The 64920-nt window shown below is 32.0% G+C and overlaps 3 protein-coding genes and 2 long non-coding RNA genes across 5 annotated transcripts; 2 read left to right on the forward strand and 3 right to left on the reverse strand.

The window, feature by feature from the left end:
- Window positions 1-6717: 6717 nt before the first annotated feature.
- LOC145952002 (protein FAR-RED IMPAIRED RESPONSE 1-like) lies at window positions 6718-7162 on the forward strand. The gene is made up of 2 exons (XM_083064219.1): window positions 6718-7050; window positions 7130-7162. The coding sequence occupies exons 1-2, from the start codon at window positions 6718-6720 to the stop codon at window positions 7160-7162; spliced, it is 366 nt and encodes a 121-aa protein (XP_082920345.1).
- Window positions 7124-9543, forward strand: LOC109791041 (protein FAR1-RELATED SEQUENCE 5). Its single transcript, XM_083063767.1, has one exon. It carries the CDS (start codon window positions 7168-7170, stop codon window positions 8503-8505), a length of 1338 nt encoding a protein of 445 aa, XP_082919893.1. The 5' UTR covers window positions 7124-7167; the 3' UTR covers window positions 8506-9543.
- Window positions 9544-28746: 19203 nt separating this feature from the next.
- Window positions 28747-31025, reverse strand: LOC145951853 (uncharacterized). Its single transcript, XR_014429797.1, has 2 exons — window positions 30583-31025; window positions 28747-29028 (listed from the first exon to the last, which is right to left on the reverse strand). It is a non-coding gene; the product is annotated as an uncharacterized LOC145951853 (long non-coding RNA).
- A 12773-nt stretch (window positions 31026-43798) lies between these two features.
- LOC109789777 (uncharacterized) lies at window positions 43799-45492 on the reverse strand. The gene is made up of 4 exons (XM_020348814.3): window positions 45354-45492; window positions 44882-45010; window positions 44588-44758; window positions 43799-44133 (listed from the first exon to the last, which is right to left on the reverse strand). The coding sequence occupies exons 1-4, from the start codon at window positions 45429-45431 to the stop codon at window positions 44035-44037; spliced, it is 477 nt and encodes a 158-aa protein (XP_020204403.2). The 5' UTR covers window positions 45432-45492; the 3' UTR covers window positions 43799-44034.
- A 12121-nt stretch (window positions 45493-57613) lies between these two features.
- On the reverse strand, window positions 57614-58956 carry LOC145951889 (uncharacterized). The gene is made up of 2 exons (XR_014429823.1): window positions 58648-58956; window positions 57614-57854 (listed from the first exon to the last, which is right to left on the reverse strand). It is a non-coding gene; the product is annotated as an uncharacterized LOC145951889 (long non-coding RNA).
- Window positions 58957-64920: the final 5964 nt, after the last annotated feature.

The raw sequence follows: 64920 nt of genomic DNA on the forward strand, positions 1-64920 counted from the left end.
TGCATGTGAATTCTTGCCATGCAAGGTTTACATTTCTTCACAAAAATGAAACATTTCAGTGATCACCTTTTTCAAAGCTTTCATTATGTTCAAATCAAATACTTTTCTCATTCAGGAAATTCTTCAAACACAAAATAGGCAGAAAATGAGAAGGATCATGCATGTGCAATATTGAAGAATCAAACATCCAAATTCAAGCATTGCATTCCACAAGTGAACTACATCACAACTGATGCCATCATCATGCTTTAAAGAACTCAAAAAGATAACAAAATCATGCTTAAGGTTCCAAAAAGTTGAAGTGAGCAAGCAAAGGTTTCATGCATTACACACGGAAGTTAGATTGTACCTTGTAATGCTAATAAAAATGTATCCTTTCGTGTTTATGTGCAAAATGGATGATGAAGAACAAAGGATTTATGGAGATTATGAAGAGAAGAGATGAAACGTGAGGAGGTTAATGAGTTTCGTGAGTGGGAGAGGAAGAGAAACAAAGGAGTGGATAGAGGGGTTCAGTTTTAAAACTGACCCAAATGGTGGAGTTCCCTGGTCTTAAATTGGCGCCAGAAAATTGGCGCTAAGGCTGTGGTTTTGGCGCTTGAGCGCTGGGGATTGCATATGCTACCAGAGAGTTAGCGCCATGGCTGTGAGCTTGGCGCTCCAGCTGTGAAGTTTTTAAGCCTAAGGAATCCAGAGAGGTGGCGCTATATCGCTGGAATTGGGCGCTTGAGCGCTGGAAAGTCAACATTCAACCAGAAAGTTGGCGCTAAGGCCGTGGAAACTGGCGCTCCAGCGCTGGGAATTTAAATCACATAAAGAGCTTGGCAGAGACTTAGCGCTTTAGCTGCAGATTGTGGCGCTTGAGCGTTGGAACTGGTTATACAATTTGATCAACCCGAGAATTGGCGCCTTAGCTGTAGAAGCTAGCGCTGAAGCTGTGGAATTTTGAGATCAAGGGTGATCTCCAGAGACTTGGCGCTATGGCTGTGAAGCCTGGCGCTGGAGCGCTGAGTATTATGGCACTTACAGAGAGACGGCGCTATGGCCATGGAGCTGGCGCTACAGCGCTGGGATTTTGAACAACCAAAGTAAACTCCAGAAAGTTGGCGCTAAGGCCATGAATCCAGCGCTGGAGCGGTGAGAATTTGAAGTTCTAAAGAAATGGGCAGAGAGTTGACGCTATGGCTACAACTCTTGGCGCTACAGCGGTGAGATTTAGCATGTAAAACTGGACCAAACAGAAACTTGACGCCTTAGCTGTGACCTTGGGCGCTTCAGCTGTTCGTGAGTTCAAGAAGGAACTCCAGAGACTTAGCGCTATGGCTGTGAGCCTGGCGCTCTAGCTGTGGAATTTGGCGCTTCTATATGACAGAATTTGGTCATGTGGTCTTCATGAAAGTTGTAGCTGTGGATGTTAGCTTTGCATTCGTTTTGGAATCACCCAAAAAGGAGGTCTATAACTCCAGATATGACTGTTTTAATGAACATGGGTCAGGCTGCCAGCGTGAGTTAAAACTGTTGCGGTTTTTAGAACATTTAACATGGTAGATGAAGGAATTTGAAAATGGCTTCTTCATAAAAGTTATAGTATTTTATCTTATCTTTCTATTGACATAAATTTTGTATCATTTGGATAACCACAGACAGAGTTATGCCCCAAAAACCAAGGATTGCCAGTCAGCCCAATTTCAAAGCATCACAAAATTCCATACTAGATATTAAGTTTAACATGTACTTAGCCAAAACCCATTATAACACCACAACCAACATTGAACCAAACCTCTCTATGCACAAAGATCTTTCACTCCACACTCCAAATCATTAAACTACTTACAAACCCCACATAAACAAAGATGTGTAAAACATATAAACACACAACACATTAAACACATAAACAAAATGACATTCAAAATCTTAACACACAACACATAAACAAAACTTAAACTAAACCAGAAATGTTAACCATATTCCACAGCATGCAAATCATCAAACAACATCCGCACTGAAATCAAGCAGTTTATGAACAAAAACTCTTAGCTATTCACTAATCAAACTAAACTCAGAATTTAAAACAGAAATTAAAACAAAACATGCTAATTTAATGTCTTTAGCTTGACAATCTTTGCTTGATCATGGCTCTTTCCAATGAGTGATGGTAGTGAGTCTTTCAACTTCACCACCCAGATAATGCTTGAGCCTCTGACCATTAACCAACCAAGTCCTTCCAGAAGCAGGGTCTTCAAGTTCAATGGCTCCATAGGATCTGACAGATTTAATTGAAAAAGGACCTGACCACTTGGATTTGAGCTTCCTAGGGAAAAGCTTCAACCTGGAATTGAAAAATAATACCTGCTGGCCAGGTTGGAAGTTCCTATTCAGAATCTTCTTGTCATGGTATATCTTGGCTTTGTGCTTGTAGGACTTAGAAGACTCATAAGCTTTCAATCTCCTTTCTTCCCATTCATGCAATTGAAGTTGTCTTTTCTCCCCTGCTGCCTTCAAATCATAATTTAAGGCCTTCAAAGCCCAAAATGCTTTGTGTTCCAATTCCACTGGCAGATGATAGGCTTTACCCATGACCTTTTCCAATTCTTTGTTAGAGATAGGCAAAGTCTTCTCTAGTGGCGATGAGCTCTTGAAATCATTTTGAGTTTCCAAGTACGCATCAGCTAATGCATCAATTCTAAAGCAATCTTTGTTGCCTTTTGGAAACTTCGTTGTTTCAAATACATTGAAACTCACTTCCTCGTCTTGAACTCTCACCTTCAGCTTTCCATCATCCATGTCTATGATAACTCGAGCTGTCTTCATAAAGGGTCTGCCCAATATCAATGGAACCTCCACATCTTCTTCCATGTCCATCACTACAAAATCAACTGGAAACATGAACTTATCAACCTTCACGATCATATCTTCCACTATACCATATGGAAGCTTGATGGATCTATCTGCCAATTGCAAGGTCATCCTTGTGGGTCGTACCTCTACATCTCCAATCTTCTTCAGCATAGATAATGGCATTAAATTGATACTGGCTCCAAGATCTAATAGTGCCTTACCCACTGAAAGATTACCAATTGATACAGGGAGAGTGAAACTACCCGGATCTCTGGATTTTTGAGGCAAAGATTTTTGTATGATGGCACTACACCCAGCCTCAAGCTCCACAGTTTTTTCTTCAAGAATTCTTCTCTTCTTAGTCAAGAGATCCTTCATGAACCGAGCATAAGTAGGCATTTGTTCCATGGCTTCAGTGAAGGGAATATTTATCTGGAGCTTCTTGATGATGTCCAGAAACCTTGCAAATTGTCTTTCCTTCTCTTTCTTAGATGGGGCATGAGGGTAAGGTAAGTCTTTAATAGGAACAGTGGAAATGACTTCCTTGCCCTTCTTTTTATTTTTCTCCTTCTCAACTTCATTCTTCTCTTTTATTTTCTCACTATCTACACCCTCATTTTTATTGCTTTCTCCCTCATTCTTCTCAATCTCTTCCTCAACCCCCCTCAATTCAACATTTTCTTTCTTTTCATTTTTCTCACTTACCCCAACATCACTACCTACCACCTTTCCACTTCTTGTTGTTATGGCTTGGCAATACTCCTTGGGGTTGGTCTTGGTGTTGGCTGAAAATGGGCCTTTAGACATGTCAGCTAATTGTTTAGCTAGCTGACCCACCTGCACCTCCAAGTTCTTGATAGATGCCTCTGTGTTCTTCTGGTTATTCATAGACACCTGCATGAATTGGTTCAGAGTATCCTCCAACTTGCTGGTTCTTTCATGCATAGAAGGATAAGCTGGCTGGTGTTGCTGTTGTTGTTGTGGTGGTGGCCTATTGGATGGTCCAGCTTCATTCCTCCATCCATAACCTTGGTTGTTATTGTTGCTTCTCCAACCTTGATTTCCTTGCATATAATTGTTAGTGCTATAATTACGGGAATTAAAATTACCTCCTTGTTGTTGGTTCCCCACATAGTTGACCTCTTCTTCATTTGGAATTTCTGAACAGTGACCATTGGGATGATCTCCTCCACAAAAATCACATTTTAAGGAAGGATTTTGTTGGGTTGAAGAAGAAGCAATAGCATGAAGCTGTTGTGGAATCTTGGCCATCTGCTTAGTCAATGCTTCAATTTGTTGAGATAGCAGCTTATTCTGAGCAAGGATTGCATCATTAGTGTTAAGATCAAGAACTCCTCTTCTATGAGATTGATGTCTTCCATGCTCTGCTTGTTGATCAGAAGATGCCAAAGACTCTATAATTTGAGTGGCCTCTTCTGGACTCACAGTCATCATGGTGCCACCAGCTGCTGCATCTAATAACATCTTCACCTCAGGCTTGATTCCATTCACAAAGAAATTCAGTTGAGCTATATCTTCAAACCCGTGGTTAGGACATTTCCTGAGCAATGACTTAAATCTCTCCCAGGCTTCACAAAATGGTTCATCTACACCTTGCCTGAAAGTAGTAATTTCTGACTTGGCCTTAATATACTTGGATGAAGGATAGAATCTATTTACAAATTTGTTTTCCACATCACCCCAGCTTGTCAAACTTTGATTTGGGTGAGATTGTAACCAAATTTTAGCTTTTCCTGTTAGAGAAAATGGAAACAATCTCAAATACACAGCTTCCTCATCACCTCCAGGTATTCCCATTGTTCCACATAACTCATAAAAATTTGAAAGGTGTGAGTATGGGTCTTCATGGTCAAGGCCAGCAAATTGTTGTGAGCTAACCAAAGTAAGGAAAGCAGGTTTCATCTCCATGGCTCTAGAAGTGTTTGGAGCTGCAATACTAGAGAAATGTCTAGGACCATGTTGTTGTGCATAATCACCTAGGGTCCTTCTGGGAGGCCTGGTTGGTCCATTTCCACCATTATTATTTCCTGTTCCGTCTTCAGCCATTGGTTGATTTGAAGAAGTAGAAGAATTTAGAAAATCTTGCTGTTGTTCTAGGATTCTCTCTAACTGTCTCAGCCTTCTTGTTCTGCTATTATTCCTCCTTGCTGTTCTTTCGATTTCAGGGTCAAAATGCAATTCTCCAGCTGGAGTTTTTCCTCTCATACAATTTTAAGAAATCTGCACAGGAAGGTGAATCCACAAAACACAACAAGACAAATATCTCTATATTGTAGCTATTCACAAAATGGATTATCTACACAATTGCAAAATCACAAGATTAAAAATTACTAATTAGCACCAAATCCCCGGCAACGGCGCCAGAAACTTGATGGGGTTTTTGATGAGGTTTTATCGCAAACACATCACTTGGCAAGTGAACCAAGTTTCGAAGTAGTATTTAAAGATCGTCCTCAGGGATTTGAGTGATTAGTAATTCTTACTCTAATGATTTATAAGAAAATGATGTTCAATTTGCGGATGAATGATGATAAATTAAAACAACACAGTAAAACAAACGTAGTAAGGATGATGATTAAGAAACAAGGATTGGTTCGGAAGCACTTGCTAACTCATAGATCTTCTTAAAATAAATGCTATTCTAATTCCATTATTTCCACGTTCATTAAGTAATCCAACAAGATTCCTCAAGGTTGAATCCTAAAGTCATTAAGCTCAAAACATGATTCCTCTATGTTTTGAGTTTAACACTTCGCATTAAGACCAAGAACTTGAACAATGTGACTAACCAAATCAAGTTTATCCCTAGAACAAGAATTGATTAGGTGCAAGATTCAGTTCGGGTTTTCAAAAACGTTTTCCAACTGGATTCAAAAACCAAAAATCATACAACGGGTGATCAAGCCGATATAAGCATTAAGGAAAGAATCAAACACAAATAATGAAATTAAAATGCATATATTTAAGAAGAAGAAGAGTTAGTAGTTACATCCAACCAATCCTCAATGAAATTAGCCACTCATGGCCATTACAATTTCTCCAGCAATTTCCATAAGAGATTACAAAGTTGGAAGTGAAAAACCAGAGGTTTTGGGAGCTCCTGTACGTCACTCCCTAGCTGCAGCCCCCAATCAGTTAGTTTCCAGCTGTAGTCTCCAATCAATGTATATACAGCTGTTTTTGCATTAGTGGTTCAATTAGTGGTTTTTCCACTAATGATTTTCCCCTTTTTCCTTGTTTGTTTCTCCTTATTTTAAGGCTCCTTGTCTTTCTTTTTAATTGAGTGCTCATGTGCTTCTTGTTTCTTTCCTTAATTTTGTGCCCCCACTGTTTCTCTCTTTTCCTTTGTTTATATCAGCTTTAAAATAGGGGCAGAAAAGTGATTTTGATCTCCACAGCTACAGCTGTAGATTCACAGCTATAGCTCCAACTTTCTGGACCCTTTTCAGACTTCCACAGCTCGAGCTCCAGATTCACAGCTCGAGCTTCAGCTTTCCAGATTTCCACAGCTCGAGCCTCAGATTCACAGCTCGAGCTCCAGATTCACAGCTCGAGCTCCAGATCTACAGCTATAGCTTCAAGTCTCTGGAACTTCACAATTTCTCCCCAAATTTTCACAGCTCGAGCTCCAGATCCACAGCTATAGCTGTGGATTTCTGCCTAGCCAAAAATTCTGCAAAAATATGAGGAAATTCCTTAAAATTGCTACTACTCCTCTACTCTTATAATATAACTTAATTATTTAAATAAAAAGAGTGAAATAACATACATATTATCTCTAATTACCCAAAAAGAGTGCCAAAAGTTGAGTGCAAAACAAGCCTAAAAATGCACTCAACAATAATGCAGTTGAATAAAATGAGAAAAGTTGGCATAAGTACTCCTCAAGTTTATGGGTCACTTGCAGATCACCCTGGAGGGTATGAGAGACTTTCTTTTTGTAAAAAGGACATATACAATCAAATTGGAAGGCAAAGAAGGTTGCAAGGTTTGGATTCAAAATGTGCACTGGAATTTTTGAATGGTTTAAAACGCAGTGATCCTTTAATGTATGTTGGTCACACTGTTGATGAAGAAAACAGATTGCAACATTTGTTCTGGTGTGATGGCATGATGCAGATGGAGTATGAAGTTTTTGGTGATGTGTTAGCATTTGATGCAACCTATGGGAAAAATAAGTATTTATGTCCTGTAGTTGTATTTTCTGGTGTTAATCATCACAATCATATGATAGTATTTGGGAATGCTATTGTTTCAAATGAAACTGTAGAAACATATATATGGGTACTTGGGCAATTTGTAGAAGCCATGAAAGGAAAGTCTCCAATGTCTATTATCACTGATGGTGATGTTGCAATGAAAAATGCGATAAGAAAGGTATTTCCTAATTCACAGCATAGATTGTGTGCATGGCACTTATTAAGGAATGCGACAACTAACATTAAGAAGCCAGCATTTACAAAGGATCTAAGAAAATGCATGTTGGGTGAGTATGAAATTGGTGAATTTCGAAAGAAGTGGTCTGAAATGTTGAACAAATTTGAGTTGCATGATCATCCTTGGGTTATAGACTTATTTGAAAAGAGGAAGATGTGGTGTACAGCTTATATTAGAGGGGCTTTCTTTGGTGGTTTTAGGGCAACTTCTCGGTGTGAAGGATTACATTCTGAGTTGAAAAAATATATTCATCCGAAGATTAATCTGACAGAGTTTGTTCAACAATTTTATCGTCTTGTGAGTTATATGCGTTATAGGGAAGTTGAAGCTGACTTTGCATCAATTCATGGTGATCCCGTTCCAGAAACAGATTATCATAACCTTGAGCTATCGGGGGCAAAGTGTTATACGAAAGAAATACTAAAATTATTTCGTGATCAGCTTCATAGTTCATCTTTGATGAGGGTGATTGGTTGCAAGCAGACATTTGGTTGTTGTATATACATAGTGAGAAAATATGAAATGATTGACAAACAATGGCATGTGTCATATCAATCAACACCGTGTGATTTGAAGTGTTCGTGCTTAAGAATGGAATCAGTCGGCATTCCATGTGATCATATACTTGCAGTGTTGGTTCATCTGAATTTATCAGAGTTACCTAAATGTTTGGTGTTAAAAAGGTGGACTAAGGTTGCGAAGGATGAAGTGAAGGGCAATGTTAGTAGACATAGGTGGGACTCTGAGAAAGATGCTAGATACTTGTCATTAATGGAGTATTTTAAAGAGCTAAGTACTTTGGCATGTGAAACATATGATGATTATGTTGATAAAAGGGATAAAGTTGTAAATGAATTAGCTGAAATAAGAGGTAAAAAAGGTGATGAATCCGAAGAAGGCAATGCATTGGATGATGAATTAAGTGTAGTGATAAGAAATCCTGCCATTGCTAGAAGTAAAGGAAGGTGTGTTGTTGAAGGTTCATGGCGCAAAGGTAGGAAATCAAAAAAGAGTAATAAGTGTAGTTTGTGTAAACAAATAGGTCATAACATGAGAACGTGTGGAAGACAACAGAATTTGGATGATATGGAACAAAGCACACGTGGAATGAGTATTGAATTTGAAGAAAGTTACGAAGGTTACGAAAATGAAGAGGTAACGAATATAAATTATATTAAAATTATATATTTGTTTGTAAAACAGAGTTAGATGTGATGTGTTTAATGTTGTCATTGTAGGAAGATGAGTACATTGAAGATTTGTTTGACAAATGCGATGAAGTTGATAATGGGGTTGGTGACATGTCTGTTTCACAGTCAGAATCAATATATAGTTATGAAGTGTCGTTATCTCCAGCATTCAGTGATGCAGGTAATGTTTATGAATTAGTAACTCAAGTGTGTTATTGTAGGTGTATGAGAAGTAGTAAGTTAATTTTTATTGTATTAGTATGATGTTATATTATTTTAGTTGTGTATGTGTAATATTGGAACTAATCGATTGCTGATAATTGTTATTAAATTGTATTTGCAGGTTTTTTATACGATTGATGGCGGTTGCAGTAGAATGGAAATGCATGAATTCACATAGTTTGGATTGTAAATTTAGATGAATGTGACTTTTGTTGTTATTTATGCAGGAGTTTTATTTTATATTGTATTTAATTGTAGTTGGAAAATATTATTCAGTAATGAAATTATGATACATGAATATTTAAAGATACAAATATTTGAATTTGAAACCAATATATTTTGAATTTTTGAAAAAATTGGGTTGCTATTGCCATTGAGGGTGTTGTTGTATGTTGTTGGCAGGTGGAAAGTGTAATCCCAAAATTGGGGTTTATTGCTGAAATTATTGGGTGAATGACTTCAATGGATATTACGATTTTGAAGGGTGACATGGGTTTTGGTTTGTTTCATTTAACGTGCCTATAGGTTACCGGAAACGTCGTATATATAATATGTATATAGTTGATTGTATTGTAATTAGTTGTTTAAAAAAAATTTATTTTGAAATTGCTTTAAATAAAAAGTTATAAATTACTTTCTAAAAAGTTATATATAATTTTAATGAAATACAAATTGTTATTTAAACATAATTTTTATCATATGTTGTTAGTTTATATTAAATAGAAAACATATGATATAATATTGTTATTTTATTTGTTAACATGGTTTGCACCAACATTGAATAACATTATAATTTATGATGGTCTTATCATATGTTACTCTCAAATCATATTGTATTATATATCCCGACTACCAAATACAGTGTCAAGAATTATCCGCCAGCTTATTACATTTATTACAAATTATTTTTAAATTACTAAAATAATTGAAGTTGAACCATAAATTAATCTTTAGAGACACCAATAAGGAATGTTAATTCAACAAAGTGTCATGGATGTGCAATTTGCTTATAAAGTGAAACAAAGAATCCAACAGTAAGGGAGAAAACCACTGGTTCGTAAGTATGATTTACATAATGTAGATTGAAAAATAATCTGAAGCACATCATTGTATTTATCCCTTAAAATGATGCAATCAAAGAATGGAATGAGAAAATGTAGCACCCTGTTATATTCGTATGATGAAAATACCTATCTCAACGTGTGATTGAAATGACGATCATATAAAAGGCTAAACATATATAAAAGGCTAAACATATATAAAACCCTAAACATATATAAAAGCCTAAACATATTTTAAAAAACATCAGGAACCAATTATGATATAAATTAAAAAATAATACTGTAAAAAAATGAAGTTGGTTTAAATTACGCAATAAGTTAAATAGATTTTAAAAGTACCGTGAAATTGTCATGATTGTTAATTGGGATACTGATAAAAAAACCACAATGTCATGATACAGAACCAGTAAAATGAAATGAAAGAGTTATAAAAGATGCATAAAATAAGAAGGCCAAGTCAGGGTTTCGTAACATGGAGGATCAGGAACTTGAAGTTTCCAAGTTTTTGAATCTTAAGTCGTATGCCTGTGTTGTATTGTTGGCCTTTAATAAGCTGCCCCCATTCCTTACCAACATAAAACTCCCTTTTGTTTCGCTGTGTTGATGTTTTTTTAATCTCAGCTTCAACCATCTATCCATGTTGGTTGATTAAGACACAAGAATTGTAATTGTCTATGCCCCAAACATCAACGTATTTGACCGGAAAATACTGGAAATAAGAATGAAAGTGAATTATTAACATCATTATGTATATTGATTTTAGAAATAAAATATTTTGTTAATTTAAAAACAATGATGTAATTCCATACCAACGGTTGTCTTCCAGTCGCCGCAGATTTTGTTATAGTATGAAACCAAGGAACATGATGTGTTGGCATATGATCTGTTGGAAAAGGCAGTTGTAGAAGTTGTTCTTCGGGTGGTGGTGAATCAACCTCTGTTAAATCTATAATCTCATTCTTAGGGTGGAGAAGTGGGACATTAACCTTGCTGAGAAAATTCAAAGTGCAGATTAATAAATAAATAAATAAATAATGAATAAATTAAAGTTAATGAAATATAGTTTAGGATTATATGTACCTTTTAGAACTCTGGCCTCTTTCGTTTTTAATTTTAGGATAGGATATTTCCTCTTCAGCAGCAGTATAGATACGCAACTTAAATTCGTTTGACCCCTTGTACCAAAACTCAGCAATATGTTTGTTTTTTATACATAAAAATCAATCATGTCATTTACGCCTTTGTTAAATATAGCAACAGTTTTACATAAATTTTTGAGGTAAACCTTGAAGGAGTTTCCTTGTGGGTCTGTAATCAGACACTCGCCTGGTTCAATTTTACAGATCCAATAGTTGTAAAATTTTGCATTTAAATAGATGCGACCCTAAAGAAAAACAAAACAAAAATATGGAAGAACATAAGTTATGAATACGTTGGAATTCTGTTATTGAATTTGATTTAACATAAAATAAGTTAACCTTATTTGGGTAGACTTCAGATATGAAGTGTGTTGGTGGGTTTTCCTGATCAGCGTCTTTAAAAGTGTCCATTATATGTCTTGAACAGGAACAAAGACAAGTAAATTGAAGGCTTCAATTCCACAATCGAACATAAACCCTAAACCGTTGACATAAAAACAACCTTTGACAAAAATAATATATGCAATGTATGAAATGATTATTAAGGATACATGCAATGAAGAACAGTGCTTTTTTATTTTGTATTAGACAATACAGACGAAGAACACTGTAATGGACGAATTTAACATGTAAAGTTTTGGTTTTTATATCAAGTAAAGTATGATAAACATTAAGCCCTAAAAAGAAAATAATTTTGTGCCTCAACAACGATAATGAAGATGATGAAGTTAACTAACCAAGGATTTTGAAGTTTTTCAGATGACTGTGGGCAGAAGATGATTGTTCAGAGAAGATGATTCTTCGGAGAAGATGAAAGTGGGTTGTTGTCTTGTATTTGTTTAGGGTCGAGAGAATGATGAAATGATGGCACTTGTGTGTGTATTGCCGACTTTGTGTGTGTAAAGTGACTGATGTTGGCTGATTGTGTTCAATGGATTTTAGGGTTTACGGATACGCAATAGGAAGAATATGAAAAGGTTGATTTTTTGTTGTGTAACTTTATTTGTGAATTGGTGTTTTGATATTTTGAATTTGGACTTTTGTTAAATGAATTAAAAAAAATATGAATTTACAGTAATTGTAATTATTATCGTTGGATACTGCGTTGGGGTTTTGGATTTTTAAATGCATAGGTGTATGTATGGAAACCAAGTGAAGGGTCAAATCGGTTGATGAGTGATGACAGTCATGAGTAATCATTCTGATTCTTTCGTTTTACGTTCCATTCTGTCTCGTTTGACGTTCCATAAATAAGCCATTTTTTTAACTTTTTCCTTCAAATTGCATACAACAAATTTTTAAAAAAAATTATATAATATATAACATATATTATTGAAATACCAATTGATAATATGTTTAACAGATGATGTTAAATATTAAAATAAATTACACATAATAATATAATGTTGTGTTTTTGGTGGTTGATAGATGGAGTTAGGGACCAATACTCGAAAATGATTTGTAGTATGGTTATTTGTTGAAAATAATATTATATTAGTATAATTTTAAAAATAATTTATAAACCCAAATCTAAAAATTGAGTTGCGATTGAGGTTGGTGTTGTGGTATGTTGTTGGGCTGTGAAAAGTATAATCCGAAGGGTGTTTATATATACAGATGGAAAGGTAAGAAGGTGCATGTAAAAATAGAAAAAAAATAGGGAAGATGTATAGAAAAAAAGTACTAAAATAAATATTGTACATGTTTAAGTATAAATTAAAAACAAAAAAAATTCAAAACATTTTTGAAATTTTATTAATTTTTTCAAAAAGGAGGTGTAGTTATAAACAAAAGGTGGTGTATATATCATGAACCTAATCCCAAAATTGTGATTTAGTGGTATAATGATACTGACAAAATTTAAGTAAAAAATATAAACATGCATCGGAGTAATAATAAAATAAATGATATAAAAATTTAATAATAATTAATAAATAAAAATTAAATTTAATAATGAACAAACCTTTATTATTGTCGACCTGTATTGTTATTTCGTGTGACCTTCAAAGAGAAGTAATGTCTGACTAGGATTTGAGTCACATTAATATCGACTATCGATGGTTGAGTTTAGTCTCATAGAACCAAATATATATTTGGCGAACATAGAACGAAAGTACATAATCCAATTCATGCAACTATTAATGAAAGACATAAAAATTAGTTATAAAAGAATGACAATATTAAAGTATGAGTACCAAATAAAGTAATTACAAAATGTTAAATATTGACTTGGAACAGTGTACGAAAAAATAAAAGGAATCCGGGCAGCATAAACCGTTAAGCCGGCCTCAATAAAAGTATAATATAAACTACTGAATTAAGCTTTTTGAACATTTAAAACTAAATAATTAGGGTGATTGAGTTTTTCAACTTTCAACTTTTGGTGTTGGTTGTATCCTTGTCGCTTAATTAGCTGACCCCACTGTTTGCCCAGGTAAAACTCCTTTTTGTTGCGCTTACTAGACTTCCTGTTAATGTCAGACTTGACCATATTTCCATGCTCATCAATCAAGACAGAAATTTTGTAGTTGTTAATGTTCCAGACATCAACATATTTTACTGGAAAATACTGCAATAACGCAATAAGTACAAGGTGTTGGTCATAAACATATAATTGATTTAATAAAAAAATAACTACAAATATAATTCATGTAATTGCTCACCAAAGGCTGTCGTCCGGATGAAGCGGCCTTGCTGATGGTTGGAAACCAAGCAATTGGATGTTTATGAAGTTGGGTTGCAGGATGTGATTGAAGTTGGGTTGGTGGAAATGTTTGACGATTGTCAAGTAAATCTTCCTTTTGAATTTCAGGTAGCATAATTTTGACAGTATCGATGCTGAGAAAATGAAAAGTGTAATTTAGTAGTACAAAATACAAATAGTATTAAAATAATAATACATTGGGGTTTATGAGTATGTAAAGTTTACCCCATATTTGTTGAAGTGTTGTTGGTTTCTTTTTTCAACGGAGGATAGCATATTTCCTCCTCAGCAAAATTATAAATATGCATATGAAAAGTGTTAGTGTCATTGTAGTAGAAGTTCACTATGTGTTCGGATGTGAGACCATAGAAATTTACAATTTGTTTTACCCCATAAAACATGCCAACAGTTTGACCTAAATTTTTCAAAATAAGTTTAAACGTATTCCCGTTTGGTTCTGTTATGATGCAGTCGCCTACATGTATCTTACCATTCTAGTGTCTGTAAAAGTTAGCATTTATAAAAATCCGATCCTAACAATAACAAAACAATTGAACGAAGAATCAGTATTAATATTAATATTTGAATATACTGTTAAATCATTTATATCCAATTGCAAAGAAAAAATATAAAAAAAGATAACCTTATTTGGTGATAACGGACATCTGAACTGTTTCACTATGTTATCCATATCAGAATTCATAATAGGGTCCATTTTCTGCATTATAAATTTTTTTATTTAATATACAACATGCAACAAAGACAATACATGGGACGAACAAAACACTTTTACAGTCAATGTTTTGTTCATAATAACAGTATAAAAAATGATGAAAAACCCAAACTTACTGAAAGCTAAAACAACATACATTTAACTGTTGTTAATATTTTTGTGTTAAGAAACAAAAGTTAAAAAAATAAAGTTGAAATATGAAGGGGTTTGGAATAAAATAGAACGATACAAGTAGATGTTGTTTACCGTTGCAAAGACAAAGGTGGTGAATTTCAGTGTTTGTCTTCAATGGATATTACCAATTTGGTAGAGGAAGACGAAGAAAAAATTGTTGTTTTGGCCTTTACGATGAGATGCTTTGTATGCCACTTCTGAAAATAAATTTCATTTTGTAGAACGTGTAATTATGGTGTTTTCATCGTGGTTTGGGCAGTTTTGAATTTGAAATGGTTACGTGTATGTATGCAAAGCACATGAAGGGTCACATGGGTTTATTAGCACTGATTTTTTGGTTTACATTTTTGTTTTTTAATCATTTATGTATAAAAAATACTGTATACGTATAAATTATTATTATATTTGTTAAATTTTATCATAATGTAGCATGTATTATATTTGAATTATTTAATATAAATATTATGTTAATACGTTTGTAATTTATTTAAATATTATTTAATTTTATTTTATAATATACAAGAGTTTTTGAACTTTATTATTTATAATTGTTTTTGTTATTTTAAATGTTTGACAATATTATTAAATTATTTGTTTTTCAGTTTCAATACTGATTGTTTGGTTTAACGTTTCGATGTGTGTTAATGTTGGTTAACGCTTAATTTTAAAATAATAAATTCTTTATAAACTATTAATGAATACTTTATAAATAAAATTATATTTAATATAAATTGGTTCAAATTCCATATACAAATGAAATAATATAATATATATATATAATAAAAAAAATTAAATTGATATATTATATACTGTATACATTACAAATACCAATTGATAACATGTTAAATAATTTATGCTAAACATTAACATACAATGCCTACAGGAAATAAACCAAAAAATTACAGTAAAAAAAGAGAAAAATTACATTAAGTTTAGGTTGAAAGAACTGTCTCTTCACAGACTATCATGTGGTGTTCAAATGGGAGTACATGGTCAAAAGTCGTATATTCTAAAGTCTCGTCTATTGCATTCCATGTGGCCATACGTCCGGTTTCAGTGTTGACATATACAAGGCAATTCTCAGAAGAACACGCGGGTAACATATACCCTGGAAAGTGATTACTGACCTGCATACATGTCAACTTAGACCAAGATGTGGTGACACCATATTCCTTCATTTCCCATATGTCCACCGTGTAGTCCCAGTTGTGATCCTGCATGACTGTACATAAAGCCAAACTGTCTCTTATATTTCTCAAACAACACAGCCTATAGTGTTCTAATTCAACTTCATCAGGAATACTTAGTTGATAAAATTTTGACTAAAATAAATTATAAGTCAAAATAACATCAGCATGTGTTTCATAGTTGAAAGTAATCCAGTGAAGAGAATCTCCAAAATACAGTCCCATACATCCCTCATGAACACAAACAGAAGGGTGTGAAATAGTCGAAAAGGAGTCATCTTCGAAATCCCTCCATGAATCATCATTCACAGAATACAGTAAACCGCGATGGGATGGATCTGTTTTACTAAGATAAATTTGAAGGACAACATAATTGTCTTCAGATCGGTCATAACCAAATCCATAGAAGTTCAGACCAAAGACATCGCCGCAAATACTGTTTGTACCAGGTGCCCATGGAGAAAATGATCGAGTAAATCCGGTAAAGGGATTCCAAATCAACATGGATGTAGGAACCGATATTAGTACGAGACCCCTACATGTACCAACGATTTTACTGTAGCGAATGGATTTGGCGATTGGGTTTTGAAGAATGCAACTCGCGAGTGGAGCAACAACAGGGTGCGTTACCTCTACGCATAGTATTTCATTTACGAAACAAGAGAAAAACATAATCTTTTTGGCCATTCTATTTTGTGCTACTGCTAGGGCATAGTGCCTTTTGGCCACCACAGATTCAGCAAACAAAGCAAATCAAACCTTACACACGGCTTTGGCTTTGCAAAATGATTTGACTGGTCCCCGCAAAAATATCTCCGTTACTATCTCCAATGGAAGTGCCATTTTTAGTCTGATGTTCAGTGTACAAAATGAGACGACTGTATTGGTCCACAAGTGAGACAATGATGAGTAAGAAATGACGATGGTGATATTTATACAAAAATCACTTTTACGAACAGTCATAACCATAGTAGATAGAAGTTGCATCTCTTAGTTTCCAAACAGTGCAGTCCCTACGTGCGACGTCCGGTCAAGTACAAGTCTTTGTTTAATTTATGCACCCCTTTATATACATTTATTTATTATTTTTTATTTTAACTAGATTTAAGTGGATGAGGTTGCAGGGTTTTTACTATTTAATAAATATAAAACTGTGTATTCCAGTAAAAAGATATTATTAAATAAATAAGATGTATAGAAGGGTAAATTTTAAATTTATTTTTGAATTATATACTGAAGTAATGAAACAAAATGACTTCAATTTGAGAATTTTAAGAGTAAATGTACAGAGAAAAAAAAAGTATTACTTAACATTAAAAATGTAATTTTTAATAATATTTTTAATATTCTATATTATTTTGTGTTTTAAAGTCATTTCCGAAAATCTTACAGAGATGACATGTCTGTCTCCTAACACGTGTACTATTGTTAATACTGAACCGCCGTCCTTACTGCGTGTAACACTGTATGATTTGATTTTTACTTTATACTTCTGAAATCATAATTGGTTCTCGATTTGTTAACCGCAGTGATAGGAAGAAGAAATTTATTACATTTTGGCTTTACTTTCGATTGGCCTTATTATTATTATTGCTTTTTTACATCATTAATATCCAATTATCCATTTGGGTAAAGGGTTGTACCATTTTAGTGTAAAGTACGAACCGTTCATATTTGGTGTTTTCTGTGAAGGGTTTATTGTTGAAAAGAAGAGTCATTTTTTTTTCCAGAACACAACCGTTCATACGAGACACGGTATTCATATTTCACCAAAAATATAAAACATTCAAACTGATATTGTATAAAAGTGTTGCGTTGGTTTGGGTTTTATTCAGACTTTAGTTCATCCTTGTGTCATCCAGGTATGTCTGTATTCAGTCTCATTTGGAAATTTATTTTAAGTACAGAATCCAACACCATATATAATTGTTACTAAACAAACATTTTTGTTGACATTTTTAAGATGGCATCTTCATCGACATCTGTTAACAATGGGAAGTTCAAATACTGGTTTAAAACTTCGGGTTCAAAATTAACTCCAGGAGAGGTAATTCATATTATTTATAATGTTAAGTAACAGTGTTTACCAAGTGTTTTCGTTGTCAATGAAACTGTTTATTTTTCAATATACAGGATTCAATGAAAATATGCAAGTACTTTAACAAATTCTGGGGTCATCATCTGGTTACTGATTTATGTTATGCCATGGATCCGAATGGGAATGTCAGCACTCTTGAAATTTCTAAAAGAAAACATAAGCATTGGTTTAGAAGTGGCTGCACTCGAATGGAAACTTTCTATGAAATGAAGACAGTGCATATTATTTTGATGCACTTTATAGGAAATAATTATTTCCATGTACGTATATTCAATGACAAATATGTTGAAATAGATTATCCAATTCCAAACGCATTCATAGACAGAAGTAGTATTGATTTTTCAACCAACTTTTGTCAAACATTCAAAACCAGCATAAATAAGGAACATGTATTCATCATTTTATACTTAGTCGTCTATAAATAAAATGTCTGCACTTGTCTGTATCAATATGTAATTTTATTTGTTGAAATTTTTCCTTTTATTAATTTATACCAGGATATATTGCCACTTGGAGGAACTTTTAATTTCTTTTGGCAAGATAAGATGAATGTTGGGGTTGCCGTCATTACTGATCCTGCAGGAAATGAATTTTCTTTGCAATTAGCATACGACTCAAGTGGAGTTGATTACCAGTTGACTGGTGCTTTGCAACTAGTACAAAGTTATCATCTTAAAAACAATCATTTGGTTTGGATGCATTATTTGGAACATAATAAGTTCTTAATAAGGGATTTTTTCTGCAAGCAAATTTGAAATTAATTATGAAATTGCAAATGATGAAGAAAATTTACAACAGTTTATGGTTGACAAAAGTTGGATCAAAATAATTATTGAAGATGATTTATTTCAATTTGAACCCCTGGTGAGTTTTTTAACTAATAAAGTACTGACAAGTTTGTTAAATTTTAATTACTAATTTTCATGACTAATAGTTAAAATATGTTGCTGTTGCAGACTATTCCATGTGATGTGGTTACAAATTTTATCCCAGATGAACAACAACAAATAGTCATACAAGATGAAGAAGGTAAAGAATATTTGTGTCAACTTAAGGGAAGTTGTGATAAAAGGTACATGGGTGGAGGATGGTATCACTTCGTCTGCTCAAACAACTTTTTGGTGGACGATGTCCTTCAATTTTATTTTACTCATGATCCGAAAATACTATATGTACAAAAAGGGTAACGTTGTTTCTCTTCATTTGTAAGATATTGTGTATTACATGACTTTCTTTATGTCTTATAATTTGTAATGATTCACTTTACAATTATATTGTTAGGGTTTATAATCAAGTTGACTACATTAAATTAACATAAATTATACACAGAATATGTTTATATTTAACCACTGAATTTAAACATGCACACTACAATGAAATATTAATGAATTTGTCCATCTAAAAACAAAAGAAAATGTAATTAGTAGTATGTAACATATGCCTTTGAATGAATAATAATTGGAGCACATAAAACAGTGAATGTTAACTGCATAAATAAATAAACACAACATTGGGTGAGTTGAGTCGGAACTTTAACAATTAAACATAAAAACATACAGAATATGATAAACCAAACGAAACAGCGAATAAGCACGGTATGCAAAATGTTCGAAAACCAAAAACAAAAACATTTATCATGTTCTTCAAAATTGAAACAAAATATCCACCCACTACGGGGGAGTAGGATACATGTTTCAGACAATCATTCTTCATCTTTTTCCTTGGCAGCTGTCAAATTTGCCATCTGTTGATTTAACAGACAAACCTCCATCTCCAGCTCCAGATTTTGATTCATTGTTTTTTCAAGTTGGTCCTTCAGGATTTGAACATTATAGTAGTTGTAGTCACGAATCTTTTTACCCGTTGCTGCTAGTAGTTGACGAATCAATGAAGCGGAAACATCCTCTTGAGCATCATAGTCATTTGGTGCAAATTTACCCAATGATACAAGGTTCCCAACATCAGTCGTAACCAATGTTCCGTAGTATCTACGATACTCAACTCCTTCAACAATCTGTTTTCGCTCGACTGTGAAAATTGGCTCCGAATAACCACGAACGGAACATATGTGACACAACAATATTCCCATGCTTTGATGAACAAGAAACACATCAGAATTTGTGTCCTCTGCAATATCATGTGCCTTAAAACCTAAAACGAACATAAAAAAATTAAATATATAATTTTTTCTAATAAATAATATTTCTATAAATTAATGGAAAAATTCACCTTCTCCACTACTGGTTGATTCTTTTGGACATTTTCTGTGACCTTTGTTTTCTTTTTTTTTTTCTTCGGTGCGTTGTTTGTTGCAGTACATCATCCAAGCGGACCATGCTTCTTCATACGTCGCATATGATTTATGTTTGTTACCCTTGTAGCCCCTAACCTGTGATTCACATTCTTCCCAACAGTAATAAATTCCTGGGTTCCGTCCCTCAAAGACGACATAAACCTTTGGCTGAGAGCTGCTTGTACTCATGTTTTTGGTGTTCAATGAGGAGGACTCAACCTCACAATACACAACTAGCATTTATAATAAAATTATGACGTTGACAAATGCAAATATTATTTTATGTATAAATATTGTACAACACGTAAATAATATAAAAAACCATCAACCCATATCATTTCATATTTTCTTTTCCCATCTTATTTGGTCAATGACAAAACCAAAAAAAAAGGTGTACACACTGGAGAACGAATTTGAAAGTTGAAACAATTGCAAAAGAGAAATGATTCAGCTTCCGAATCGTTTCTCCGAATTTTTGTCCCAACAATTAAAATAATAATAATATTTAATAAATTTATTATAAAATAATTATTTTATAATAAATTTATTAAAAAATATTATTATTTTAATTGATCGGAGGATGAGTCGGAAGAAATTTCATACTCTGTATCTAAACTCATTGTAAAACCATTGCCATCATTCAATACAAATGAAACTTGAATCCACGAGTATGCGGGGACTACCTTCTGCGGATGAAGTTGTCACATAATCATGACAATACAAATGATTTGATGTCCTCGGGTTGCTCTCCATCTTGAAAAAATATATCATATATGTATTATACATCGTACCTTAATAATACATTAATACCATCTATTATAATTAAATACTTCAATATTAATATTTCTTAAATACATTTTACTTATTCTTTGCTGCTAATTTCTTAAATTTATAATATAAATAAATTTAACACTTGTAATAATTTTTAATTAATTTATTTGAATATTTTATTAATATTAATTTATTTTTATATTTGATTATTCTGTCACATATAACTAAAATTTGTAATGAAAATTTACCTTTTCATTATTAATTTTTAATTCATGTTTTATATTTATTGATGTTATATTAATTTTGAATGTTAAATTTTTATTATATTAATTTTTTTTTTGAAATATTAATTGTTGACATAACTTAAAGTACCAAAACCTATTAATTTTCATGGATACCATAATATATCCTGTTTATATAATGTGTATATATACGAATAATGTTATTTATTATATTCATTAAAATAGTATAAAATGTACTATAACATTACGTTTGAAATTATTAAACAATAAATTCAACCAAAATTTGTTAAACTGTTAACAGTTGTACAACCTATGAAATTTAAATTTTAATAAACTTGTTTAATTTAGTTAACACGTACTAATATAGTTCTGCTGTTGTGCAATACGAGTGTCTTAAGTGTTAATTTACTTGACTTGTGTTGTGTAGCACATGTTGCCTACCATTGTCTTAAAATACATACCAAACGCATGTCCTATTTCGCGCCTTCTGATCTTTTATTGCTGCATGACGTGACTACTCACCACCATCTGACTGCTGACCAGGGACATGCCGCATCAACTGACTTATGACCAGCCTTTGACCAACCATTCCATTGAAACTCATTAATGTATTTCATTCTCTATTTATACATGATGCATCTCATTCTCTCCACCAACTCTTCCTCCGTTGGTTTGCGTTAATTTCGTCTTCTCCGGTAGACTTCGTTGCTGTGAGTTTTATTTTGTAACACTTTATGTTATGTATGTAATCTTTATATGACATTAATATAAGTTATTCATAGTTGTTTTATATTTTCTGAATATATTTGTATTCTTCGTTTGCAGGTTACAAAAAACTATCATCTATTTACTACTACTTTTTACACGTAAGTATAATATAAAAATTATATATTCTCGTTTATCCTCACATTAATGGTTTAATGAAATGTGATGTATGTCAACCAAATTTTAAAATACAAAACTATATTTATTATAACGAATATTCTTACGAAATTCGTACTTAATTTATTAACCATAAACATAAAATAATTATAAATTCACTTTTTACATTTCAGTATAAAAAATATGTCTTTTGCTATATATAAGTTATATTGCAAGTTAAGATAAATAATATATGTGATGACAACTTTAAATAATTTTTAATAAAATTCCTCAGCATACTCAAAATATTTTATTTTACACATATTATAAACTATATGACTTTAATTAATTCAAATAAAAGTACATACCGTGTTAAATTTAATTAATAAAAACTATAAATATCATAAATATATATATATTGAACGACTGAACGTAGTTATTAAATATTGTAAATAAAAACCATACATCAAATTTAATATCTAAACCCCAAATTCAATAACTTCATAAATAGTAAATAATTTACAAAATTTATAAATATTATTAGAATCATATTTGTTTTTCTTTTATATTAGAAATGTCTCGTAGAGGAGTCGATTACGTACCAGACAGCGATGAGGACGAACACTTAGTTCCCTCAGAGAAAGAAATCATACATCAACAACTACTATCTGAATGGAGAAGGATTAGGGCAGGTAAGGAAGTGGCTGAGGCTACACAACAACAACCATTGTCTCCATTATCACCACCACCCGAGGAACTTGGAGATGACAATGATGACGACACATTTACCTCATGTAACATAGCCACTGTTATGCCTGGACCTGCTGGTTTGGTTGAAGCTGAGATCAGGAACAGGCAGTCTGATAATCCTTTGACAATGCAACAACTACATTCAAATATTGCCCGACTTGCCAACATGACCTTCAACATTAAACCCTGGCGTTATGCTCTTCATTATGTCATATCCAGAGGTTTTTTCCATTATTCACCTCTGTCTCTTTAAATATTCCAACGCACTTTCAAATTATTTTTTTTTGTTTATTAACAATAGGGCTACCAGAAGTGACACCATTGATTAACATAGACCATAATTTAGAAAGAGTTCCAACTATTGTTGCTTTTGTCGACTCCATGACCCCAACAGACAAGGGCAATTATACAATCAATTTGAAGGTACCAACCCTAAACTTTGGTAAACTTAATACAATCTATTCATTTTAATTATAACATTATCTTTCATTTAGGACCCAACTGCAACGATTGGGGCAAGCTTACATTATAAAGCAAAAGAACACCCACAATACGGCCACCACATTGTCGTTGGTTGTGTTTTAGTTTTGAAGCAGGTAATATTTGTACTATAACAAAATATATGAAATTAATTTTACTTAATTGTTCAATTAATTTATTTCAGTTTTGTTCAAATAGTCGTCTTTGCACCAGCGCGTATTCGTGGTCCATACTTTTTGAACATAACACAAAATAATGTGCAACGGGTGAGTATACGCACTGAAAGTATAACTTAATAACATTTTAATATTTAATATAAACCAATTAATATTTTTTTGTAATTGTTTGTTCCATGTTTGTTTCAGGTCATTCAAAAGGATATATGATTTAATGATCATAACATTAATGGATTTTAAGACTATGTTGTTTTTTAATGTCGATCACTGTAACTTAATGTTTTATTTTCATTATTAACTTTTCATTTTCTGCGAATTTATTATTAAATATTACTAAAATTGTCATATGCTGCCTTACGAAGTCATGAATAGTGCATTGTACATGTGTGTACTCTTAATTGAAGTATGTAGTTACGGAAATGGATCCCCTGACTTTGTGGAGGGAAAGTTAGGGTAACTTAATACATTTCAACCATTAGATTTGTAATAAATCATCACATTGTCACACGTGTACATTTAAGTTAAAATATATATTGTACACGTGTCACAATCTGATTTATTTTTATACATCTAACGGTTGAGATGTATTAAGTTACCATAACTTTATTTTCCCAAAGTCAAAGAATCTGGATCCGTGTAGTTACCCTAATTTATATCACTAAAGCCTTTAATGTTAACAAATAATTTAATATATATTATTACAACATATATAAATTTAATATGTTTTATTTAACAATTGTATTTTTAATATTTTACTTCCAAAAATAACCAATATTATATATTCATAAAAACATAAAATTTCAATAATAAAATTCCATAACTAAAAAACTTTTATTCTAAACAGTATAAATTAATAATTTATATGTAGCGTTTAACATTTACGGTTTCTCATAATAATGACTTGTTTGTATAAAATGTTATATATTTTTTTTTAAAAATACAAATTTTGTTATAATAAATAAATTACCAATTCATTTACCAAATGGCAAAAATATTGTATTTCATTCTTCTATCAAATTATTGTTATATTAATTTTTATTATAAACTGTTATATAAAGAAGTATCATAATGAAAAATTGTACATTTTTAGACTACAAACATCAAATTAATATCAAATTTGTTATCTATCAGACAGAAAATTTTCACTATTTAAAATTATAATTTTCATCTATTTATATTAACTTTTATCAAACTAAATTCATATACTAAAACTTGTCAAAACGGAACCCCAAGCAAAGCAGGTTAATGATGGACGGTGTTACGTCGTTTGATGAACGTTTTACTTTGCCGAGGAGCCTCATTAAATTGCCAACACAGCTGTTTCCCTCCCTCTCATGAATATGTTTGCGTGTCAACAAAATAAATGAACAACTTACAACATCACTGAAGGCTTTTTGGAAATTATAAAATAAATTAAACAACACTACTCTGTTGTCATTAGACACATGACATGCATATAGTTCTACATTGCTTACTTAACATTATTTATTGTATTTTCAGTTTTCACTAACAACATTATCTACTTTCTTTCTCACCGCCTACTATGTCACCGGATTCTTTCTCACCATCACTGACTGTAACTCCGACCAATTTATTTAGTTTATTTTGACGGCAAAAATACCCGATTTTACTTCTCGTCCATGGATTCTAAGTTTCTAACCAAGAACTACATGCCTACGAAGCCATCACAAACAAATCATTCACCACATATCACGCATCTGAAGCTGAATGCCTAAAATATTCTTCAAACAAACCTCATGCAAACTCTTCACCAATATACAACAATACGCCCTTCAAACAAACCGCTCCTACTTCAACACACGGTAATACATAAAATTTAAATACTTTTATTATATATATATATGTTTATATCGTTACGTTCTTTTATTTACAATAATTTATTCTTTTTGTTTACCCGCAAAGGTTCCAACTTTTAATTGTTTCATAATTTTATTATAAAATAACATATTTTTCAATATATTTATTAAACTATCTTATTATGTTTTTTATTTTATTTGTTTCTAAAATCATTTGCAAAATTATTCCAAAAGTATATCCATATTAATGAAAAGAGGAATGGTATATCCTCCGAATTCGGAACGAAATCACTGAATCAACTATTAAAATATTAATTTTTTTAATAAATTTATTATTAAATCATTATTTAATTTAATTTTTTTTATTTAAGTTAATTTTTCTAATGAAAATATTACCATTCTCTCTCATCAAGGGAAGCGTCACCAATCACCATATCACAGTAGCTGTCACAAAAGATTAGATCAATTAAATAAATTAATAAATTTAATTATTACGCTTTACGGTACAAAAATAGCACACATTTGTTACAAAATAATAATATCACTGCTGCTTGCAATAAATTCTTCCCTCAGTGCATGTCAAACATTCAATCAACTATTAATGCATTTCATTATTAAGCCTAAGTCTAGTTTTTTTTTTATTTTTAATAAAATCAAATCTCAATTACGATAAATAAGCACACTTATATTCCTTTACACACAAATAAACTACATTGTTCACCACTTGCTATGGCTTCTCCTAATGCCAACCGCATGAACATAGAACCAACTACTATTGAAATGGCAGGGCCTTCAACAAAAAAAAGTCCAACCATTACGTCGTCAGCAAATGCTGAAGCCTTTGAAACCACTTCCACTTCTTTTGGGTTAGTTTAACAATGCATTTATTGTAAATCACTTATATTCATTCATGGAAGTTGGATGCTTCCTAAACAATACTTTTTATACAGGCCAATAGAAGTTATTGCTTTAACGAATAATCCTGACACAACCAACCAACATGAAAATCATTCCAAGGTAATACTCTTTATTCTACTACATCTCAAAAATCGTTGTCATTATGTAGATATATATGCTCAAATCATTTAATGCTTGATTTTGTAGACTGCACTTGAACTACTGCTTCTTGACAAAACTATTCAGGCCATATACTCCGCAACAAAACTCATTTCTAACATCACTCAGGTTTGCCATAAAAATTTTTATAGTTTTTTCTTTACGCAACAACCTCAATCATATATACTAACTTCATTTTTTTACAAACTTCTTTTATAGGGTGTTAATGATCGTCTGCAGGAAATGGAGAAAAAATAAAATGAAATACATACGAAGCTTGCAAAGATTGAGTCTCAAATTAATATTACAAGAGACATAACTATGACTGCAATTTCTCGCTCAATGAATGTTCAACAAAATTCTCCAACATTAACAACAACAATTCCAGATACTGGACTGAACACCACACCTAAGCGAATATATTCTCGGAATTCATCTCCATTGACAAAGCAATCCCAACGGAAATTTATCAATCAGTCACACATTCTGAATCAAGTTGATACAAGACCAAGTAAGCATAAGATGATTGGTAAAAGCATTTTGAGCAATAACAATATAGTTGGATATTCATCTTCGAACAAGACGAATGCAATTCAACTGGAAGTTCATCATCGTCAGTCAACCCAACCACCCAACTACAATGAAAATAGTAGTTTTTCCATTCCACTCAAACGGAAGGTCGTATGTATACTTAACTTTACATTTACTTTATAATACATTCAATTACTTGTCAATAAAATTAGTTTTTCCATTGCACTAAAACTACAATTCCTGTTTTTTTAGCCAACAATTAACGAAGGCTCATTGGAGTTAGCGTTGCCATCCAATGTATACAGAAACTTGACATTTAACGACTCAGCTGCACAAACCAATGTTAAAAACCCTAACATACCAACTGAGTTAACACAGGATGCAAAAAAGCAGGTTCAACAACCAAACAAGACAGATGTGCAAGATATACCATCAAGTGATGATGAGTTAGATGGTCTCCTTGCTGTAGGGCACATTTTGCCACGGGTAAAAATCTTTACATTTACAATTTTTTTTTAATTCAACTCCTCTAACACATGTCTATTGCAGAAAATCAACTCAATTTTTAGGCCTACCCAAGACATGGCATTAACAAAAGAAGAATTACTACTTTGCACCTATATTTTTTACCCTGACTATAAACTCAGGTTACCATTTTCATAACTCTTTCATAATGTATTAAATATTTATAACTACAATTTTTTTATTTTTTGTTTACTTATTTTTCTATTTCTTTTGTTCTAGTGAAGTACTCCTAAAAATGAATTACACAGAGGTTACAAGACAACAATTACAATGTTTAAGTCCTGGAAATAAAATCAAACGTCAGGTATACGTATAAATTTAATATTTCATAATGTTTAATCATTTACAACATTACTCATTAGCTTTTCTGCTCTCTAACCTCATTATGTTGTTGCTTAGATGTCAATGAAGATCACTCATATGCAGGACAAGATTACTGACCAAACCATTTGGTCTCTTCCTCCTGAATTTGCGGTAACCTTTCATTGTTATTATTTTTGTAACAATTCTTTGTTTTTTTCCAACTCCACAACCAAATACAGTTTACTTTTCTTTTCTGACTAATAATTTTCACAATTTGTAAATATTATCATATAACTTTTACACTAAAATACTGTAAATTTAATTATCATTTCTTTTTAATGTACAATTATCAACTTTATATAACATCTATTATCAACATTTTCATCATTAATTTTCCTTCCTTACTACACCTAATAACATGTATCCAAATTGTCATATTTCCAGAGAGCTATCATTGAAGGAGACACAATTGAAGACCTATTGGAAACATATGCCAAACACTGGATGAAACCATACAAAAAATTAAAATATGTATACTGCATTCCATATTTCTTTCAAATCAAATACAAAACTATTTATTTAACTACATTTAAATACAATATTTTTGTGTTCATAGATATATGTGCCAATTGAGGAATATAGCGGACACTGGTATTTGATGGTTCTTAGCTTAGAAGACAATGTAATATACCATTTGGATTCTTATCTGAAGGAGGAAAGAATGGCTGGTAGACGTCACAACATGATGCGAATAGTATGTCAGAATTAACTCCAAATAAATCAACCATCCTAACTTCACTATCAATTTGTCACATACTATTTTCCTCTTTCAGTCCAACGTCATAATACAAATGATGGAATCAAGTTTTTATCCTCAACATTTTGTTAAAGAATTAGTACATGGAGAAAGCTGGGAGATTTTGCAAGGAAGAGCAGTTCCAAATTGTGGACATAGGTAACCAATACTATTCCAATACTATTTTACTTTACATTTTTTTTTCGTAATGAATTTTATATTCACAAATTTTTTTTTCCAATGCATAACAGTAACAACTCTATTATTTGGGTTTTACAATGGATGGATATGGAATATGCATTTCAACCAAACTTAATCAAAGTGGTGAGCAAATAATGCAATACATTTGAAATTTCATTTTATTTTACTTATGCATATTAATATATGTCAAACAATGTAACATTTTCAGAGCCTTGATGAAGAAACTGTTCGAATGAAAATTGCGTTAGATTTGGTTTCCGGTGATCATAATGAATGTAAACGCACCATCCACATGAGAGCTGCAGAATTCTGTCAAAGTATTGGACTATCATAACTTCAATTCAACAAAACAACTTGACGAATGAACCTACACCTTTCGGATTAATATCATCGGCTGGGCTGCACATTTTTTTATCCTTATTCTGCAACAAAAAAATTGTATCACTTGGCCCAATTATTTTTTGATTCCTTTTTTGGATACATATATTGCAACAGATCCAATGTAATTCTATCTTTCTTCGCAACTTTCTAAGACTCACCCAAAAACAATCACATTTTTGTGTTTCATATTTTGTGATTTATATTATGCAATTAATCAAATATAATTATAATTTTAATGTACTATTTAAACATGATTTTTATTATATTCTACATCCAAAAACACACAAATCCATTTTTAATCACATGCTTTTAATAAGTATTCCATACTGACATTATTAAACCAGTATTTATGCAATTAACAACTTCCAATCAATACCTAAACACCAATTTCATCTACTACAAACATGCACAAATCCATACACAGTTACCAACTATCAAAATTTAACAAACCAATATATTCTAAATCTAACATACACTAATCACATTCAATTCTCCACATCACCCAAAATACGTGCAACCAGCACTGTCATTTCTAAATGTTTTACATCCTAAATGATCTTCAACTAAAACCACATACTAACTTAAACCACACCTTACAACACAAATGACCATAACTATAACATATCTATCATGTTTCACATAACCAAACCAAAAAATTTATACTTCCCATACCAAATCCATACTAACTAATCTGTTCAATTTCACGTTTCAACAAATAAACATAGAATATCAACTAACAAATACATATTTTCATTTCATCAAACTGCTACATATCCTTTATAATTCCTAATCAATGGTTCTTTAAGCAGACAAATATAATGAACCTGAGTTTTAAACACCATTCTCCTTAAACCATGAATTCATTTGGCCACGACTCTTGTAATTATTAATTACAGACCTCAAAATAACGTATTCTGCTACACATGTCATTCATCAACTATGACAAAATTTGTATTCTGTTAACAAACCCAACATTCTACAACAATTCACAACATTAAGGATTACACAAACACCACAAACACCTAACCATCACCACCACCTCCTCATAAAGTCTACCTACTTAGTCCACCTTATTTAAGCTGCAGCTGTGTCTCTGCATTCTCTGCTTCAACTAATCAAATTTTGTGTTTAACAATCTATGGGGCCACATACAGCAATACAAACGTATACACACAAAATCAGGGATCAACTAAACCAAAAAAGGTATAACAACCACATATGCTATCTTCAAATTACAATTTAAAAAAAAGGTATAACAACCAAACAAAAATGTTAACAAACAACTAAAACAAAAAATCCCCAATATTGGATGTTCAACTTCTTTAAGTTGTAGCTGTGTCTCTGCATTCTCTGCTTCAACTAATCAAATTTTGAGTTTAACAATCTATGGGGCCACATACAACAATACAAACGTATACACACAAAATCAGGGATCAACTAAACCAAAAAAGGTATAACAACCACATATGCTATCTTCAAATTACAATTTAAAAAAAAGGTATAACAACCAAACAACAATGTTAACAAACAACTAAAACAAAAAATCACCCATCATCAATCCGCTATTCAGACTCCACAATCAACAAACCCTTTACCTCAAATCTCCGCCTCACGGAAAGTAAAATACCGACCAATAATGCATAATGCCTTTTTCATTTGCAAAACACTTCGTTCTTTACAACCCATTTATTTAGATCTAAAAAATCACTCAAACGGATGTTCACAGGGGTTGCTAACTGCGACAAACAAAACACCATCACCGTCAGCCGCCCTACTTCAACCATGTCACTCAAACGGATGTTCAAAGGGGTTGCGGACTGCGACAAACAAAACACCACCACCGTCAGCCGCCCTACTTCAACCATGGTTGCCAACAAACTACCCAGACAATCGTAACACCCCCACATGCTAAATGAAACCCTAAACACAATACAAAATGTCCCTCAATAAAAAATTTCAAGGGACTACTCTGCAATTGTTAAAACTTACTCATTAAATTAAATCTCAACCGTTTACTTTTCTTAACACTTAATCTACGGTCATTATTCATTCACCATCCATGCACCACTTCTTTAAATGGTCCGTCAGAGAATTTACCCGAATCCTATACCTCTCTTTATTTATATATATATATATATATATATATATATATATATATATATATATATCACTGTACTGGATTCAATTCCATTGGAGCGAGAAGAGTCATTTCCTCGTATCTCCCTTTGATTTCCCCATTATAGTGGGTATATAAATTTTCATGTATGACACATCAATAATTTTTCAAGTATATGATTTAATTATTTTGATTTGATCAAATTTTTTTTTTGTTAAAATTTGCCACCGAAGTCTCGTTACATATTTTGTCTTAAGCCATCCAATGAGTTTTTTTTTTTTTTTTTTTTTTTTTTTTTTTTTTTTAAGTTTCCTCACTTCCTGAAAAATCTTTTTTATTAGGAACTTCAATAGTTGAATCACATATATACCTTTTGGAGTTTTGATAAAGGATAAAAATTTGAATAGGAAGAGATTAAAAAAAAAAAAAAGTTAATTAATCTAGGAACAAAGTCTCAAGAAAAAAAATAGAAAAATTATAACTATTAATCTATCCTGTATAGAAACTAAAAATTTGGAAGCTTTATGATATTTTTCTCAACTTACTTAAAAATTTTACAAAGTTTCTCCGTAAAAGGATATTAAGTTTAGAAAAACAACTTTCTAATATTGGAACTTCAAAACAATAATTGTTGATAATGTATAAAGTTTTTTTTTCGTTTTTTTTATAGATGTATAAAGTTTGTTAAAAAGGAAGTGCGGAATTTGTTTTCAATATATAATAATATCTCTCCACGACTCTATGATAAAAAAAATTCATATAAAATATGTTATAGAATCCAGATTATTAATACATATACAAATTTATGTTAATACATAGTATGCCTATGATGTGATATATTTTTAACTCAAAACGTGTTCTGTGTTCACTTATATTTACTAAAATATTGAAATTAATTTAATAAAATTAAACTCATAAAAACATAAATAAAAGATTTATTTTTTCGATCTTTACTCAAACTACACATGCAATCTCTAAACATTTTTCAAATTACATATAACATTATAATTTTTTTTATTCTTGCACTAACTCCCTTTTGTGTTTTACACACATATCTCCTCTTATATGTTATACTAACACAAACATCCTCTTATATATTTCACAAGCATCTCTTATGAAGAATTTATTGAAATGATTTAAAAAAAATGTTTGTATAATTTCACAAATTAATGTAATTAATATTTTTTAAAAATTGCAATCATTCTTTAATCTCAGTGTGTATCCATATGCGACAGAATCACAAAGGAAATAACCACACACTACAATGTAAAGTTTAATACTTAAACTTAATAATATAACATTTATAATAAGAATCCGGCTCTTGAGGGTTTTTATATAAGAACGGTTCATACATGGTGAATTACACGTAAGACTGGTCTAATGGTAAAATTTACAAGAACCAACTTTTATATTTGAGAACATGGTTAAGAACCCTCATTGGAGATGACTTATAACAGATTTGAATTCATACTTAGGAGAGGAATGTTATTCATGGGAAAAGAGGATAGCTGGGAGACATTATCTTTTAATTGTTTGCTCGATGTTTAGGAAACATCGAAACAGAAAAGAATAGGTAAAAAGGATGAATGGATTTAGTCTTTATTCATGAGGGGTAGTCTCAAGTCTATTGTGAGATTTTAAGTTTATGTGCTTAATACGGGGGAAAAATATTGGTACACTAACGTACATATTGTTTACTTAATTGAAAGAATGTGTCTTACATAAATCTATCATGAACTCAGAGTTCATGTGCACAAGAGAGAGAAGTAATGAAGTGCAATTTGAATTACCTTTTTCTAATGGTCCTTTATGATGTGAACATTCCAAATGTAGCTTAGTATATGCCCAAAAGGGTGTGCCCTGTACAGTGATGTATGCAAATAGTGCAATTACAATTTGAATTAGTTTTGTACATTTAAGAGGGGGAGGGTGGAGGTAAAATAGAAACAACAAAAAAAAGATATTTTGGTGGGCTATTGCTTATGGATGAGTGATGGGTGGTTGACTAGTCTTAACAACCAATTTTATAGTTGACTAGGGTCCATTCCACTGCAACCATTATGTCATTAAATAGATAAGGACTAGTGCATTAGCTAAGTTCCCTATAGTTCCGCACCAAAACTTCTGGATCCAATGGTGCTATGGTTACAATGGTTTCTGGCACCGGTAACGCAGGTTGTTGTGATGAGCTAGCTTGCTGATTGCACCCAACAATCTTCTGACAAGTCTCTGAGAAATGTTTCTGTTGAATCGTGGCAGGCTGTTGGGGGCTTCGATGATTGGTTAAATGGGGTGAAGGAGTAACCTTCTTGAATGGAAATCATGGAGAAGTGGTGAACTGAAGGAAGTAGCAGCAACAGAATCCATTTTAGTTGGAGGTGTTGGTGTTAATTATGAGTTATTAGAGCATCTTTGGGTTGGTTGCTTAAGGGGAACGTTCACATTGTTGGATTTGCTGTATTGCTTTGATTGGAATGAAGTATTCAAATTTTGGAGAATGGTTGCTTGGTAATTAGAATATAGATAAAATTTAGATTACTGCACTTTTATAAGTATACTTCAATAATTATAAATATCACCTTCTTTCAGAAAATGCATTTAATTTAGTCATATATGCAACATAGAGTCACCTATGAATATCACTTTTATAAGTATACTTGTTATGTAATGGAAATGCTGTGTTCGAGGGCAGAGGGCTTCCTGAGAAGGAAAGAAGATTAAGGAAATTGGAACTAAATTCTACTAGCATTCCATTAGTAATTACAAGGATTTACAAATTACAACAGTAATTAATAAAGAATGTGATATGCAATCACAACAGAATACCAAAAATGCCAATAACTATTTCTAGAACCTATTGAGTAGTCACTAACATTATTTCTTGGGCCTAATATCTAACTATGAATATTGAGCTGGGATTGAGCATAACACTATTGTTTAGATGGTAAGATGATGGATACACAAGTTTGACCAACTATCCATGTATTCTGAAATAGAAGTCTACAATGTTCATTTTAGTAAGTTGCTTTTATTTTACTGGTGGTCTATGCTCTGCAGTAATGTTTACACGACATTAGTCCAAAGAATTAATTGTATAACACGACAATTTATGTTGTGTAATTCAAGGGTGAGGCACTTCCCAAGAGACTCAAGTCAAAACTTAATTAGTGAAATTGACATAGTAATTGCCCTCGCTGGTTTGGTTACTATTACTAATTTTAAGTTTTTTACCACAAAAAGATTCAACCTCTTATAAGAAGTAAATGCTAGAAAATTATTTACCTTGACCATTAGCTGCATCTACCATCCAGGAATTCAAAGCCATCTTTGAAGGTTACCAGACGAAAATGCTCATTAGCATTATTATCTAAGTCCAACTTTGAAATATTATGCCCCTCTTTTAAGAAGTAATTGAACTGCCTGTTGAGATGATAGACTTGAATAAATTATTTCGAATTAAGTCAATATAGGATTTAGTTTAATAAAATTCAATTTCTTACTAATTCATATTCTAAAAATAATTTGATTTCTCTTGCATTACTTCAACAAGTAATTGAAACCGATTATACTTTTCTAAGAAACAAATAATAGTACACTGCACATGAGTACTCTAATCCTGATACTTGTTTTTTGTTACCTACGTTTCTGTAAAGGATGAAAATATGTAAAGGAGGAAATATGTCAAGTATAGAATTAGAATTAATAAAAGCATACAATTGTGAATTGTGAGCCAAAGGAAAACTTTGCCTTATTAGTTACACATGTCACAGCGCAAGTTACACTTTGTAACTTTGCCTTATTAGTTACATGTAAGCTATAATATCTCTTTGTCCTTACATGATTTAATAATTTAATTAACCAATATCCAATGCATTACTTTTCTTGCTATTTTTCATTTGTGTTCACACTTTCACCCTCAAAAGTAATAGTTTTTTAGCTTGTTACTCGATAAATTACATTTATTCATGTCAATTTTAATTTGCAGCTTATGATCCTCGGATATCTTTTTAAAACTTTCGGTGAACTGTCATGTTTTCATTTATAATTTTGGTTGCATTTATATAGATATTTAAATGATCAATTGTTTCAAAGATTTGATGATCAATTGTTATAAATATGTAGTGTGACTGTGACTGTGCTGGTTATTAATTCTTGTTTATGTAAATGTGTGGTAAATTTGTACTTAATTTATACTTGCAACAAGTGAAGCACATTAATTTATAAATATGTTGTTGCAGGGAGATTCTAGCTTACTTGATTGCTACAAGAACATATATAGGGGTAAAGCCAGCTCCAATCATAGTTGTATTCTCGACCAGGGGTCCCAATTCTGTGCAACCATTGATGTACATTTTTTCTCAAATTATGGTTGTTTCCCTTTTTGTTTCGAACTGTAAGGGAATGTTATGTTAGTGTGTGCTTAGAATGTTAAGATATGGGACTTGATTGGATGTCTAATATGTATTTGGAAAATGGAATGATATAAAAAAAATTTGATTTAACTTTTCCCAGTTCCTTATTCTCTCAATCGTTGTCTGTGCGTGGCGGGTATGGTGTTTGTGCAGTTATTTGATGCATAGCATTTGGTTAAGAAAACTTGTAAGAAGGGAGTTTTCAAAATATGTTGTGCTCAAAGTGTGTGGGTATCCACCAAAGTCTCGCATCAGATAGTTTTGAAGTAGTGAAGTGATAGATTACTACTATAAATAAGGGGTGACAGTTTGGGTCTACTCACCACAACAACTCTAGTTCTTGGGTTGGGGACTTGGGTAGTTGTGTGTCAAGAGATGGTTTGCAGTTTTTTCGTGCAAAAATTGTGTGAGAAGGTTTGTAATTTTATCCTTGTAAAAATTACAAGTGGAGAAATAAAATAATTTATTGAGTGTATTTGTGGATGTAGGCAAGAATTGCCGAACCACGTTAATTTCTGAGTTTGTTTCTCTATTTTTGTTTCTCTCGTGTGTGTGCTTCCGCTGATGAAGTTTTCTTTTCCCTCTAGTGCCCAACAAGTGGTATCAGAGCCTGTTGGTGTGGTGCGGCTCTGTGGGATTTTTAATTCTTAGTATGCTCAGTGGTTGCAGCATTGTTTGATCTTCCACATGAGAAAAGAATTGAGGTTTTGACCAAGGGAGGAAGAGAAGCAGTGTACCAGGGAGGAAAAGATGTCCCGCACTCATGAGGAAAAGAAGGAGTTTCCAAGTTTCGCCAAAAAACTTGTGAGGAAGGGGTTTTCAAGTTTTACCAGAAAAACTTGTAAGAAGAGGTTTTCAAGTTTCGCTAGAAAAACTTGTGAGGAAGATGGTTTTCAAGTTTCGCCAGAAAAACTTGTGAGAAGGAGTTTTCAAGTTTCGCCAGAAAACTTGAGAATGATGATGGATTAATGTGAGACTTTGGATGAAGGGAGGATATGTTGTGCCCAAAGTGTGTGGGTATCCTCCAAAGTCCCACATCAGGTAGTTTTGAAGAAGAGAAGTAGTAGACTACTACTATAAATAAGGGGTGATAGTTTGGGTCTATTCACCACAACAACTCTAGTTCTTGGGTGTATTGGGGACTTTGTAGTTGTGTGTCAAGAGAGGGTTTGCAATTTTTCCGTGCAAAAATTGTGTGAGAGAGTTTGCAATTTTATCCTTGTAAAAATTGCAAGTGGACAAATAAAATAATTTGTTGAGTTTGTTCGTGGATGTAGGCAAGAAGTGCCGAACCACGTTAATTTCTGAGTTTATTTCTCTATTTTTGTTTCTCTCGTGTGTGTACTTCCACTAATGAAGTTTTCTTTTCCTCTTGTGCCCAACAAAAGTCCAATGATAAATGTTGATATAGTTAAAGAGATTCTCCTGGTTTTGCCATTATTATAGGATAAGGTAATATCCTTGCTAGACATTGTTAAGTTTCAATTTTACCTCTTTTTGGATGAGACTTATTAAACAAATTCCGGTCATCCTCTGAACCATTGCAATATAATTGTTCTCTTTTTGGTTCATTTTGTGTGCAGATATAACTAACCCAAATTTAGCTAACAACACCTTAATACATCTCATTTTTTGTGCAGGTATTGAGCTAGAGACTTGAGGATTGAAGACCCATAGGATTGGAAACCAAAGAGGCTAAGGAGCAGAGAAGAGGTGCTGCGCCGGGCGCAATAAGACCCGCGCCGGGCGAGCAAAGCAGAGTATTTCGTCTCTGGAAGCCAATGCGCCGGGCGCAATATGAATTGCGCCGGGCGCGTGTCTTAAGGCAGAGAGTTTGTTGGGAAGGCTTCGCGCCGGGCGCCAAGACTTACGCGCCGGGCGCGGAACCCTAATCTGATCTCCCAGGCCCGTATTTGAAGCCATTTTCGGGGGAGAAACCTCCATTCTCACATTGGGCGCCTCCAGGAGCTGCGGAAGGGATTCCCAGGGCTTGGGATCGTCCGTGTGCGGATCTTTCCTTCGGTTCTTCATCCTCCTTTCATCTTTATTTTGTATTTGCCCTCTTTGTTGAGTGGTTTCACCCATTTTGTGGGGTTAGATGTAGCCAACATACTCTATTGTAATCCTTACGTTTTCAATGATATATATATTTGCTGTTTCATTCATTGTTGTGTTTGTTTCTTTGCTTAATGCTTGCTTTGGATTGATCACCCTTTGCATGATTTAAGGTTCCATTGAGTATTGGGAAATACCTCTGAAATTAGTTCTGGAACATATGCCTAGTGGAGATTGTATCTAGGGATAGAGCTTGACCCATTAGTAGTCTTAAACCCTAGCCCGTAATGCGGGTGTAGGTATTAGGTACTCAAGGGATTGATATTCAATATCCGCACCTAGGCTCTTTCTCTAAGGGATTAGGTTTGAGTAAACTTATGGGTTGACTAAGCAATGAATTTAACAAGAGATTAAGGATACATTAGTGTTACGTTCGGTGAAATCTGACCCCCACAGCCTCACAATACCATTATCCCATTTCTACTCTTTCCCATTCTAAAACTAATCTTTTTATAGTTTTAACATTCCAATAGTCATGCTCTTCATCTCACATTTACATGACAAACTATAAATTGGAATTATTCTTTAGTCACGAATAGTCAATAAATGCTTATTTTACCTTCTAATCCCTGTGGATACGATATTTTTACTACTTGAACGGTCGGTATACTTGCCGTGTTTGAGACCGTTGATGGAATTAAACTGATTTACAATTATAACAAAATTACTTCAACGGAAATTTCAACAAGTTTTTGGCGCCGTTGTCGGGGATTAGAATGGCGATTTAGTATTTGTAGCTATTTGTGACTTATTCTTTTGTTTTTATTGTTATTTTTATTTGTGTGCTGGCAATGAATTGTTGAAGCTAACCTGTGCGCTCTAGTCCTCTGCTTTCTCTTGTATGCAAGGTACTGTGAACTAGATTGACCAATTTCTCTGAGCAGTTGCTGAGCAATCCTCAGATTGAGCACAAAGCAAGGAGGAACAAAAGCAACAGGAGGAGAAGGAGAGTAGAGCACTTCAAGTTGGTCATCGTCAGGCTCGGGACAGTAAACAAGCGCTTCCTGGGAGGCAACCCAGAGATCTGAACTGTGTTTTAGATTTGTGTTGCATGTCGTTCTGTGATATATGTGTTGTTTTGTATTATGTGTTGGATTGTGTTATATGTTGTTTTATGTTATATATGTTTTGTGTTATATGTTGTTGTGTTATGTGTTGTTTGTGTTAATTGTTAAGTGTTTGAATCATGTTTGAATGAGTAAATATAGGGTATATTTTGTTTGGAGTGTGAGAGATGAGGTAACTCTGTTTCCGGGTGGTTATAAAGCCTCCTTTCAAAGCAAATTTAGGCAAAAACTGACCATATCAGGGTTACGCGCCCGACGCGCTTTACCTCGCGCCTAACACAAGACTCGAATTGTGGTCTCTGGAACCACCACGCCAGGCGCAATTGAAATTGCGCTCAGCGCGACATCAGTCACGCCCGGCGCGACATCAGAGTTGAAACCTCTATATTTTTTACTGATAACAAGCCCGGCGCGCCTGTGTCGCGCCCGGCGCGCACTCTCCTGATACCCCATGTTTATCTATTTTCAATCATGCTTCTTTGTGTTTGTTTGTTGTGCTTAATTTTGGTCTAAGGATGTTCTTCATCTTGGTTATAACTGCATGTCATCACTGTGTTTAATTGTTATGCTCACCATGTTCTTTCATGATTATACTCTTTCACCACTTCTGGTTACTAGGACTTTCAGGCATATACTGGTTGGCCTGGGGACCAGGCTCCTAAGTTTGGGGGAGTGGAGCTGCTGATGCTAATGGAGTTGATGATGGTGGAGCAGCTGCTGATGATGATGACCAGACCCTATAGATGGAAGCAGATGGAGCTCACCTTAGTTTGCCTTTGTTTCTTGCAATTTATTTTTCTGTCTTTTATTTTCAGTATTTTAACTATTTTTATATCTATCTCTTTTGGTGATTACACTGTTGGTTCTTTTTGTGAATATTCTGCTTTAGCAAAGGTTTTAATCTTGTTGATACTTGCGTTGCTTGTGGTCAATTCTGGATTGTAGTTTGCTTGATGTTATGGTGCATGTACCCTAGACATTTTCAAGTCACATTAGATCTTTAGTTCATGACTAGTTGCATACGGGTTTCAATGTTGATCATAGAACTGAGCTGAGTTTGATAGGTTGTGGATGCATAGCCGGGTGAGGTTAGAGCCCAAACACCAATGAGTAAACTACACTTAAGTTGCATGATAGACTTTGCTTGAGTTTCCCTGGTGGTTTGCTTATGTTGTGCATTTATATGATCAAGGCATTTATATCTCCATATTTTGTTAATCTTCTAAGCCAAAAAGCCATCCCCACTTTTCACTTGACCCATACTTTCATAAGCCTAAACACCACACCTTCCACTTATCCCAAGCCATAGAAAATTTAACCATAACCTTTGCTTTGGTTAAGAGAGCAAATTAATGACATCAAACAAGTTTGGGGAAGTTGTTAAGTGAGGAATTTTGGGAAGAAGAAAGTATGTGGTCAGCCATTCAAAATAAAATAAAAAAAATAAATAAAAAAAAAATAAAAAAAAAAGAGCAAAACAAAAACAAAAATTTTAAGATGCAAAAGTGTAAATATGCATCTCATAAAGGCTAATGGCTTGGATCCGGTAAAGGGCATGTGCCAAAATGTTGTATTGGGGTATGGAGAGGGACATCATTGTACAATCTCAATTGCTCTCTTAAGTTATAGCACCTTCAATCATTGAAAAACCATGAAATTGCTACTGCTTAACCCAGAATTGCCCTAATAAAGACCTTGTGATGAGTGTCTACATTAGTTTCACCACTGGTTTCATTTGGAAACGAAGAGCAAAGTTAAATCATGTGGCATGAGTAGTAGACTAGAGAGAAACACTCGCCCTGATACACTAGTGTGCATAGAGAGAAACACTTTCCTAGTGAGGATGTATACACAGATAATCATTACTCTTCTCAGCTCTTTGATCTCTTTTGAAACCTTTGTTTGCACCTTGTCATGTTCTTTTGCAATAATTGTGACTGGAGATCCATCTTAGGTTCATGCTTGCGAAAAGAAAATACAAGTGAACTGGGATGTAGAATTTGACACACTTGCATTGCTTGTTATCTGCTAGATTAATGACCTTTTGCTTGAGGACAAGCAAGGTTCTAAGTTTGGGGGAGTTGTTAAGTCTCAATTTTACCTCTTTTTGGATGAGACTTATTAAACAAATTCCGGTCATCCTCTGAACCATTGCAATATAATTGTTCTCTTTTTGGTTCATTTTGTGTGCAGATATAATAACCCAAATTTAGCTAACAATACCTTAATACATCTCATTTTTTGTGCAGGTATTGAGCTAGAGACTTGAGGATTGAAGACCCATAGGATTGGAAATCAAAGAGGCTAAGGAGCAGAGAATAGGTGATGCGCTGGGCGCAATAAGACCCGCGCCGGGCGAGCAAAGCAGAGTATTTCGTCTCTGGAAGCCAATGCGCCGGGCGCAATATGAATTGCGCCAGGCACGTGTCTTAAGGCAGAGAGTTTGTTGAGAAGGCTTCGCGCCGGGCACCAAGACTTACGCGCCGAGCGCGGAACCCTAATCTGATCTCCCAGGCCCGTATTTGAAGCCATTTTTGGGGGAGAAACCTCCATTCTCACATTGGGCGCCTCCAGGAGCTGCGGAAGGGATTCCCAGGGCTTGGGATCGTCCGTGTGCGGATCTTTCCTTCGGTTCTTCATCCTTCTTTCATCTCTATTTTGTATTTGCCCTCTTTGTTGAGTGGTTTCACCCATTTTGTGGGGTTAGATGTAGCCAACATACTCTATTGTAATCCTTACGTTTTCAATGATATATATATTTGCTGTTTCATTCATTGTTGTGTTTGTTTCTTTGCTTAATGCTTGCTTTAGATTGATCACCCTTTGCATGATTTAAGGTTCCATTGAGTATTGGGAAATACCTTTGAAATTAGTTCTGGAACATATGCCTAGTGGAGATTGTATCTAGGGATAGAGCTTGACCCATTAGTAGTCTTAAACCCTAGCCCGTAATGCGGGTGTAGGTATTGGGTACTCAAGGGATTGATATTCAATATCCGCACCTAGGCTCTTTCTCTAAGGGATTAGGTTTGAGTAAACTTATGGGTTGAATAAGCAATGAATTTAACAAGAGATTAAGGATACATTAGTGTTACGTTCGGTGAAATCTGACCCCCACAGCCTCACAATACCATTATCCCATTTCTACTCTTTCCCATTCTAAAACTAATCTTTTTATAGTTTTAACATTCCAATAGTCATGCTCTTCATCTCACATTTACATGACAAACTATAAATTGGAATTATTCTTTAGTCACGAATAGTCAATAAATACTTATTTTACCTTCTAATCCCTGTGGATACGATATTTTTACTACTTGAACGGCCGATATACTTGCCGTGTTTGAGACCGTTGATGGAATTAAACTGATTTAAAATTATAACAAAAGTACTTCAACGAAAATCTCAACAGACATGCAAAAGATGAAAAAAATTTCTATATGTATCCTCCATCAATAAGACTTTTTCTATATGCACCTTTTATTCTCACTGATTTACCAGCACTATAGCACCTAATATTCTAACATTGACTCAAGCCATTTTCTCTACTCCTTCTTACCTTGAAAAAACAGTTTATGTTTAACGGCCTAACACTAATGAAATTATACTTTTGAGTTTTGTTCTCTCTATGTGGGTGAATCAAAGACCATCCCTCTTGACTCTGCTTTGGAGGAAAGTAGTAGCAATCGTCTTGGGAATAAGCTGCAAGTGGCTGGAGAGCTCATTCTTGGGGCAACAACTCCATGCTTAAAAGGAAAGCACCCTTTAGTAGCTCATATGATTCAGATGAGATTAAACAGCTCAAAGGGGGCATTCGTAGATTGAGCGAGAATACTGGCCGATTTAGTCATCAGTTTCAATCATTTGTTGGTGTTATCTTAACGATTCTACCACCTGATGCACAAAACATTATTCATCAACAACAAGATGATCAGGAGCTACAACAAGAAGACTAATAGCAGCAAGACCACTAACATCCGACTATTCTGATTATTATATTGTAAAGGGAAATATTATATGAGTTAATCACCTATAAACTGTCAGTGTAAAGTTTTTTTACACTGACAACCAATTATATCTTTTAATTGTGTCATGTTACTGTTAAAAATAAATGTGTTTATAATAAATGGTTGGACTTTAGTGTATAGGTGACTAACTAATAATATATTACTTACGTTTAATATTTCTTATGAATTGTTGGATCTATGTTTTAAATGAATGTTTGTACTTCATAAACATGGTTTGATGATTAATTAGACACCAATGGATCTTTTAAAAAAAATTATTGTTATTATTATTAATTTGTGTAGTCTTATATATTATTTTTTAAATTATGAATGTTTGGATTTGAAAAATATTATATTACCAACAAATAATCTGTCAAGAATATAAAACTAATTTTCATGGATTACTGATGGAATTGACAAATATTTCTGTGAGAAATTGGTTCTTCCTTTACCAACGCAAATTCCGTCAATAATATCAAAAGAAAGTGTTAAAGCAATACGTAGTCTAATATCCTTAGTTACTTTCCCCACTTCGGTTTATATGATTTGAATAGCTGAGTAATGTTGAAATAATTCAATCTTAATTAGGAGTTATTTCTAATCTATAAAAATTATTTTAAATATTCCTAATGATTTTAAGTTTTGCTCTGCGATACGAAGAGATGATCTGATATTTTTAAATTTGATTTTTATTTGTGTTAAAATAATATTCGATTAGTAGAAGTCACATTTTATAAGTACAAATTAGTTTTTGATTGTTGACTTAGAACATTGTATAAATCATTTCTATGAAGAAAAAAAATTACATATATGTATTAAGAAGGCATATATGTTCTCAAATGAGTAAAACTTCAATTAATACCTTATATTATATCAGTTAGTTATTTTAGTTTTTACATTGTTGATATTTAACTATAGTTCCCGAGATTTTACAAAACTTCTTTCACGTTAATTGTGTTTCAGTAATGTTAAGGAGTAACATGAACTGCGCTTTCTAAAATGAAGCACCAAAGTGAATTTTTAATAAAATCAACTTTAGTGAGGGTTTCTTCAATCCGAAATTACAGCACCTCTTTCTCACACATACTCAAAAGGGAAGAAAAACAAAATAATATTGCGGTGTATATGATAATCTCCGAGGATTGGTCACCATTGCCATAAGATATATACCACACACATCTAATCACTAGATTGGGCTAAGAAGGAAAACAGTCCAACCCATTTGAAGGATGAAACAATAAAATTAACTGGAAGGGAAATCCACCCAAAAATAAAATAATGAAAAGAAAACTTGTTCTTATTAGAACACGTTTATTGTTGGATACTTGGATCAATGTTGCTTTGTAACTTCGCTCCAATTTTGTATAGCCTGAGACACTACTTCCTCAACTAATCGTGCATTCACAAGATGGGTACCTTGATTGTTCTCCTGGGAAAACAACAAATAATTCATTGGGTCAGTGCCTCCACTCAAATTAAGGTCATACGTTTATGATAATATATATTTTTTTCATTTTCCACAAATACCATTTTCCATAACTAATTTAATTTGAATACCATCAAACACTAAATGTTTGACACGATATATCTAAACAGAAATTTGAATCTTGGCATGAGAACTGTAGCTCCTTCAACTAGAACCAAATTCCGTTGATAAGGGTAATAATACTCATGATATATAGAGTTACATGCATTTTATTTTCCGTTTCAAATGCATGTGTTTAATCTATAAACATAATTTACAGTGTTTTAAAACTGACGATTAATGACTTATCTGTGTTATTGAAATGTGATTTCAGTTGATAAATCAGTATTTTAAAACTCAAAGCGTTATGTATTTGTGTGGATGTTGAAGTGAGTGTTTCACATCATTAGTTACTTACTTTGATTCCAAATGCTTCTAAACAGAAGGTGTCCACACAAGAAGCCCTAGCCTGGAGAACCTCTAGACCAAGCCTTTCAAAGGCTTCCAATATGAACGCCAACAACCCCTGGCAACTCCTTTGACTCAGCACCTTTATCATAAACCCCTCCTCTTGCTGTTCCACTTTAAGCTGCAAAAACATTAGCAAATAGCAAGCATAAAGTAATTACACAAAATATATACATGGAAAGGGGTATATACATAAGACAAAAGATTCCTTTCAAAATATATCGAGTTCTTAATTGTATCATACCATAGGCATTGGACCATAGTCAATGACATTTTGGGCTGCAGCAACTGCTAATTGGTTCAGTTCTTGCAACTTTTGCTTTAGACCACGTATATACTCCGATGCATCCAGTATCACAGAGGTTCTACGACGCTGCATAAACAAAACAAGCAAAATTCCATTATATCTCAACATGAACTTTAGTCAATTCTTGAATTTATTTGGAGAAGAAAAAAAGCATAAGCACAAGAGGCAAAATATCTGAATTTATCTCATGTTTAATCCACGAGAATGAAACTCAGTATCAGGACGTTTACAACAATTTATGAACACTGTTCAACCAACTGAATTGTGAACTTGTCTTTGTCCCATGTATTGATATCAACTTTAATGGTTGTATTCAAATATGAATATACACAGAGAAGCTTGGAGTAAAACGGATGGAGTAGATGAGATAATTAAATGGAGAAAAGAATATATGTTTGAGAATGATCACCGCATGGGAGTTTGTGATTGAACGAAGCTGTTGTATGCTCCTACACAGTGATGTTCTCTTGTGAACCCTGGAAACCATTATCTCTCTCTCTCTCTTACTCACTCTCTCTCTCTCTCTCCCACACACTATGAAGAGAGAACTATATATATATAAAGAAATCCAAACAGAAGAGGATGGTTAGTGAAAAGGACGAGAATACAAAGAATCTTGTTGGTCACATGTGAAACAGATATGGAGTTACCGTAGGTAGGAATTGTTTTAACCTTTAACTTCTCGGGACAACCTTGTTTTTTTCCTCCTGATAAATTGTCACCCGAGCCATCTTTGTTCTGTCAGCGAATTAAAGCCTACTTTGATATGCAGTATGTAGGAAAATTCCTTAGGCTGCTCCAGACATTTATAAATCAATAGAGTGTTACGAGATATATAACATCTTATTACTTGTGACTAAGGGCATAATCTTATACCAATGCTTGTGGGAATATTGTGTCATAAGGATAGAAAAATCAGTGGCTCATGTCATATGTATGTAAGACTGTACAAGTTGCATTAAATATGATTATGTTTGTACAAATGTGGCTGTTAATTAAGATGTTGGTGTAATTTTGGAGTAATTCCTAAAAAATTAAAAATCAATATCATTATAATAACAAGTGGTCCTGCCTCGTAGGAGACCACCTAGACACTAATGGCAGATAATGAGACCCCATATGAAATTCAAGTTGTTACACACCCATTATTAAGATCAACTCCATCTTGTGAGCCTGATCAATAAAATATGGATAACCAATTAGCCAACCCCTGGTATTCAATCTCTCCCTAATACTCACATGCATCTTTTATATATATGTTGATTTGAACCCCGAAATCATGATTGAACAATCTTGGTCTGGTTCAAATTAATTTCACTAGTTGAGTCTTAATTTTTTTTTTCTTCTCATTTATAGGTTCTCACTAGGGATGGCAAAACGGGTCAGTCCAGCCCGTTTTGGCCCGGCCTGCCATTAGCCCGTCAAAAAGGGGCCGGCCCGACCCGGCCCGTCAATGTAAAACGGGCTGGGGATGCTGGCCCGTCCTGTCTAAGAACAGGCTGCGGGCCAGCCCACATAAAAAAAAAATGAAAAAAAATATATTTTATATTTAAATAAAAAAATTGCTACAAATAAATAAATATAACCATATGAAATTAAAAATGCATACATATTGTACATAATATATGTTCAACAAAAGTAAATTACAAACTTAGAACAAAATTAAATAGAAATTAGTTCACTTACACCAAAATCAAAACCAAATTAGAAACTTACAAATTGCTTATAAACTAAATTTTTTGGTAGTTCACAAAACAAGTTCACATACAATTAATTAACTTTGAATTTTTATTTTAAAAATATTATAAGCTCTCTTGGAAGAAGTTGTCTCTACTTTTTTTCTTGATCATCTTCATCCTCATCTTCTACATCAAAATAAAATAAACATAAAAATAATTAAATAAAAAAAATATGCGGGCCGGCGGGTTATGGCAGGCCGGCCCGCTATTTGGCCTGGCGGGTTGGCGGGTTTGTCGGGACGGGCTTGGCAGGTTGGCGGGTTGAAATGATGGGTCCTGCCCGCCAATTTTTAACGGGCCCACAGGCCACGACCCACTTTATCATCCTAATTCTCACAATCCTTATTTATCTAATTAACTAGTGTCATTAAATGAACTAGTAGAATCAACTTAAGAAAAGTTTAAGTAGTATATATAAAATCTTAAATTCTAACCTTACCGTACACACTAAAAGAAAAAAAATTGCTGTCCTGACAAATTGAATGTGATTCATGTTGTTGAATCGTAATATTTATGGGATTAAAAATGTGCAAGTGCACAGATATATTTAAAAAAATAGAAATATTTATAAAAAAAAAATAGTACAATATATAGAAGACATTATTTTATTGATAAACATATTTTATAAATAGATCAAAATATGTTATATTATATATTTTTATAGAATATATTAATACTAATATTAAGCAATTATAATCCTTATATTCCGATTGGTGGATTCAATTAATGAAATTTACTTTTAGTAAAAAGTTGTTGCAAATGTCATTTTACAAAATATAGTGAATGATGTCAATTCATCATATTTGTCTCTCTCTTTGAACAAATTTTATAATATGAAACCATTTTTTTTATTTGAATTCCAGAAATTATATCTTTAAATAAAAAAAAATATTGCATTAATCTTGGAAAACCTTATTGAGCATTAATCTAATATTGATGATAACGTTGATTAACAGTACAAAGTTATTTCAACTAAATTAGTGATTTCAAATTCAAGTTTTGAATAATTATATTAAATATATATTTAGAGGAATTTTTTTTTTATTTACAGTAATTTTATTCAACTCAAACATAAATGTCTATATAGTAGAAGATATTTGGATGTGATTTTGCACATTTCATATGTGGTTTTGAAAAGCTAATACTTATAACTCCTACGTTCTCTTCTGCACAAGATTCTTTTATCCTGAACGAGTGTGGAAACACAATCAATATCCTTGTTTGAATGTAATTTTCAGTGATGACTGATGAAGATGGAGAACAAGGAAATGGACAAGCCCTGCAAGCTGGTATAGGTGTGTTGTGTCCCGTGTGAAATAAGCGCGGTCTGCATCATACGAAAGAGGAAGCGTGTGGGGTCAGTAATAAGGAAACAGTTTATACGTTTGTGAAAACAAACGTTCTTCTGCATGGGAACGTGATGATGAACGAGATGGTGATGCATTGGCGTCAGTGTTGTTTAAGTTACATGCTGGAAAGGAATCTCAATCGCTGATTGAGACACAAATCCATAGTAGCAATTAAGTGTCAAAAACATATATTTTGGATGCCTCCAAGCTTTTCTCACGGGGAACGCTTTCTCTTTCTCTCTCTCTTCTTCATTCAGCAAAAGGTTAAATATATTTTGTTTTTTTATTATGGGGTGCTGAGAAGGAAAAATCGATGCAATTTCTCAATTCTTTTTGCGGTTTCTCTCCAAACCTAGAGTTAAAAACTTTCAAGATCTGTCGTGTTCATTCTGTCCTTATTATCTGATATTAATATGTTGGGGAACGATCAAAGTAAAATGAAATAAATAAAAAAAAAGTAACATTTTAAATTTTCTGCTGGCTTTTTCTCATTACAGTTATTTTAAAATTTTAAACAGGTAAATGGAAAAAAAATAAATTTACCCTATTTTTGTCTTCAATAAAACTTTAACTTAGGATTCCTATCAAAATCCTCAGCTCGATCCCTTCACTATTTAGTTAACAATAAATTAATCTCAATACTGCAACGCTATACTGTTACGTACTATTATGTATCTTTAGGATACTTTTTATTTAGTTTTCTTTTTAATTCAAACCTCTTATTTAGTTTAGATGAATATGAAGGAGATGCAAAGGAATAAATTACGATAGAACAATAAAAATAGAGAATAGAATAAGATTATCTCGTGTTATTATATATATAGATATTTTATAATATATAGAATAGAGAAGAAAAAAATTTACTATTAACAAAATGTGTGAGGAAATTAATAAGTATAAATTATTTTCATCCCAAAACCTCAAATTAAAGGTGGATGTGACACGTGAGAGAAAAAAATAGTGGTGTTAGATTAATGAGTCCAATGATATAAAAGAGTTTTCTCATTCAGTGTTACTACTCGATTCTAACATGTCAGTTTATAAAGATACTTGTGATTTATATAAAATAATAATAATAATACAGAATATGTTCAGCATAGATTTATTTTATTCTTAACATCTTTTAGACAATTTAATTCGATCGTGATGACTATTTGTTTTATTTCACCTTCATTAATTCATCTATATATAATTTGTTCATCATCAAGCATGTTAAAGATTAATTTTTTTATCTGTTAAAATTACAACAACGGTAACATAGTTTAAATATAAGATTATGTGTATATTATCACAACTTTTTTTTATCATTAAGTCAACTCTAGTGATTTTAAAGATTAAGTTTTTTTTAAGTTATATAAATTGTTAAAATAAATTTTCTTTCCTTTAATAAAGTATTTAAATTAAGAATTAAATCTTAGTTCATATTAGTTTTTAAATAAAGCCTAACCAGTAGTAAGTACTATTAGTTTTTAACAATACAAATTAATTATTGCTAAAAAAACAATACAGATTTTTTTTTTTACTGAAATACAGATTAATTTATGAGAAATGTTACTTAGATGAAAATTCTTATACCAACTAATATTATGATTAAAATGGAATTATAAGGATCGGTCTAAAGGTATAGATTTCGAGTAGTATGGGCAGAGTTTTATATTTAAATTGTGTTACCATTATTATGATTTCTATGTATAAAAAATATATTAGATTCAAAATCATGTTAAAATTAATAGTTAGAAAATAAAGAATAGTGACTAGGTGTCAGAAGATGCAGTAAAAATTAAAAAGGTGTTAGAAGATGAAAAATTTATTAGTTAACATTCATTAAATGGCTAAATATTTCAAGTTTATTAATATTGCCCAATTAATGGTTATTAAAATTAAGTCCAGTTAATGTGTTAATTAAATGATCATATAATGGTTAAGTATAGTCAAGAATTACTCTACTATATACTATAAATAGAGTATCAATTCATGTAATATGTGTGACAAAAAAAATACACTCCCAATTGTTTTTATAGTCTACTATATTTTTCTAACATATAGTGATATCAAAGTTTATAATCTTTGCATGAAGGCCTTGTTAGATTCCAAAGACGTTTGGGAGATTATAGAAAAAGGTTATATCCAACTAAAAAATAATGTTACATACATTGTTACAAAATGAGAAGTAAATTTTATTGAAGATGAAGAAAAAGAATTAAAAAAAAAAAACATGTTAATTTATCAAGATTTAGATGAAGTCATGTTTAAGATGATGTCTAATGTATTATAAACTCTATGTAAAGAGTTTGAATCTTTAAGTGCGAAGGATATTGAGTCAAATTTGAATTTTTCCAATAAGGTAGTAATTAATGTGAATCAAATTATGGAGAAAAGATGGAAAATGTTAATGATGTGAAAAAGATTTTTGGTTCTTTAATTAACCACAAAATTTCTTCTTCTTTTTTTTTTTTTTTTGTTTGTGCACAATTGAAGAGTCAAAGAATTTTTTTTTCTTTAGCATATACTTTTTAAAATGTACTCTTTATTTATTTATTTTATGTAATTACATACTCTTTATTTAAATATATTTATTAGATAAAATTTATTGGAAATTATAAATTTATGTGGGTTTTACTCTGTATTTAATGATGATCATTTTCATTCATAATTTTATAATTTCAAATAAGTTGTAATCAATAAAAGTGTTAAAGAACGAAGAGTGTATTACTGAGTATATTCTTAATCCTTCTTTTTAAATAATTTCACATTGTTAATTGAATTGTCAAAATGACCAAAAACATATCATGAAAATTAAAGAGTTGGTTCAAAAGCTAAAGGTGACAACAAATTGAATAAATAAGGTTGGATTGGACTTTTAAACTCTAGACATGAAAAATAAGATCAATTTAGATTGACTCAATGCGTTTAGACTGTATTCATAAGATATTAATATCGAATAATGGAAACAATTTAAGATAGTATATATTAATTTTATTTTATATTTTCATAAATTTAAATATATATTTCATAAGATTTTATATATCAAATATATATGTTGAATTTTTTGTTTATTTTTAATTAAGATTAATTTAATCTAACATAGGATTACAACCATAAAATTTCAGCTTGAGCAGACTCAACCCACTTTCGACAGTTTTATTATAAGCCCTCTGGGATGTGACAGAATTCTAGTTGATGCATGATGCAATGGAATATAGTCTCAGGAAAGTGAAATTGAACTTAATTTAACCTTGTTCTTACCAAACTGACTTATAAATGAATATTATTTTACATTTATACATATTATAGTCATATTACTGGTCCATAGAGAATCTTCGTAATTTCTTGTATATATAAAGAAGATTGTGGTTTTCCTTCTGCGACACAAATGATTGCATCTCCATCCCTAGCCTATTCAAGATTTCTCACGACAAAGTTTTCTCTTAAAATGTCTCTGAATATTTAATGTAGTTATATATCTAATATTTGAATGCATGCAAGGTATGGTGAGTTAAATTGGAACAACTTTGTACTAATTATTCCACGCACTTAATGGTGTTTGTCATTATGTTGTCATCGTCATTATTATTGATTACGTACGGTTGCAGATAAATGTTACTGATACAACCGCCACACTTGCAATGATAATACGAATGTAGAGATAAGAAACAATGTTGTGGAGGACAATTTAAAACAATGCTCAACAGACAAACATATCCTATAGTTTTCAACAATCATATATAAACTAACTCACATAAAGAAGTAAAAGAGGCTAATAATTGCACAGACATGTATACGGTTTTGAGTATATATGAACAAAAAAGAACATGATATGCAACAAGAAGCAAAGAAAAGAAAAAGATGTGAGACAGAACATGTAATGCACATGCATGTACACCAGACACGGATGTGACAACATGTTACAACGAGTGGGGCTAAAACAGCGACAAATCCGAAGTGGACCAGTGCATGCAGTACGCAATAAGAATCTATCTATGGTTCCATGGTATGCATCTGTTGCAAGCTAAAGCATTTGACCCATCCAATCAGATATATATGATCATATGCGACCAAGCGAACAACAGTTCTGCATTGTTAGGATGAAATATGCTCCATAGAATGGGAATGAGTACTGCTATATAATATGAACTAGCATGAATGTGGCTGAATATGTAGAACAAAAGGAAGATCTTGCATTATTAGTAAGTGATTACTCACTACACATTTGGCTTGTAGCATGAAGACCATCGACCTGTGTTAGGGATTGGATGAGCCTCAGCCTGTTCTTTTTTTTTTTCTTTTTTTTTTTAACATTATTTAGTAGAGGAAATTAAAATGATTAAGAACATGATGAGAAAAAATAATAAAATTTGATCTAACAACCATACGTGCAATTAATTAATTTAAGATTAAAAATTGATTAATGATTATATCAAATGACTATTATTTTTAGGGGTCACCATGTTATTCTACAAATTTTAATGACTATTTTTCATTAGAAATTTAACTGATCAATTTCAATGAGAAATTTCTTTTGATCATAATTTTTTTCACCCACAAGGTTCAAACATGCTATCTTATCTTAGAGATATGAGTCTAGTTCAACTTAAACTAACCGATGAAGCAGCTGCTTGATTGCCCACGATTTTATTACATAATGAAAGAATGTAGCAATCATATTATTATCTTCTCAAGTAGAATTATTTCTTAGGAAGGAATGGATTGATGGTTCATGTGTCGGTTAATTTGGCATTTCTTTACGATATATGTTACCAATCAGCTCGGGCAAATCGTGAGTCAGCTATCATAAAGGAAAGACAAAAAAGGTCATAAGACAAGGGGGCAAAAGAAAAGAAAATTCCAGTAATAACCATTCATTCACAGGAGTCGCTCGTTCGTGATCACGACCAAACAGTGCTCATAGATGGCCCTACTTTCCTTCTCAATCCCTAGTATTTTTCCTAATGTCTTTATCAGGTTCTACATATAGAAAATCCTTGTTCAATTTTAGGTATGCATACTGCAGATTAATTTTGAAAATTATTTTTCCTTATTGTGCCGTTATTTTCTGGAATAGTAATAATTAAATATATGCTAAAAAGGTATGACTAATTATGAGGGGCAAGATCAGAAATATGCTTTAATTTATATCGTACTACGAATTTTTTTTTTTTTTTTTAATTTCTTCTCATTGTAGCATAACACATTTAATCGTGTTATGTCCATGAATATGATCATTCATGAAATTGGTTATATATAGAAATTTTTTTAACTATATATATAGAGTTTTGAATTGTATTAGATTATAAATTTTAATATTTTTCTGCAATTTGATTCTAAATGATGGCATTGGAGGCTTGAAATTAAAATCTAGTATTGGGTTCTTAATTAATATGCCAAAAGTTATTAACTTTATGTTAAATGACATGCATATAAATCTAAAATCTTCAATTAAGAATTTGATTTACAAACAAATAATTAGATTTAATTTGGTTACGAATTAATGGGATATTGAATAAAAAGTGTCTGAATAATCTAAACTTTAATGAGATATTGAATAAAAAGTGTTAGAATTATCTAAACTTTTTAATATCAAGTTGGATTCCCATTTGATTATAGACTAAAAAAATTGTGGTATAATGACATAATACTTATCACTACAAAATTATTTTTACATATATTATAAATATAATATATGTTGATATATTGTTAAAAATGTATGTATTAATTACAATGATATAGATCTTATATAAAATTAACATTAAATTTATATGTAATTATATATTAAATAGATTTATATATATATATATTTCTTATAGTATGTATAATTAAATTTTATTGTAAATGGATTGAATGAGAATTACTTGATCATATTGACTAAGTTTTTTTAAGTAATGATTGCAAAATTTAAAAGAACTTACAAAGGATACCACCACAACTATATATAGCTTCACTCTAAGGTAGCTATAGTTTTTCGCTTTACCAATAATATAATGAAATATGAGATTAATTAACGCCATGTGGCTGCCATATCTTTTTCTACCATTGGAATGTGATTTGCAAATTGCATGGGTTAACGGTCAGTTTACTTTTGTCATTCCCTGAGTTAGGGAAAACCGTGTGCTAACCACTTTGATAAACGTGGTGCAGACAGCAGCATTAAGAACGTAGTTTCTGATATTTCACCAATTTGAATTAATAAATTGCTTTTAAATATACTAAACAAAGTTTAAGTAGCTAAAGTTCTATGAGGACTCCCATTGAACATATTTTATACAAACAGCAATTTTATTGTGTATGACGAAGTCTAAATTGTAGTATATAACCATTTGTTTGGCAAAAGAAGGTTCTTTCATACTAAATGGGGAAAATATTCTAGTTGATAAAATTAATTTTTATTGAATACAGTTTTATGAATATGGGTATGGGCCTAATTATTAAACAGAAACAAGGCTAACAAGATGATGGCCCAAAACAGATTAGCCCTAATAACTACACAGTCAATCAGCCAAAGACCATCCAACTTGGAAAGAGAATCATGAACGCCGCCATTTGACACTAACACACCTAGTTCAATCTTCACACCGCTTATTCGTTTTTAACAAAAAGTTAATTTATAATTTTCATCCTCATTAAGGTATAAATAAATTACATTGACACCTCCACACATTTATCTATATATATATATATATATATATATATATATATATATATATTGTGTGTGTACGCATTTGAGTTTATGTTTTCACTACACTAAAATTAAGTTTTTGTGACAATTAATTTATTTTTTAGCGGCCATATAAATGGTTATTATTTTTTTTTACTAGCATTTAAATAATAGCTGGTGTATCCAGTATCGCTAATACTATTATCGACATTTATATAAAATGCTGGTAAAGACCTATTAAATTATCGAAAAAACTTATTTTTTTTAGTGGCAATTCTAGTAGCCATTTTAAAGGCTATTAAAAGTTATTTTTTTAATTATTTCCTTTCCATCCATTTAGTGACTTTTATATTTTGCTAGTAAAACTTTTTCTAAATTCATAATTTATATACTTTTTTGTTATCTCTAGTCGATGTGGGATTTGTAAGATGAGGATTGTCTTCTATTTATATATATTTTTTAATTTATTTTTTTAATTGTCTTATCTCTTAAGAGATGTGAGATTTATAAGGTGAAAGTTGCTCTCTAATTATTTTATAGAGCTATTGAATTTGGTAATGATGAGTGATTTGATACTAATTTATTATAGTGAATTAAGAGTTTAACTCAACCCTATAAAATCAATTTATAAAGTGATAGTTATTACTCACTTATATACTATTTAATTATCTTATCTCTAATCAATGTGGGACTATTTTTTTCAATAAATAATTATCGCTAATAGTAAACTTTAGTGTAATATAAATACATTTTTAGTGACTATTATATATTAGTCATTAATATTTTTATTATATAATTAAATAGCGGTAATTAAATTATTGTCATTAAATACTTGTCGTTAATAACAAATTTTGTTGTAGTGTTTCTTTTTTTAAAATATTTTTTTTCTGTTCCATTTTATGTGTGTTTAAATAATATATAAATAAATAACTCATTAAGTGTCAAATAATATATATGATGCCTAAAGTTCAAAAAAATTCTTCGAACTTCTATCTAGTTCTAAAAATACGAGTTAATTTGTATAATTTTATAAAGGATTATTTAAAATATAGTACATTGTCACTTCTTGTATAATATAGTGTGCTTTCAAATTTATTTTAAGATAAATGTTTCTATAATTATTTTTTTTTTGTTAGAATGGTTAATTTAAGCTAGATATCTTATTAATCATATAATTTGGTTTGAAACGCTTGAATTAGTTTGTTAATTATTTTCAAATAAATGCTTTTACAATTAATTAATTATACGTAAAAAAGATGTGCCTTTGTTTCAAAGGTGCATGGGTTTGATATACTTGGAAGGCACGTTATGCTGAAAACAAAGAATTTTGGTGTTCTATATATACTCCATAGTGATGCTTTTGCTGCTGATATTCCATAGTGATGCTGACACATTAAGGTTATGCAAATGTTTTTCTAACCATAAAACACAGCAAACAATTTTTGAGTACATGCATGTACACACTATGACGTTATGACCAAGCTTGATTAGGGCTCCATTCCACAAGTTCTCAATGTTATTAATTAGCAACAATTGATCACTCATATGGATTTGAGTTGTAATTCTAACTAAACATTAAAAAAAATATAATATATGATAAATAAATAAATTACATTTAAGATTATATTTTCAAAAAAAAAATCATATTCAAACCTACTAAAATCTAATCTAAACTAATTCTAGTTATAATCGTAAATATAAAAATTTGTAAAAAAATAATTATAATATATTTATATTTTTAAAAGTGATATATAAAATTTTTAATATTACAAATATATAAATTAAATATTATTTTTATTATTTAAATTTTTTAAATTCGTGGAGCCTTTAATTATGTTTGATTTTAATGACTTACTGTGTGTTTGGTTCCGCGTCAACAGCATCTGAATCGCGTAAAAAACGTGAAAATCAGAAGCAAATATTACTTGTTTCTCATCAAATTGACGTGATTCTGTTCAAAAACATAACTCAATACGTGAATTCAAACACACGCTTAATGGCGTAGTGCCGTAGTTCAGTTCTTCGAGGCTCATAAAATGTTTGTTATTGACTCATTAATTGATTGGTATCCGAATTATGCTTTCATCACTGTGTTTGCATAAGTAGGTCAACTTTGGTGTTCCATCTAAAGTTACTCTTTCAGTTTTCTATTATAAAAAATAATAAAAAAATACACATTTTTTATTCTTAAATATAAATAAATTTAATTATTTTTATCTCATTTAATGATATTTTCTAGAATATTTTTCTTTAATACATGACCTTTTAATAATTATATAACTTCTTTTGATATTTAGAATAAGAAAAATTTAGAAAAAAATAATATAAATAATTAACTTTTTTAATATACGTTAAGTTAATTTTTTTTTGTCTTATAATAAAGAACAGATGAAGTATGTAGGATGATGGAAGGAGTCTTTAGTAAAAGCCACAAGTCCTTGGGGTGATTGGAGGCTGCATGTTTTTACCAGCACAACTTCACCCTCTTATTCTACTTGTTCGTTTTCTATATTATCTAATATTTTGTGGTGCTTAAGAATAGCCGTTTTTATCAATAATAAAATGTTTAGTTTACCAAATAAAATATTAATTCACATTAAGGAAACATGAAAGAATTTCTACGAAATTTTATTTAAATGTGACTTTTAACCTTTTCATGAGTTATTTTTTACTTATTTTAATAATTAAGTTTCGCATAAAGAAATAGAGCAATTTGACTATAGTTTTGAACAGCATGCATATCCCTATAGCCACTGAGATTGTGAATGACGATTTGCTGGAAGTAGAATGCTGCAATATATATAAACATATATAGGGGATTTAAAATGAAAAGTTATGTTAAACAGGACCTTTGTATTCTACAAAGTTTTTATATGCAGGTTGGGAAAGGTTGTCTGTGACACCCTCTACCCCGCATATCCTACTTCAATAAATTTAAATAATATAACTTTAATAATCAAACATGATTACAGAGTATCACATTTTTAACAAACATAATCAGCGGAAATTACAAAGAAATAAATCTCAAAGTTTTCAAAGTAATTTAAAATAACCTTAACAACCTAATTTAATCTTATCTATACTCCGATGTCACATGTCCTATCAGAGCATAGCCCATAAAGAAGCCTAAGCTTCACCACCAACATCCTCAGCCTCATGCTGATAATCACCTGTATAACGGTTAAAGGAAAAAAAACAACACAAAGAAAAAGGGAGTGAGAAAACATCTCACTCGGCTCACAGTGTAGGAATATATACTAGATAGCCAAACACAAACAATACATACGTAAAATAACAATATCTCATATTTGCACATATATCATGCATTGGTTTTCTTGACTAGACTCACAAATGCATGCATGTGGCGCCATACGGAAGATTCTCATATCATCGTGGGTGACCCTAAGGTACACCTGGTTATCATATCGTGGGTGACCCAAAGGTACACCTAGTTATCATATCGTGGGTGACCCAAAGGTACACCTAGTTATCATATCGTGAGTGACCCAAAGGTACACCTTGTTAGTCGTGGGTATGCGGCCTCAGCGGCACACCTGGAGTATTGTATGCATATGATGCATGTCAAACAAGACTCTATGCATTCTCATATTACTTTATCACTTTCCATGGTCATTTCATATCTCATTAACATATTATCACATTTCATATCTCATGTCTCAATCATATTTCATATTATCTCATGGTCATTTCACATCATCATATTTCATCATCACATCATATCACATTATCATCATATCATATCATCACATTCACATTATCACATCATATTCACAACTTTCACAATCATAGTCTCAACATAGTTTCTATTCATACACGTATATTAACCAAACAATTAGAACATACAAACAATATGACATATAACAAACACAGGATTGGGAGCCAATCCCACTACCCAGCATACAATCCCACACCCAGAGCGAGGTTTCTCACTCCCCCCCTTACCTGGATGACAAGCGCTGAAACTAAAGAAGAGCTTCCTCCTCTAGGCTCCTTCTACTAGGATAGAACCACCTCCTATGGATTCCTCTAGGTCTTCAAAGAGAAGAAGAGGAGAAGAAGAGAGTATAAGAGAAGAGAGAATGAGAATTGAGGGATGGTTTGCAATGGAGAAGTGAAGGGCTATTTATAGCCTTCAAGACACATTAAAAAAAATGGAAAATAATGAAAAAATCTTAGACAAAACTAAGTGGAATGAATTAGTGAGATGAATTATTAAAGTTGGTGGGATGAATTAATGGAGTTGGTGTCATGTTCTTTCCATAGCCACCAAGTTTGTATCATTTGAACAACCACCGACCAAGTTATACCCCACAAACCGAGGCTTGCCAATCAGTCCAGCGAGAAACAATTGTATCAATCAAATTCCAATTTTGACCTCCTAAACGACCGATTTTGCAAATGGCTATTTCTGTAAAAGTTGTGCGTTTTTCTCTTAGATTTCCATTGACACCAATTTTGTATCATTTGGACCATCACAGCCCAAGTTATGCCCTAAACACCGAGGTTTGCCAGTCAGCCCAGCGAAAACGATTTTATTGAAAAGAAAGTTTACAACTATCTAATTAAGCCCAACAATATACATATATTTCTAAAGCCTATAATTAAGCATAAATGGAGTATGAATTAGCTACATTTGGAATAAAAGATAACTACCAATTATCATAATAATAATAGTAACCATTTTGGAAAACTGGGGTGTTACATTGTCTACAAGAGAATATATTATATATAATTGATTAGTAGACCGAATCAAAGTATGTTTAAGAACCCGTTTAGAACATATATACATCTAAAGCACTAAACTAAGAAATAACTTCTTTTTTTTGTGTTGAACATATGATTTTGTTGATTTTTAACGGAAAACTAAATACAGTTAGTAGTCATATATAGGATAAATATTCCTTATATCCTTTATCATTTTTCTTGATGAAATTTCTTTCGCTGACCAGAAAAAGAAAATAAGTTTAGCGTAAAAGCTTACTAAAATAAGTTTATGTGTGAGTATTTTTTAAATATGTTATTTAAATGAATATGATTAGAAAAAAAATGATAAATTTTAATTAGAATTTAATTTTGTAGTCAAGTTTATTAATAAGTTTTCATATATAAAATAAAATTTTGGTTTAAGTATGTTTTTAATCCCTCAAATTTAAGGTAAATTTGTTTTTAGTTCTTCAAATTTAAAATTAATCCTTTTAGTCCCTATAATTTTTTTTAAAAAAAAAAAAACTTGTTTTAAATTTGAGAGATTAAAACAAGATTTTTGAAAATTACAAAAACTAAAAACAATCATTTTAAATTTGAGAGATTAAAAATAAATTTATTCTAAATTTGAGGAACTTAAAAATATATTTAAATTTAATTTTTTTATTAAATATAATTACTTTTAAAGTAATTATATTTATAAATAATTACAAAAACAACTACATTAAATAACTACTCGATCATAATTACTTCTTACTCATAATCACTTAATTAACTCACAAATAAGGGATGGGGTGTGCCCACACAAATATTGATAGAAACAATGCGTTAAATGAAATAATATGTGGCTGTACATGTAAAATGTGGTTTAATATCAACCATCATCTATGGTTGAAAAGATTGTGAGAGAAATGGCATCTATGTTACGTTAATATAAATTGAAGAGCATTTATTAAGTAGTTAAGATTCTACAGGAAGATCTTAACACAAGAGAGGTTATTATTATTATTATTATTCTAACACGCAAAGAAGATTAAGGATTTATTTGAATAAACAATTTATGATACAAATTTTAATAATAAACTTAATTGTAAAGTTAAATGATTAACTAAAAAAATCATTATATAGTTATATATTATTTTCTTAGTTTTTGTAAAACCCTAAACTCGTTATATATTTTGGAAAAAATATATATTTTTTTTCAAACTTTATAATCTAACGTTAAGCATGAAGATGGTACCAGATGTGAAATGAAAAATAGTTTTTAACACTTAAATGATAAGGTGACAAAGGATGCACATTGATCACTTCTCTCAAGTATACAACTTCTCATGATCATTATGTAATACAAGTTCATGGAAAAAATTATTGTATTGTGCACGATTATCGCCCTTTTTTTAATTTCAGTTAATTTTCATGTGATATATAATTGACATTTTCGATTAATAAGAAAGAATTATAATAGAATTTAATTATGAGTCAAGTGGAAATTGATTAATATCCTTAAAAATAATGCTACAATCATATAAAATGATGGAGAGATAAATATAAGAATAATGTTATATAAATTATTTTATAATTTTTATTATGCATAAAACGTTACTTTATTATAAACTCGTCATGATTTTAGAATAACTTCTCCAAACTCATGGGAGTGTCGTTTAAAATATTGTACGTTGCATCTAACTATCCCAATAATATGCCAGTTGAAATTTGATCAATACTAATTAATATATAAAATTTAGTATCTTTGTTTTTAGAGCTTGGTCAAATGACATCAAAATTTATTAATGTTAGCATGGTTGATCAATTACAAGTATTAATGTTACTTTTATTGAAGTATTAATGTTATTAAGATATTTTAATTCAGTTGATTAAATATTTATAAATTGTTATAAATATGTGGTATTACAAGATAAATTAACCAATAGTTATGACTTTTAGATGTGTGTAATGCGATTCTGTTTTTTTCTTCTTCTTTTTTTTTTCAGCTTTTGTATCCGATTTCACGTGATATTGTCTTTCAATAATTATCATATAGAGCAAGAATGTAAGAAATGCTGTGATTCCTTTGCAAAGAGAGTTGGAGAACAAAAAATCTTTTTTCAATACACTTAAAAGTTATTTTTTGCGGTCATTATTTTATTTTTTTAAAGAGTTATAAAAAATGTCTATTGTTTTTTTTTTATCAACTATTAAATAATAACGGCTGTATCTAAGTCATTAATATTATTACCAACATTTATATAGAATGTTGGTAAAGATTTACTATATTGCTTAAAACAATTTAATTAAATTTACTACGTATATAAAAGAATGACTAATAAATAATAAACTTAACAACTAATATTTATTAATCACAAAATTATATAATTTATAATTAATTTAGTAATAATTACAATCTTATTATTAAAAATTGTGTTTTAAAAGTTTTTCTAAGAGAGTTTATTTAGATGGTTGAACTTTAATTCCTAGGTTGTTATTCACAAATATTCTCATTACTAAAATTTACTTTTTTGTATTTCTTTTTACAAGAGTACTTCTGAAAAGCCAAATTACATTTTTTTATACTTTATTTTTAAAAGGTTTCTAAAGTTAGGAAAATAGGTTTAGGGTTTTGCTCTCTATGAACCAAGCAGTGAAAATTACAAAGGGTGAGGGTACTCAAGCATCTAAACCGTCAGACGATGGTGGCACGAGAAGCACATTTAAGGAGAAGGTTATGGATGGGCCATTGTTTCCCAAAATTGTGAGGAATATGGTGGAGGAAGGTGTGATGTTGTTAGAGTATGAAGGAGGAGATTGTCTACTCCCAAAGTTCAACATTACTCAACTCGTGTAAAAGCAACTCTGTCAACCATGGTTGCAATGTCTTGTTATCAAGTTGTTAAGGGAAAACATTTGGTTTTCTTACATTGAAAGAGTGACTTCATTGGTTGTGGAAGTTTTAAGGTAGTTTTGACTCATTGGATATCTCACATGGTTACTACATGGTCAAGTTTGACCTAGAAGAGAATAGAGAAAAAGGTGTTGCAAAGGGGTACTTGGATGTTGTTCGACCATTATCTTACTATACATCCTTGGTCCTCGGAGTTCGTGGCATCAAAGGTGGACAAGACAATGGTGTAGGTTTGGTTTCCTTGGTTAGGAATGGTTTTTTATGATGAAAATGACTTTCTCACATTAGCTTTGGCGCTCAAAAATCTTACTAAGATAGATAGAAATACTTTGAACATGACACAGGGTCATTTTGCCTGTGTTTTTGTAGAAATCAACCTAGAACTGCTTGTGGTGGGCAAGTTTACTTTGAATGGAGAATGATACAATATGGAGTATGAGGGACTTCATTTCCTTTGTACTTCATATGGTGGTTATGGCCATGTTGCATGGAACTACATGTGAACCCCAATGCAAAAGGATGATCTACGAGATGAGAATATGGAGTCAGGCATGGGTGGTGCCAAAAACACCATGGTGGAGCTATATCAACAAGTTGTGGCACAATTACAAAGTGCATCATTGAAGCTAGTTAGTTTTAGGATTGTACCGATCCTGATCCTCATGGAGATTAGCTGATCGTGAAGTACAAATTAAGGAAACAAATTTAACAATGATTCTCGATCAAAGAACGTGATTCCCTAAATGGGATTTTGGTTAATCACGTGGAACCTGCACATGTGGATATTGCATTCGAGGCAAAAGCGTTTACTCTTGTCTCTAATGGAGGTGTGACCCAAGCCATTTTATGTGATCCTATTTAATCAAATAAACTACACGTGGCAGACCTTACTACACATGCTTAGATTAATAAGAAAGAAAAGAAATGAGTACGTACGGAGGAGACATCTTCAAAGAAAGTCAACTCAGGGCCAATAATGGACAAGGATGGTGGCATGAACAAAGCCCTGATTTCGTTTAAGTCCACATTCCTAACCACTCATGTTGCAGGTGTGAAGTTCTCCTACGATCAAAGCATGAAGGAGGGAATTCTCATCATTTTTGGTAATCAGGGTATTCATGAGTTTGATGATGAAGTTAGGCAAGAGGATTTTGATCATGGAGATGACCCTATGCTTTCTTGATTTATGAGTTTTAAGATTTTTCGATGAGTGACACTTCAATATCATAAGTTGGAATATTAAAGGTGCAGTTAACGTCAAGGGTAAGTGATGCATTAGGGAGTTGGTGCAATTATACCAACCCTTTATTTTCATAGTCATGGAGACACACATGTCTCTTCTCGACGGTGGAATCTTTTTGGAGGAAGATTGGGTTACAATTGTGACATTAAGTGGTAGCATAGAGGCACTCAAGGGGTATAGCTCCTGTTGAATTGCCAAGCCTCTCTTTTCACTAGTGAGATAGGTTTGCATCATCAAGTTGTCACATTTAGGGCGCAACAAGGCCAGAATGAGTGGACATGCTCGACAATATATGCGAGCCTGAATTCTAGCCTTCATGTTCAAGGGTGGGCTCACTTACAGGAGATGTGTGGTAAAACCTTGACTCCATAGTTTGTGTTAGGAGACTGTAATGAGGTGCTTGTCTCATCTATGTGTCAAGGAGGAGAATTATTATTATCAAAAGCATCCCAATTTGCTCATCTCATGGATGAATTCAGTTTTTGGAACTAGGTGCTAAGGGACTCTGGTTCACTTGGTATAGAAAGAAACATGGCTTTTTGATAGTTAAATGCTTGGATAGGGCCTTATGCACATCTTACTGGAAATTGATGTTTCTAGAAGCATTCACAGAAAACTTGTGCAAAGTTTATTTAGACCATAGCTCTTTACTTATCAGGTGCAGTGGTTTAAGCGATAAACTTCATGAATGTCCTTTTAGTTTTCAAGCAACCTGGATGACGTAGATGGGGTTCAAGTAGGTGGTCAAGGATACATGGGTTAAAACACTCTTACTTTGGTTAAGGGTCTCAACATTATTAAAGACAAGGCGGTAATATTCAACAAAAATGTTTTTGGAAATATATTTAAATGTAAGAGAGGTGTAAGAGAGATTAAAAGGTGTTCAATTGGAGCTTGAAAAGGATGTTTTTGAAAGTCTCAGCATATTGGAGAAGCTACTGCATGAGGAGTTGAATAAGGTTTGTCTTCAAGAAGAGTTTTTGTGGTATCAGAAATCAAAAAAAAAAAATGGGTGAGGTTTAGGGACAAGAATACTACTTTTTTTCATGCCTAGAATTTTTCTCACCAAAGACGAAATAAAATATGTTGACTATTTATTCAAGATGGTTCTTGGTTGACTAATCCAAGAATACCACAACATGAAACTAGGAGATTCTATGAGGACCTATTTTTTGAGGATAATCATGGCAACTTCGCGAACATGCAACTTAAGATCCCTCTAAGACTTAGTGCAAAGCCAATTACAACTTTGTTACTGATTGTTACAAAGGAAAAGGTTCATTGGGCAATGATGAGTATGAAGTCATTTAAGGCTCCAGACCCTGATGGTTTCAACCTTTCTTCTTCAAGAAATATTGGCATATTGTGA

The sequence above is a fragment of the Cajanus cajan genome, chromosome 9 (assembly GCF_000230855.2).
Source record: "Cajanus cajan strain Asha chromosome 9, NIPB_CcT2T_4, whole genome shotgun sequence".
In the NCBI taxonomy this organism is placed as follows: Eukaryota; Viridiplantae; Streptophyta; class Magnoliopsida; order Fabales; family Fabaceae; genus Cajanus; species Cajanus cajan.

Coding starts and splice junctions, on each gene's coding strand:
- LOC145952002 (XM_083064219.1), top strand. CDS start 6,718: ATGAGAAAAGTTGGCATAAGTACTCCTCAAGTTTATGGGTCACTTGCA. Junction 7,051..7,129: donor AAAATAAGTATTTATGTCCT/GTAGTTGTATTT, acceptor ATGAAACTGTAG/AAACATATATATGGGTACTT.
- LOC109791041 (XM_083063767.1), top strand. CDS start 7,168: ATGAAAGGAAAGTCTCCAATGTCTATTATCACTGATGGTGATGTTGCA.
- LOC109789777 (XM_020348814.3), bottom strand. CDS start 45,431: ATGGTTTCCAGGGTTCACAAGAGAACATCACTGTGTAGGAGCATACAA. Junction 45,011..45,353: donor CAATCACAAACTCCCATGCG/GTGATCATTCTC, acceptor TTGTTTATGCAG/CGTCGTAGAACCTCTGTGAT. Junction 44,134..44,587: donor TAGAAGCATTTGGAATCAAA/GTAAGTAACTAA, acceptor TTGTTTTCCCAG/GAGAACAATCAAGGTACCCA.